Source organism: Elaeis guineensis, chromosome 16 (genome assembly GCF_000442705.2).
Source record: "Elaeis guineensis isolate ETL-2024a chromosome 16, EG11, whole genome shotgun sequence".
NCBI lineage: Eukaryota > Viridiplantae > Streptophyta > Magnoliopsida > Arecales > Arecaceae > Elaeis > Elaeis guineensis.
Window position 1 is genome coordinate 19938176 of NC_026008.2, and position 72089 is coordinate 20010264.

The following is a 72089-nucleotide window of genomic DNA, read 5'->3' on the forward strand; positions in this document are numbered from 1 at the left end:
AGACCCCCTCTCCTCTCACAACCACGTTGCCCTTGTCACGGCCCCACCCCACCACCGTCCGTACCACACTCGGCTCTATGCGACCATCAAACTCCCTCCCCTCCCCTCTCCCGAATTTGATGCCACCAAACCCCCTCCCCTCCCCTGGCTCCGACGCTACCAACCCCCCTCACCTCCCCTCCCCGACCCCAGGCACCTCCCGCGCCTCCCCCACCTGATGTAACTGCCCCCTGTACCCTTTTTCACTGCCGCAAGCCATCGCTGCAAGCCGGCCTCCTCTTTCTCCTCTTATCGTTCCATCGTCGAGTTGGTCGCTGCCAGCCTTGCTCCTTTGTCGGCACCCACGAGCACGCCTCCCCTGAGGTCAATGGCGTGATAGAGTTAGCAGTGATGGAGGTATGAGGAGAGGATGTGAAAGGATGAGAAGAGATCTCCTTCGATATTTTTTTTGTTTAATTATGATTTCGGTGGAATGAGATCTCAATCCAATGGAGAGAGTCCGGATTCGATTGGAGAGGAATTCGGCCATTCTCATTCTCCTGGAATTGGAATCGAAATCGGAATGAGACTCTCTCCAATCAAACGATTGGAATGTGAGTTATCCATTCCCATTTTGATTTCAGACCTCCACTCCCCAAATCAAGCACCCCCTAAATGCCTTTTGGTTATCACATGGTGGACATAGAATGTTGCCACGTGGTATTCTACAATCTAATGTGAAATTTGTTGTAAGACAAATGGTCTGGTCATGAGTAAACTGGCCATCGGTGGTAGACTAGTTTCATGCTCACGCATAACCTTTTACATTGACTAAGTCACATGAAGAAGTTGCAGCTTCTTCTCCTAATCACTTTGGTGCTAATTTAAATTCAATATTAGGGGTTACTATGAGATAAGAGGATTTAGCAGCAATCACAGTTGCTGGTAAAAGTATAAAAACATCTGGAAAACCTTCTTTCAGTGATTTTCCTAACATCTATTTTGCCGTTGCCAAACGTGCCATTGCTGATTCAAGCCCAAGGCATTACATAAGTGCTGGGGAACGTTGTTTTAATTTGGATTTAGTAGTATTTTTCTACTGTTTCAAAAATTTTATCCAGCTATCCTAATCACTATGCAAATGTTGCAACAGTTATCTTTGATACTTTCAGTTGCATTTTTTTGGCCACTGCTTAAACTTTTAGCAGTGGTTCTGACTGCCGCTAAAAGTAATGCTGCTGTAACATTTTAGCAGTAGTTTTAACCGCTTGTAATGCTTTTATTTTTCTTAATAACTATACAACCTAGTAACTTAATTATGGGAATATACACAGTAGTCCCATTTTCTTTTACATCTTGAAATCACCTGATATATTAATTTTTGCCATATATACTCAAGTCGATATGAATAAGTACAAAAAAAATCACCAAAATCAAAATGAAAATTCTCAAATTACTATCCACAAATATTTGCAATTCTTTCAACCTTCATAAACAAAAAGGAGTCATGGAACAAGAATTTTCACCTAGCACTTGAATACGAATGGAGATTTAACTTCCTTAAACAAAGTACTAGTCATCTTTAGGATGATTTTGATAAAAAAATTTCTTGTTGTCTTAATTAGACAAAATGGAAAAAAAAAAAAAGAAGAAGAAAGAAACTAAACAAGCAGTAGGAGTTATGCATATATCATTGATCAATTGATTCAATTTGCAGAAAAGAAATCGAAGTGATACATAATTAGCTCATAAGTAAATAATTTATAAAAGCAATAAAATTAAGAAAAAAAATAGGAAAAGGTTGAGGGCCATGCAAACTATTTAACCAATAAAATTATTAATTATCTTTTGCAGTCCATCATTTCTTATTAAAGGCTCATTTCACACTCTTCATTAATAAAGATGTCCCAAAATTCTGTTCCAAGCATGTTAGTCCCTACCATCGTAGATAGATTTTTGCTTGTAAGAGTATGTGCCACCTTAGTTATGTGTGCCATTTAGAAGTATTCAAGATGATCTTTGACACGACAAAGGTTTTTGATGCCAAATTGACATAGGATATAAGGAGAGAGGAGAAGAAGGGGAATATCGAGAGACGAAGAGAGGAAGACAAAGGGAGGGCAACTCAATTTTTTATGTTCTCAAATCTCAATTGTCCAATCTATATTCTCAATTAATACAGTAAAAGGTTTATGTAGATCACCCAAAAGTCTATATAAAAATAAAGTATTGGAGTCCTTACAAAATTCTAGACCTAGAGTCCATAAAAAATTAGATTTTCTAACTTTCAAACAAAATAAAATTTTCTAATTTCTATATTTGTGCCTTATAGAAGCATGCCTAGATTTTTGAAGAATAGTACTCCATCAACCTCAAGTTCTTCCTATAAATGGACTTTTTAATTTAATAACATATAAGAAAATCCAGCAAATATTTATCAAATATATGAGAAAATCATAAGTATAATAAATTTAAATAGAAAATCCTGAAACCCCTCTCAAATCCTTCTTCCCTCTTCTCCACCAACTCTATTCCCTTCCGATCATTTCTTGATGGTCTCCACAGTCTCCCGTGGCTCCGAAGAAATAACTTGCCTATTGATTGAAGTGACCTAGCAACAATCATCCATTGGCTAGGGTTCCACCAAGTGAAGCACATTTGGTTGAGAGGAGGACTAAGTTTTGGTCTAACCCGAGGCAAATAATGAGGGATGAGCATCCGGTACCTCTAGCACCACCCCCTCCTCCTCTACAATCCTCTCCAGCCAAGGTACCCATGTCTTCTGGTATTGTCATGACTGGGAGAAAAGTTGATTATAAATTTTTGGAAAGAAAATATTTTGAAATTGGGAGGAAAATCAAGAGTTTAGGATGGGAATATGTATGTTCTTTGGATCACTTCACCTACCCTTACATTGTAAGGGAATTCTATGAGAATGTAAAAATCTAGGTAGGGAGTATTGAGTCTAAGGTGAATGGAGTGTGCATTGTGTTGAATGCCGCAAGTTGGGTTTCACACTCTTTGGATGCCTATTGATGATAGCACTATCAATCATCTTGACTAGAGGAGTGTTGGACTATGAGCTATTTTGGGTCGAGATGAGGTCTGCGAGGTAGAAGAGGTTCTGGCTAGTTAACTCGATGGAGAAATGAGGCTCCTTCATCATATGGTCATGAAAGATTAGTGCGCTACAAGCCAATTGCACAAGTAATGCGATGAGAATTTTTTTATGCAAACTTTCAACTCATGTAATGACATTAATTATTTGTTAATGAAATGAGATATTTTTGTTTTATCATTACAGTCGCATCTTATTATGTTTAAGATTATGATGAACTTCATAGATTAAGGCATTGGTTTTAAGATCATGAAGAGTTCATGCCTGTGAAACTTAAAATCCTAAAATTTTAATTTTAAACATTTCTGGTCATAGAAATATTGAGTCAGAGATCAATGTTCCAGATAGACTGATACATTCTATGTATGCTCGATGGAGAGGGTGACTGCTTTCACAAACCACTTGTGTGGGACATTAATATAAAAATATAGGTGCTTATTAAGCAATGAGTTCATTAAATTGACTCGTTGAGAGAGAATATCTTATGAAGTCTTACTTTCATGTCAAAAGATGATTCTCTAAGTAGGAGTTATATAACTAATCCTTAGACTTGAGACCACTATGAAATTTTATACACATGAATCTATATTTTGGTTTATACTCATTCATGACTGAGTCATGTATGAGATATTCTAGATATGGTAGAATATATATAAAAATTATGAGTCGGTTAACAAGAAATTAATCACTCCAGATAAGAAGAGATGTCATCTTATGCATTCTCATCTCTAGATGACTAAGGATGTCTTTGACCAAAGCAAGATGAAGATTAGATAGGATTTCTAATGCTTCATCATTAAAATCATCATTGTTTGATAGAGAATTGATATGAGTATGTGTTTGAGTTTGGCATGATTTCATACTCATGAACATATTTAGGATGCAGGATGATCGAAGGATTGAATTGCTTGATAACTTACTACTGAAGGATATATTTGATATTTTTATCAAATTTTATATCTTCTGGATAGTCATAATGTGTTACTAGATATCAATCTTAACTTATAGATTTGATTGAATTAGAATATTTAATTTGATCCCCAATTAGAAAGAGTTCTAATTGCTGATTTCGGATCGACATGGTTTGAATCTTAATCGATTAGAAGGATTCTAATCAAACTAAGTCAACTTGTACTCAGATCTACTACTAGCTAGATGTGAAACTCAATGGATCATATATATAAAAAAATTAATCAAGGACCTATTTGATATGGTTGATTAAAATTTTGGATCCAATAGAGTTACTAGTAAGCATGCTAGCATGTATGAAAATCTTACCTCCTTGAATTGGATTCGATTTGGTCCGAATCTTACTACTTGATCAAATTAAATTGAGCTAAGGCTTAATTTGGATTTGGATCAAGGTTTGGCAGCTATTGGATGGCACCACATGGCCTCTTGGGTGCCATAAGATAGAGTCCTAGCCAGAATGGACTCTTGGTGCATAGATAGTGATGAGTGCATGCCATGGTGCGTGGAGAAAGAAAAGAATCCTTCTCACTTGGATTTAAGATCCATGTGGCAGCCCACATCACCCTCCACTCTTTGACATTCATCTCAAAGCTTGGAATGGCATGTTTTGGATTTGAATTGGGTGAAGAAGATTATCTGAAAGAGAAAGCCGTGCGTGCGAAGGAAAGAACTCACGCAACTATTCACGTGAAGAGTCCTTCTGCCATGGGCAAAAGGAGGTGGCCCGTTACTGGTGTCTCTACTATTTGAATTCAGATTTAAATAGAAATACATGTGGCAAGTTTTAGATCTATCTAAAGAAGGGATGGTGCTAGAAATGCCGCCTCCTCACAGCGTATGTGCAGGGAGAATAGATGGTCACATTGCTTGAGAATAATCCTTCTGGTTGAAGGACGGCTCTCTCAGGACACGCAACTATTTGAGGGTGTGAGAAAAGTTGTAACCCTTCCTCACACACCTTTATCTTTCCTATATATGGCCCATGGCATTGGGTTTCTTCATAACATCCCAAGTTGTTTTTAGATAAGCCTAAGATAAGCCTCTCTCTGCTCTCCTACCTCTCCCTAGTTTTTGTTGGATGTATGCCTAGAAGCTAGATTGGCCGATATTTGTAAAATTTTTTTAAGATATATTTTGTATAATTGACTTTTATATTAATAAAATTTAAATTTTTATCCATTCACATCTGTGTTTATTGTATCTGTGAATCGTCCGTTGAGTTAATAAGTATGATAATACATATTCTTAAGAGTTGAGAATTTGAGATATGTGTTATTATTAGTTAACTCATAAATAGCTTTCGATCATAGGATCATCACGGAGATGATGATTAATCTAGAAAGATTGATGCATGATCACTTTCTTAGGATAGATGAGTCTTAAATCTACAATGTGAAGACACTAGAGAGAAAGTATAAATGCTTGTTAGGAATAAGGATACTAAGTATGACCAATCACAAGCAGTCACTAGGATATCTATCTTCTCATCAGTGACATACTTATAGCTACAGAAGTATATTTAGTTCTCTGATTTGAGGTGCATCGATCGTTCACCTTGAGGGTGTTGTAGTTTGACTACACCAAAACTCGATCTCCTAGCCATATGGAGTCTTGAGATGTATCTTAGCTACAATATATTCATTATAGGAATTGGATTGCATGAAGATGGGATCTATCAATCTCAATAGAAGAGTAGTTCTATGTAGATCATGAGATTGAATCTTGATCACTGTCATAGGCGGTCAAAAGTAAACCTAATTCACTATTATGTAGGTAGGATGAATCAGAATTGATTCCTCAGGGATCAGAGGGCTGAGATGTAATTAACTAAGCGAAAGAGAAAGTTTGATCCTTAAAAAGTTAGTAATAGTTTAATTAAAACTAACTAATTTAAATCAAAGATGAAATTGAGAGAAATAGATAACAAAAAAGATATCTTCAAATTTTTAGATGATCACAGATATAAATTTTGCTATTTATCTTTTTTCTAAGCAATTAAATTCATAATCGATTAGGAGTCTTGCAAATAAATCCCTAGCATAGGCTATCTTGTCAAGTATGAACCATATCCTATCAAGATCATGGTCCATCCCACAAGTATAAGCTATCAAATAATTAGATTATACAGATCCTATCAGGTTATGTAAATATCACATCTTAGAATAGGTTACTTTTGCTGAGCATGGACCATATTCTGTCAAGATCATTACCCATCCTACCTATAGGTAACTTATTCAGGAATCAAGCATAAAAGAAATTAAATAGAACTTGAAAGTATTTTATTAATTATAGAGAATAGAAAACAAATACATAAAAGTATGTAAGGATATCTATACTCCCTTATAGACTGCATCTTAGCCAAGCATGACTCTTGAATACATCTTTTGAAAGATTTGGGACTCTATTACAGTACCTCCTTTTTCTGAAGCAATCTTTTTCTTCTCCATTCTCCCTTCAAAACCTAAAACAAAACCTAAAAAGATAAAAACTGCTTGCCAACTACCTGCTGCTACCTCTCTCCACTTTTTTTTACTGTTGCCATAGTCTCCCCTTTTTATAGAATGAAATCTTGCTGAAATTGAGTTGTATTAGGTTTTAAATCATGTTCAAACTCCTCAACCCATACTCACCATCCGATCGAGATCAAACAACACAAAATCAAGCTCAAATAGTCTCAGATCAAGTCGGCTTCATTTTTGGCTATTGGATCAAACCTCAGATCGAATTTGGATCGTTGGATCGTGCAAATGTCCTTCCCAAATTTCTTCTTCCAACCGACGATCTCCCCTGACCATCTGATCATGCCTTAATCACTGCCATCCATCTGATGGTGCAAAACCTAGCCCCCTCTCTCCCGTGCACCGTGACAAAAGATTGGGGAACCTAATCCTGTGAACCACATGTAAACCAAGTGTGCCGTGGTCTATGCACCGCACATGAGCCGCTCTCTATTCCGAAGAGCTGCACCGCTGTTCCATGGACTGTGCCTGCTCTGTGGATCACGGTGGACTAGATGGGTTTTGGGCCAGATTTAAATGGGTTTTGGGTTTCTTCTGGGCCTATTTTTGATACTTTTTATGAAATATTTATTATACTTATCACATCCTTCAACTTGAACTTTGCTCATCCTCGTAAAGAAAGAAATTAATGTTAGATATCATCATACTTTAAAATGGATACTTTATTTGATAATTTTCTAAACAGTTTATTGATATTCAAAAGAATATTGTTGAGATAGGTCATAGGGGTATTAATACTCATTAATATAATGGTTAAATAAAGAACAAAAATTATTTTCAAATCTTTTCTAGATCAATTCCTACTTTTATCTCCAATTTGTCTACTATAATACAAACAAGTACAAAGTAACTCTTGTCCCCCCCCTTTTTTTTCTTCTTCTTTCTTTTTTTTTCTCTCTTTTTTTTATCTTTTTGAAAGAGGCATTTTCATATTATTTACTTTTTGATGTGAACATCAATGCTTTCTGAAGCAAAGAAGTCCGGTTACTCAGTGGGAGATCAATGTTTAGAATTTACTTTTTTTTTTAATTTTATGAAGGAATGTATAGATATTCTGCTTAAAAAAAATAAACTCTTCTTTGATATTAGTAGGAAGAGTTAGAAATACTAGAATAATTTTTGTTCTAGATTTAACCATTTATTAAATTTTTTTAATGCTTGATCCCTTAGTGTCTCAAGAATTTTCTAGATGAATATCAATTGCTATTTCAAAATTTACTTGATTCAACTCAAATCTAGGATAATCGTGTGCCTAAACACTAAATACTCATTTATTTGAGGATTTTATTTTATTTTTTTCATTATCCTCACCTCCCAACTTAATTTCCATTGTCCTCAATGGAGTAAGAAAAAATAGAATAAAGACACATAAATGAGACAAGAAGAGATGTCACTTGACTAGATGTGCTTGTATATTATCGAGTGCTTCTATAAGGAGCAGTCTATTATTTCTAAAAAAATAAAAATCACTAAAGCAAAGGTTAAAAAAAAAAGTTTGGGTTTTCTCCCAAAAAATGCTAAGTTTAACATCTTCAGTCAGACTTTTATTAAGACTAATCCTAAAAAATTAGGTTGCTTCCCAATAAGTACTAAGTTTAACATCTTCAATTAGACACTATAAGAGAGTCCCACCTATAACTAACTTGGGTATGCCCCTCAAGAATTCAAAAAAATAAAGCTAATCAAGAGGCCTTGTCATCATGGTAGAAAAAGTTTCATGGAATGCTTTAAGACGATTAGCTCGGATCAATAGAGTGTATTAGACAAGCACGCTAAACTAAGATTTAAAAATATTAAAATAAAAAAAAAATAGTATTTGCTGGACTGAGATCAGGGGTGATTGTCACACCCCTTCCTAGACTAGCCAAGAGTGTGGCAATCGGACAGAGTTTTGGTAGCATCTTGTGCCGTGGTTTATAAAACACTATTAAATCTTGGCCATTTACTACAACCTGCCAAAGTTTTAATCAGATATCCAATTTGTTACAATATAAAATGAATACCATATTTACACTAGCCAACAATCAACACAACTATAATGTAAAGTCAAATTCCACTCGTTTAACATGGTTGAAGAGCAACACTAAGTTTTATTCAACATCCATACCTTTACATTAAGTTAATAATATATTCTATTGCCACTTTCTTTTAGTCTATACATACTCCACCCCAAAATATAACTCAACATAGAATACCATCCCAAAATGTAATCTCCCAAAATGAGCTCCCTACACTAGCTACCATGCACAAGGATGAAGGATCCAAAATGAATACTCCTCCCTCTAACCTTCATGACCAACCTTTGCTAGAATGAATGCTGAAGATATAGCTACTATACTGAGCTATGATGCCTTAAACCTATCAAAAGAAAAAAGAAAAGAAACACATAATAAGACACTAGTCCCAGTGAGTGAACAATCTATCAAACAGTGGAAAAATAGGAAGATTTGCTATAGTACTCATGATACATATGTCATAAATAATTAATAGGCTTTCAAAATTTTATATGCCAAATAGGAGTAAAGTGGTGCAAGTATCATCAAAATAGAAAATAATTGGGCTACCATCAACTATACCACAGTGCATCCCTATTATGAAAAATCGATATGGTGCGTAGAATAAAACTGGACTCCACTGAATATACAGGATCGTAAGGAGGTGCCGTTGGGCTACCGCCGACTACTCCACTGTGCACCCCTACTATGGGCAACTGATATGGTGCATCTGATACAACTAGGCCCCCACAGGCATAATGTTTCACAAGAAGATGCTGCTGATACTCAGAAGCACCCAAAAGATTGATCACTCCTATGGATGGCTTGCTGAAAATATGTTCAATAAAACTTAAATACCGATAAGCTATTTCAACACATTCCAAACCATAATTTGCCATGCTATTCAAATCTTAAATACTTATACATACAGAAGCTGTATTCGTAAGTTATCAAAAGAACGCTCCTGCTTTCAAGCTTCATACAAGTGCATAAGCTGTAAAGTAATAGGAAATTGACCTTCTTTTCAAGATAAGACCTTTTTCATATCAAAATATAAGGAAACACTAGAGTTAGATGAAATTTCACTCACCTAGGGATAGCTATTGCACCACCTTGGTGCTTGATTTGATTCAAAACCCCCTTTGGGCTCTCTTCTTCTCCTATAAGAAGTAGATACACACTTATCAATTATAGTACTACATGATACATGGGGATGAAGATGCATATTTTGCCTTATATGCTTAGTTTCTAGCCTTTTTTCCATCTTTCGCTTAGTTCTATGTTGTTTACTTTACCTAGAGTTAGCTAATCCTCAATATAACTTGAGAATTCTAGCAATTCATTCCATGTCGCCCCTTCATGACTCCTTTCACATTCACCAAATTCTAACTTAAACCTTTTTTTCTGAAATAATTCAAATAAGTTTTAAGAAAACTAGTAGCAGCTCTTATTTTTAGATTTTTAGTTCAGAAATCACACAATTCCAATCATCTAAACCTCATATTAGATAGAAATCATTCAAAGTTGAGTATAAGCTTAGTTTAGGGATCAAAAATACTTATCTCAGATGATTAAATCCTGGCTGCTATCCACACAGGTTTCTTCCTTTTCTCCCAACAGCAAATTTTTTTTCCTTTTCCAACCCAGTTCCCAATAAAACCTTTGTTTTAGCTGAATTTCCTTCAAATTTTGCTTGAAAATTCCTCCCTTTTCTGCCTCCCTTTCTGCTCCAACATTTTTGGTTTAGCTTAAAGACAAAATCAGTAGCAAGAAGGATTGGTGACTTAGCTTTGGAATAAAAAATAAACTAAGATTTGGTTTGCTAGGCACCAACCTCAGGGAAGCCACTCAATTATGGATTTGCTAATGTGGTGCTAAGAAAATTTTCGATCCTTTATTTATGGAGTGAAGCTGCTCAGTCATTTTTTTATAGATTTATTTTAAATTGGAACCCAAAACGTCCAGAATTTCAACCTCATCTGACTGTTTTCCAACCATCGAGCCGACTCCACTGAAATCTGAGTCGACTCGAACTCCTATTTCAGGAAAAAGTATCGATTCAATTCCTCAATTTTTTCTTGATCATTCCTCGATCATTTTCCTCTTAATTAATGACTAAATCTAGACTTTGCTACTACTAATTAGCTAACATATGAATATTCAAATGCATCATGAATGACATGCTATGCCACATACCAAGATAAATGCTAGGGTACATACAAGTTCTTAAGATACCATGGTCTTGATTTGGGGTGTTATATTTCTCCCCTCCTTTTAGAAAATTTCAACCTGAAATTTCATTACCTCCATCCTAAAATAAGTGTGGATATCTGTTTCTCATTTCATCTTCTCTTTCCCATGTAGCCTCTTCCATGTTGTGATGATTCTCCCAAAGTACTTTAACTAGTGGTATCACTCGGGAATGCAATTGTTTCTCTTCCTTATTCACAATCTGCACTGGTTCTTCTGTATAGGATAAGTCTTCCTTCAATACAATGACTTTGGGCGGCAAAATATGTGATGGATCCAAAATATACTTCCATAACATGAAGATGTGGAATACATTGTGAATTTGAGAGAGTTCTAATGGTAGTGCCAATCGATACGTAACTGGTCCAACCCTTTCAATGATCTTATATGGTCCGATGTATCTTGGATTCAACTTTTCTTACTTCCTAAACCATAATACACCCTTCCATGGAGAAACTTTAAGAAATACATTATCACCCGCATCAAAAACTACATCTCTGTGTTTTGGATTTGTATAGCTTTTCTGTCGATCTTGCATTGCTTTTAATTTTTCTTTGATTAATCTAATCTGATCAGCTATAATTTATACTATCTCTGAACCTAAGAGTTTTCTTTCTCCTTCTTCATCTCAACACACTGGAGTTCTGCACTTTCTACCATATAGAGCCTCATATGGTGCCATACCAATACTGGAATGATAACTATTGTTGTAGCCAAATTCTATCAGTGGTACATGTTCATCCCAACAGCCTGACAAGTCTATAACACATGCCTGCAGCATATCTTCTGAGCTTGAATAATCCACTCTGACTGTCTGTTAGTTTGTGGATGAAATGCAGTATTGACACTCAATTTAGTATCCAATGCCTTTTGTAAACTCAATCAAAATCGAAAAGTGAATCGAAGATCTCTATCAGATACAATTGAAATAGAAATTCTATGTCTACTAACAATCTCATCAACATACAATTTTGCCAACTTATCTAGTGCAAAAGTCATTTTAGTAGGAAGGAAATGAGCAGATTTGGTCAATTTATCAATAACTATCCATACTGCATCATTACTTCTCCTTATTTTTGGTAAGTCGGAGATAAAGTCCATGGTAATATGTTTCCATTTCCACTCAAAAATAGGAAGTGGTTGCAATTTTTCAGTGGGCCCTGATATTCTGCTTTTATCTGTTGGCATACCAAACATCTGGATACAAATTTAGCTATTTCCCTCTTTATGCCCTTCCACCAATAGCTTTGTTTGACAGTTTGAAACATTTTGGTATTGCCTCGATGCATGACATAGGTTGAACAGTGAGCTTCTTCCATTATCTGATTCTTAAGATTTCTTACTTTCGAAACACAAACTTGATATCCATACATCAAGGTGCCATCCTCTTTGATTGTGAAGTTTGGTCGAAGTCCATTTTGAATAGCATCCAAGATTTTCATTAATTGAAGATCTTGACTTTGAGCTTTACATATCTCATCCATCAATGTAGGTCTGATCCAAAAATTTGCTAACAAAGCCCTAAAATTTTTCACTGACAATTCAGCATTCTATGCTCTCAATTCTACCATCAACAGTAAATATACAGCCTTGATATGGGATAGGGTAGCTGTGGACTTCTGACTCAATGCATCTGCTATGATGTTGGCCTTTTCTAGATAATACTCAATTGTACAATCATAATCCTTGATTAGCTCAATCCATCTCTGCTGTCAAAGGTTCAATTCCTTCTGAGTTAACTCATACTTTAGGCTTTTATGATCTAAAAATATCTGACATTTCTCTCCATACAAATAATATCTCCAAATCTTAAGGGCAAACACAATTGCAGCTAATTCCAAATCATCAGTGGGATAGTTCAATTTATGTGGTCTAAGTTATCGAGAAGCATAGGCAATCATCCTTCCATATTGCATCAACACACAACCCAAATCCTTGCGAGAGGGATCACTATATATCACATAATCTCCACCACTGAAAGGGAAAGCAAGTACTGGAGCTGTGGTCAATCGCTTCTTTAATTCATCAAAGCTTTTCTGACATTCCTTGGTCCACTCAAATTTGACATTCTTTTGAAGCAGTTTTGTCATTGGGGATGCTATAATAGAGAAATTCTGAACAAATCTCTGATAATAGCTTGCCAACCCAGAAAACTCCTTATCTCTGTTGAACTAGTGGGTGGTTCCCAATGCATGATGGCACTAATTTTCTGTAGGTCGATCAAAATATCCTCTGCTAAAATTACATGACCAAGAAAAACCATTTTATTCAACCAAAAATCACTTTTGCTCAACTTTGCATACAATTGTTTCTTCTGAAGAGTATGCAATACAATCCTTAAATATTCTTTATGCTCTGTTTGTTCTTTAAAATATATCAGTATATCATTATTGAAAATAACCACAAATCCATCCAAATACTGCTGAAACACTTGATTCACTAAACCCATGAAAGCTGCTGGGGCATTTGTCAAACCAAATGGCATCACCTAGAATTCATAATAGTCGTATCTGGTTTGAAAGGCTATCTTCAGTACATTCTCATTTCTGATTTTCAACTAATGATACCCCGATCTGAGATTTATTTTTGAAAATACTTTAGCCCCTTGAAGTTGATCAAATAAATCATCAATGCATGGTAGCGGATAATTATTTTTGATAGTTACTTTGTTAAGCTGTCGATAATCAATGCACAATCTCATAGTGCCATCCTTCTTTTTAACAAATAATACTGGAGCTCCCCAGGGTGAAATACTGGGCTTAATAAACCCTTTGTCCAATACTTCTTGCAATTGTATCTTAAGTTTCCTTAATTCTACTGGAGCCATTCTGTATGGTGTTCTAGATATCGATCTGGTGCCCAGAATCAAGTCAATACCAAACTCAATCTCCCTATCTGACAGCAATCCTGGAAGCTCATCTGGGAAAACATCTGAAAACTCACAAACTACTGGAATATCTTCTAATTTTAGCTTGCTTATTTCTGTATTAACTACACTTGCTAGATATGCTTCACATCCTTTTCTGAGCAATTTACAAGCTGTCAAGGCAGAAATGATATATGATAGAAGTATTCACCATTTTCTGAAAAACATATCTTTCTGCCCTTTGAAGTCTGAAAAATCACTTCTTTTCTAAAGAAAATCTATCTTTGCTCAATGTGTAGACAACCAATCCATACCCAATATGGCATCAAAGTCATGTATATCTAAAGGAATCAAATCTGTTGCTCATTCCTATTCATCAATTTGGACTGAACAACCCCTGTATACTTGATCAGCAATAAATGATTCTCCTACTAGCATGGATACCATCAAACCACCATCTAATCAACTCATCCTCTTATCTGTATGCATGGAAAGTGCAAGTGATAAATATGAATGTGTAGATCCAGGGTCAATTAGTACATATGCATCATGATCAAATATAGATAACATACTTGTCACTACATCAGGAGTCAACTGTGCCTCTTGTTTAATCATGACAAACACTCTCGCTTCAGCTCTTGATCTACCTGATATAGCACCTTGCCCACTGTTACCCGTTCCTACTTTATCTGCTTGTGCATCAATAAGATAGTTACCACTCTGGGTTTGAAATCTTTGTGAAGTATTTGGCTTTGGTAGGAGACCTCTAGTTGGAGCATTATTAGGACAATCTTTACTCTGATGCCCCATCTGACCGCATCTGAAACATCCCTCAGATCCTTGTCTACATTCTCCATGGTGAAACTTTCCACAGCTAATATATCGTGGTACCTGATTTGATGAGGTAGCAGCTGGACTGACCCCCTTATTAGAGCTGTCCTGATTCTTTCTTCTTTCTATCACCCTACTTCCCACAGATTGTGTCACTTTGATCTGCCTTACTTTGTCCTAGGCTGGTAAAAGCAACAGAACCCATGTCTGACTCTCTTGATGTTCTAAAATTCTGATAAGGCTGCTTAAAAATATTCATCTTCTTAGATGGCTAATTTTCTTCTATACCCATAGAAAAATCCTATGTGCTTCTCTTACCCCTTTCCTATTTTTGGTTATAAAACTTCTTCTCAATTTTCTTTGCTCTAACTGCTCCTGCAATCAAGTCTGCAAAGCTACCATAGTTATGCATCTTTGTCTTTGCCTTGGTCTCAAGACACAGCTCATCTTGGAACAATCTACATTTTTCTTTCTCATCAGCTACAAATACAGAAATAAAATGAGATAGCTCAATAAACTTAGCTTCATAATCAGCTACTGTCATCCTTCCTTGAGTCAAACTGAGAAATTTCCTCCTCTGCTGATCTTGATGTACGATTGGGTAATTGTTGATAAAACTCTCTTTTAAACTCATCCCAAGAAATAATAGAATTTTGTGGCTATCCATCGACATAAGACTTCCACCAATGTCGAGCTTGACCTTCTAATAAAAATGTAGCAATACTTATCTTTTGTTCATATGTACTTTTTATTAATGCAAATATCCTTTCTATTATTTGACCAATTCTGCCTCCATTGGATCTATTGTGTCCAAAAACTCTGTTGCCCCCAATTTTCTAGCCCTTTCATAATTTTCTTCTCTATCTGTATTTTGGGATTGCAAGTTGGGAACAGAAGTTACAGTGGTAGTGACAGTCCCAGTGATTATACCTATCATTCTTGCAAACCAAAAATGGATGCCTATGTCTGTGCTGGGGGTACTGATACTGGTGTAATAGATGAAAAATCATGCACATGATCATGCAACTATAAATCTTCTACTTCCATCCTCGGGACAGAAGATGAGGCATTAGATGCTATCCTATGAGGTTGGTCATTCCTATCTACTCCCCTCGATCTACCCCGACCTTGGTCTCTACCCCTACCTGAGGCTTGCCCTCTACCAAGGCCTGATCTGGTTTGAACCATTTTCTTACAAAATATAACTACATCAATCAAATTTTTATTAACCCCAAAAATGATTTTAATGACAACAAAATATGACATCACAAAGTATACTATGATCCTTCAAATCATTCTTATGAATACTTTTATAAATGGGAAACAACATTAAAATGGAATGAAAAATAATTAAGAACACATGGAGCAAGTTGGACATGAATTGAAAATAAATTTTTTATAAAAAATAATACAAAAGATATTAGAGTCAACTCGAAAGAAAATGGAGTCGGCCCCGACACGATTAAGAAACTGGCACACTAGTTTGGCACAATATCAAGTAGGCTTGAACTTAAGCAAGGTCGGCTCGAACACCACTCGGGTGGACTCAAACTCTAGTCGAGTTGGCTTTCTTAGAGAAACAGAAAGCCAGTTTCTACACCCTGAGACCTGAGTCGGCTGAAAGACTTTCGAGTCAGCTCGAGAAGAAAATGAATCGACCCCAATAAAAAAATTGAGTCGGCTCCAAGACCACACCTTACCTTTTTCAAATTACTTTGCTAACCAACACTATTTGCAATGATTGATGCTATGCAAATGCCCATGAAATCTATAACCTTTGCTTTGATACCAACAAATGTCACACCCCTCCCTAGACCGGACAAGTATGGCAATCGGATAGAGTTTTGATAGCATCTTATTCCGCAGTTCACAAAATACTATTAAACCCTGACCGTTTACTACAATCTACCAAAGTTTTAATTAGATATCCAACCTGTTATAATATAAAATGAATACCGTATTTACATTAGCCAACAATCAACACAACCATAAAGTAGAGTCAAATTTCACTCGTTTAACATGGTTGAAGAGCAATACTAACTTTCATTCAACATCCATACCTTTACATTAAGTTAATAATACATTCTATTGCCACTTTCTTTTAGTCTATACATACTCTACCTCAAAATATAACTCAACATAGAATACCATCCCAAAATGCAATCCCCCAAAATGAGCTCCCTACACTCGCTAGCATGCACAAGGATGAAGGACCCAAAATGAATACTCCTCCCTCTAACCTTCATGACTAACCTTTGCTAGAATGAGTGCTGAAGATGCAGCTACTATACTGAACTATGATGCCTTAAACCTGTCAAAAGAGAAAAGAAAAGAAACATATAATGAGATACTAGTCCTAGTGAGTGAACAATCCATCGAATAATGGGGAAATAGAAAGATTTGCTGTAGTACTTATGATACATATATTATAAACAATTAATAGGCTTTTAAAATTTTACGTGCCAAATCTGAGTAAAGTGGTGTAAGTATCATCAAAATAGAAAATAACTAGGCTCCAGTCAATTACACCATAGTGCACCCCTACTATGGACAATTGATATGGTGCTCAGATAAAATTGGACCCCACTGGACATACGCGATCGTAAGGAGGTACCGCTGGGCTACCGCCGACTACTCTATAACGCACCCCTACTATGGACAATCGATGTGGTGCATTTGATACAACTAGACCCCCATGGGCATAATATTTTGCAAGGAGGTACTGTTGATACTTAGAGACACCCAAAAAGTTGATCACTCCTATGGATGGCCTGTTGAAAATGTGTTTGATAAAACTCAAATGCTGATAAGTTGTTTCAATACATTCCAAACCATAATTTGTCATGCTATTCGAATCTTAAACACTTATACATATAGAAGCTGTATTCATAGGTTATCAAAAGAACACTTTTATTTTCATGCTTCATATAAGTGTATAAGCTATAAAGTAATAGAAATTTGATCTTCTTTTCAAGATAAGATCTTGTTCATATCAAAATATAAGGAAACACCAGAGTTAGATGAAATTTCACTCACCTCAAGATAGCTACTGCACCACTTTGGTGCTCGATTGATCCAAAGCCCCCTTTGGGCTTTCTTTTTCTTCTATAAGAAGTAGATACACACTTATCAATTATAGTACTACATGATACATGAGGATGAAGATGCATACTTTGCCTTATATGCTTAGTTTCTAGCCCTTTTTCTATCTTTCGCTTAGTTCTATGTTGTTTACTTTATCTAGAGTTAGCTAATCCTCAATATAACTTGAGAATTCTAGCAATTCAATCCATATCTCTCCTTCATGACTCCTTTCATATTCAGCAAATTCTAACTTAAACCTTTTTTTCTGAAATAATTCAGATAAATTTCAAGAAAACTAGTAACAGCTCTTATTTTCTGATTTTTAAATAAGAAATTACACAATTTCAGTCATCTAAACCTCATATTAGATAGAAATCATTCAACATTTAGTACAAGTTCAGTTTAAGGATCAAAAATACTTACCTCAAATGATTAAATCCCGATTGCTACCCACACAAATTTCTTTCTTTTCTCCCAACAGCAATTTTTTTTCCTTTTCTAACCTAGTTTCCAATAAAACCTTTATTTTAACTAAATTCCCTTCAAATTCTGCTTAAAGATACCTCCCTTTCTAGCCTCCCTTTCTGCTCCAACATTCCTGGTTTAGCTTAGAGACAAAATTAGTAGCAAGAAGGATTGGTGACTAAGCTTTGGAATGAAAAATAAACTAAGATTTGGTTTGCTACGTGTCAACCCTAGGAAAGCCACTCAATTATGGATTTGCTGATATGGTGCTAGGAAAATTTTCAATCCTTTACTTATGGAGTGAAGCTGTTTAGTCATTTCTCCATAGATTTATTTTAAATTGAAACCCAAAATGTCCAAAATTTCAACCTCATCTGACTATTTTCCAACCGTCGAACTGACTCCACTGAAATCTGAGTCAACTCAGATCCCTGTTTCAGGAAAAAGTATCGGTTCAATTCCTCAATTTTTTTTTGATCATTCCTCGATCATTTTTCTCTTAATTAATGACTAAATCTAGGATTTGCTACTACCTAACATTTGAATATTCAAGTGCATCATGAATGACATGCTGTGCCACATACCAAGGTGAATGCTAGTGTACATGCAAGTTCCTAAGATACCATGATCTCGATTCGGGGTGTTACAGTGATGGTTTAAAAATTTCTTCAATCATAGCCTGATTTACACCAATCCCTATCTCAAGTATGCTATGTCTTGGCATAATCCATTTTCGATCTACAACCTGGTACTTTTTTCAAATTAAAATTAACTCTATCTCCATACATCATTTTAGTATTATAGATAAATTTTGAAGGTAGTCCTCAAAAGTAGTACCGAATATAGAAAAATCAGTCATAAAAATCTTAAAATCGTTATCCCTCATTGCTGTAATATCTGACCCAACAGCTTCTTTATGTGCTTTTAGAACACCTACAAGTTGGGCTTCCTAGTTAAGGATCACTGATAGAATATCTGTGGGTGTGTCAAGAAGTAGTTTCAATTCTAGAATAGTTGGTGATTCTAACAAGGAAGCTGTTGGAGGGCTAGATGGTGGCTCATATTTTTCGATTCAAAGTAAAGTAATTTTGGGGTAGGGTGTAGGTCATTTACTTCTATAATATACCCATCTTCATCACAATCATCCATCCCAAAATGAGCCTAACAGGGGTTTAACAAATCTTGGGAAAAAATTGTGGGTGTAGCTTCTTCTATTGTGTTATATATTTGTGATTTTTGAGAAGTCTCAAATACTTCCATCATTTTATCAATTTGTTCTCCCTTTTCACTAAAAGAAATTGGTGATTCTTGGGCACTTGGGAATGGGACTATAGGTAGATAAGGTGATAATGAAATTAGTTCATCCCACCATTCTGATTCTTTCCTAAATATATTTTTCTTAGTTGAATTATCAGTGTTGGCCTTTTTGATTGTGCAGGATTGTTCTATGATCATTTTATTTTTGAAAGTCATAATCAATTGTTCAAAACAATTTTAGGGACATTAAAACTTTTAGCCAGACATTGTCCCTCAGAATCACTCTCGAATTGACCAGACATCTCTCTTTCCTCCTCCTTTTACCTGATTTAGGTTTCTAGTTCTTTTAAGGATTGTAGGATCTGATTGTTGTATTGATTGTAGAGTTCTATCATGTCTAATGCTTGCTGAAATCTCTCTTCAAAAATTGAGTCATCATTAATTGGAGAAAGTTGATTGTGTGGGTAAGGCATGTCGCAATAAGGTGCATCCACAAATGTAGATCTTTGTGTCACCAGGATAACCATGGGATAATCACTGATTGTGGTTTTCACGAAAAATTTGGTTGAGCCCTCCAATCTGAATTATAGACATTGAAGAATGGATTATTTTTTGATTTGTAGGCCATTTAGGTTTGATCTTGATGAATTTGCTTATACATAGACTCAGAAAATTAGTGTACGGTTGGGCATTCACTCGCAAAGTAAGTGGGGCTAAAAAATATTGCGCAAACTTATTGCGCAGAAAGATAAGATGGATAGGGAGAGTGTCTGATGGCTGTTAGATAATCTAATATGCAGGACATCTCATTGAATCTACTATTAAGATCCATCTTGGATTGTTCTGATATTCAGATATGCCATCAAGGGGTCTAGATCAGAACAATCTTCTTCTAATTTTTTTTTATAGAAGAAAAGGGAAGAGAAAGGAGAGATAGATAAGAAAGGATTTCTAAAAATGAGTCCTAAGGAGTCTTAAATCTAGAGATGATCGAGAAAAATATTTTAATTAGATTTAAATTATGAGTTAGCAATCAAGTTATGCAATCAATCCTGCTAAAAGTTATCCTAGATCTAGATAGCTCCTAACTGCTAAGGTTATCTTTCAGTACTTAAGTAAGAGATTAGCCACTCAACTAGTCAGATAAGTATAAGGTTGTTGAGGGTCTCCTTGTTGCTTTCCTTAGACACCAATTAAAATTGATCAGATAAGTGAATAAAATTAATTAAATAATCACCTTTCTTTGAGATATAGTCTCTGAACCACTTTCTTAAATATCAGTTAAACTGACTAACCCTAATCTGGTCCAACTTTTAGAGTTTCTTGTTTTAGTGAGCTCGAGAGTCCTTAGGGGCCAACATCTAATTTATTTTAATTTAAAATTTAGATCAATGTAGAATGTAGGATTGTGGTTTACGGGCCAAAAAAGGGTGATGAAATTCTTATCTTATCTTGTTTAGGATTTGTGCCCTTAAGATGTGTTATGAAAATACTAAACAAAGAAAAAGTATCTAAATATATATATTTTTTTTTTATTATGTTTTAGGTTTCTCTATATTAATTGAGTGTTATGTGATGAATATTTTATTTTTTTTTATGTTAGGTTATTTAAAATAATAAGGAATAAAAGGTAAATTTTAAATTAGGTTACTTAGGTGTGAGAAGATCTAAAGGGTCTAAACTTAAAAAAAAAAGAAACTAAATTAAGTTAGGAATGTAAGGCAACTAGATATAGTACAAGAAATCAAATCTATTTTCAGAATAATAAATTATTCTAAGCTATGAAAAGCAGTAAATCACTAGGCTATAGGAAGCAAAAAATTTTCTATGCATGCAAATAAAATAATCTAGTTAGAAAGCAGTAAAGCAATATAAGATAAAAATAAACACTAAATTTTTATTTTTATTTTTATTTTTTGCTTAGTCAACACAACCATGTCAATGATCTCCGATAACGGTGTCAAAATTTGATCATTGTCGTAGATGATAAAAAGTAAACCTAATTCACTACTATGTAGTTAGGATGAATCAGGATCGATTCCTCAGGGATCAAAGGGCTGAGATGCAATTAACTAAGCAAAATAGAAAGTTTGATTCTTAAAAGATGAAATTGAGAGAAATAGATAACAAAAAAGATGTCTTCAGATTTTTAGATGTTTACAGACATAAATTTTGATATTTATCTTTTTTCTAAGTAATTAAATTTATAATCGATTAGGAGTTTTGCAAATAAATCCTTAACATAGGCTATCTTACCGAGTATGAATCATATCCTATCAAGATCATGACCCGTTCCATAAGTATAGGTTATCAAATGATTAGATTGTACAGATCCTAATAGATTATGTAAATATCACATCCTAGAATAGGTTACTTTTACTGAGCATGGACCATATCCTGTCAAGATCATGACCCATCCCACTTATAGGTAACTTATTCAGGAATCAAGCATAAAAAAAATTAAATAGAACTTGAAAGTATTTTATTAATTATAGAGAATAGAAAATAAATATATAAAAGTATGTAAGGACATTTGTACTCCCCTACAGACTGCATCTTAGCCAAGCATGACTCCTGGATACATCTTTTGAAAGATTTGAAACTCTGTCACAGCATCTTCTCTTTCTGAAGCAATCTTTTTCTTCTCCACTCTCCCTTCAAAACTTAAAACAAAATCTAAAAAAAATAAAAACTACTTCCTGACAGCCTGTTGCTGCCTCTCTTTGCTTTTTTTTATTGTTGCTATAGTCCCCCCTTATTATAGAGTAAAATCTGGCTGAAATCAAGTTGTATTGGGTTTTAAATCATGTTCAAACTTCTCAACCCACGCCCGCCATCCGATCGAGATCAAATAGCCCAAAATCAAGCTCAAATAGTCTCAGATCAAGTCAGCTTCATTTCTGGCTATTGGATCAAATGTCAGATCAATTTTGGATTGTTGGATCATGTAAATATCCTTCCCCGATTCTGTTTTTCAGCCGGCGATCTCCCCTGACCATCCGATCATGCCTTGAATCACTGTTAGCCATCCGATGGTGCAAAAACTAGCCCCCTCTGTTCCGTGCATCGCGATAAAAGATCGGGGAACCTGATCATGTGAACCACATGTAGACCAAGTGTGCCGCTGTCTATGCACCACGCATGAGCTGCCCTCTGTTTCGATGAGCCACACCTGTTGTTTCATGGACCGTGCCTGCTCTATGAACCACAATGGACTAGATGGGTTTTGAGCCATTTTTGAATGGGTTTTGGGCTTGTTTTTGCTTGGATTTTCTCCCTTTCAATCGGCAAATTGGGCTTATTGCATAGGCGATCATCTTGCTTACAAAACACAAATAAAAGCATCAATTCTTAAAGAATAAAGATCAATTAATGAATATTTTAATACTTTTTATGAGATATTTATTATACTTATCAAATCTCAAAGCCCATGGCTATGGCAATGTGAATGATGAAAAGGTATTTTCATAAGATTTCACATCAGACTTGAATCGATTGATTTTAACATATGACAAGAATGAGGTTTGATAAGTTATCCTTGACCTCTATCCTATCGAGACTCATGATAGAAGAATCAAATCACACAATAACTGCATCTAGAGATTTATTTCTTCAATTCTAATGGATTGCCACTACATACTGCTATATGTCACTGATGGATTATGAGATCAATTAGAATTATGTCGATGATCAATAGTTCTAATTAGCTGAGTTGGAAAGAGTTCTGATCCATCGAAAGAAGTTTCGATAATGTTGGTGATAGAGATCACAACATATCCCATTATCATACAGAATTAAACCTAGGATCACACATTAAGGGATTTAATCTTGGATTGATCAATTAGGCTTGTGAAGTCACAATTGGATTAGGATTTGATAAAATCCTATGGGGTTTAGGTGCACCATGCTAGCACATGGTTAAACCAATTTCTTCTTTGGACTTGGATTCCTTATTGGATAAGAATTAGATTAAGTTTGTGTCTAGCCTTATTCCTAATCCAAATTCATTTTAATTTGGGTTTAGAGGGGCACTTAATTGGGCACCCAAGAGGATTGGATCAAATCAATTAGGAGGCGCAAGCCCTCCTTATTTTTCTCCCTCGACTTTCCCTTCTTGGCATGGATTATTTGGAAGGGAGAGTGGGGCACACGCCACCTTTGGATGAGATCTAGAGGGGGTGCATGCCCTCTTTTCTTTTGGAAGGTTCCATGGGTGCACGCCCTTGGAATTCACATGGAGAGTGAGAAGGGCGCGCACCCCTCTCTGATTTTTGTGTAAGGAGAAGGGAGAGAGGCCACACACCCCCTCTCTCTCTTGTGTGGATAAGATCAAGAGGGGTGCCAAACGTTGGTGCCCACTCTGATTTCCTATTTTGGGGAGATTGTATTCCATATGGGCTCAATTTTCTTCGAAAGAAGATCAGCTAATAAGGCATTAGTCTTTATATGATAAAGACTTACCTATTAACCCAATTGGATTCCAAATTAGACTCTAAGATGAAGAGCTCTATTTAAGAAGCTCTTATCCTAGGGTCTAGGTGAATCACAAATTTAAAATTTGTGCTCTTACTTTATCTCCACGCCCCCTCTCCCTCTCCTCTCTATTACACGCCTAAGGTAGTTGGGCGTCGTCATCTCCACAAGCCTAAGGTAGTTGGGCAAATCTTGTTTTGTGCCAAGAAAAGAAGAAAGCGAGATCTCAAGCATTGAGATTGTGAGGAAGAAGATCAAGAGTTGATCTAGGATCTAGAAAGGCTGTAGATCATCTTGGAGAAGATAAGAAGAATGATCCAAGGTTGATCCCGATGGATATTTGTAGAGGTCGGTGTTGGGAATAGTGTCCCAAAATTAATCGTCAGTCTGTTGACGGTTGTGCTCATTTTTGTATATGTACATGAATTATGAATTAATAAAAATTATTTTGATATTTTTCATCACAAAATATTTCATCTTCTAATGAACTCCTCTGTTGTGGTGAAGTCCTTAGAACTATTTAGACTCAACAAAGGAGGATTTATCATTTAGTCTTTAAATCTGTTCACGATCAAATGATACGTTGCTACCAAGGACGATAATATTTATCAAGCATAGGTCGTTGTGTGCCATATAGGTTGGTTGTCCTCTTAACCAATGAGTGTGGAGACACTGGTATGGCATATAGGTGAGATGTAAGGGTACATCTGCATTGAACGTGACCGACTCTGAAGCTATTTCTGCTGTCAAGATTTACTCCGATGGAATATGGGTATAAATGTTCCTCCGACCTGAGACCGCCATGGTGACTTGCAAGCAACTCACTGCACTTAGGCACTGGACTCCCTGAATTTCTAATTCAGTGATGGAAGGCTGCTGTGTGTAGTCAAGTACTTGACTTGTCGGTGCGTGTGTCAAGATGGGATTGACCACTCCAGTTTAAGAGCTGTGTACAGTCGTGTTTCAATTTAGCAAAACCTTGGCTAGGGTAGTCCTTTTGAGGAGTCACAGGACTATTTGAGTTGAGCATGATTCAAATGATCTGATCAGGGTTGACAGTTTAACTCTGAGTCATCTTAAACACAGGGGTCAAAAGGATGAATTATACAGTAACCATATTCATGTAGGTTCTTCGACCTATCCGGACGTCGGGTACCATTGCTAGATGGTCACTTCGATTAGTACAGGAATTGGTTCCTGTGCTACCGGCTTAGATTCGAACCTGCGGGGTCACACATATTAAAGATTCCTATCTAATCTAATGGCTGATGTAGAATCTTACATGTTTGAGACTCAATGATCGAGAATCAGGATTCTCTGATCATCAGTTCCACACATTATGGGTATCGGGGTCAAGAGTCTCACTGGTTAGGACTTTTCGATCAGGATTATATATCGATGAATTCTGATACCCGATTGCCCATCGAATTTGGACTCAGTATTTATGAGAGATTTAATTAGTGATTTGATCATTAATTAACTCAATTTGATTGAGTAATTATTTTTGGATCAAGTTCAATTGAATTGGATTCAGTTGGGTTTGACCCGATTAGGTTAAGAGTTGACCTAATCGTCGAGATGGTTTGGTCCCTGATTTGATCAGGGGTTGGGCTTAGTCAATTCCTGATTTGATTAGGATTTTATTGAGCCTAATTAAACCTAATTAAGTTGGGTTTAAATTAGTCTAATTGGACATAAATTATTTGGTTCAATTAGGTTGGTTTAAATAATTAAACCACCTTGACCCAATCTCCATGCGCCACCTCACTTCCATTGCACCCATTTGAATTCATGAGAAGGAACTTCTCATGAATTATTTTTTCACGCCAAGCCCTCTCCATGCCCCACTTTAATGTGCCATATGAATGGATAAGGATGATTGGTTGGCCATTCAAATTCAAAATAAAGTTTGAATTTGAATGGGCAATCAATCTTTGCACCTTATTCTTTTTTTCACGTCCTATTTATTACATGAGAAAAGATTTCTCATGAAATCACTCCATGCACAATTTAAGCCACGCCTCACACCTTTAGTGGATAAGGGATGAGTTGGTGTCCATTTGAATTCAAAATTTGATTTGAATTCAAATGTGCAATTACTCATCTTTATCTTTTCTTTTGGATAAGATATTTGATGTTGTTATAAAAGGAGGAGAAAAGTGTTGTGATCCAGGTGGTGTGCCCAAGGCCTAGGGGACCAAGGCTAAGGCCAAGGTCCATCATTTATGAGGGCTTCATGGAGGCTCTAGGGCTAGTTGGGTCCTAGGTTGAAAGGCTGAGGGCCTTTCGGGTTCTTGAGGTCTAGGTTATGTGGGCCTCAAGGGACCAACTCTTTATGGGCCAGGACTGGGTCCAGGATAGGTAAAATTAGATTGAGTGATGGGTGTACATGGGCTTGGGTTAACCTAATCTTCCATAGAGTTGGTCAAGGGAGTTTTGGGTTTGGGTCATTTGACCCTGTGTTTATATATACATGCACTGTATAGGTTTGATTAAGCCAAGGAATACGAAAACCCTTTCTCCCAAGTCTCTCTCTCTCTTCTCCCTCTCTCTTCAGTTATTCTCCATGCCCCAAGAGCAAGAAACCTTAGGGTTTCTTGTCGCCAGGTCCATAGAAGGCAGGAAAAGCAGGGGAGGCGCTAGGGTTTTGAGCCCCTCCCCCTTTGTGCCGCCAACCATATTACCTCTCCCTCTCTTGCAGCCATCCAAACATCAGGTCCAGGACTTGAAATCTCTTGCTACGAGGTTGGTACAAGTTTTTCTCAGATCTGGAGTTGATCTGAGGTCGTTTGAAGTGCGGGTGAGATCTCCATCAACAGATTTACAGGAAAGGCTGCAGCTGGACAGATCTGCAAGGTCTGGTTCTATCTACCTTCTTCCCTATCTAAAATACCCTAATTTGAGATTTATGAATTGAAAGACCTCGGTCCAGGCCTAATCTGGTTGGGTACCAGATCTTAAATTTTTTAGAGATGATCTTAGAGGTGTTCTTCATCTGGAATGAAAGGCTGACGAAGAAGATAGCAACCAGGCTGATTTCGTCAAGGGCCTTCGATCGAGTCCAGAAGTCTCCAGATTTGTTCGTTGCTAGTTTTGCTGCACCCAAGGTCCGTGGGAGGAGCCAGGATCGTGCTTCAACAGTTGGTATCAGAGCCACGATGGTGAGGAAGCGGTTCCAAGCATGAAAAGTTAAAGATCCCAAGTGCTGAAAATTTTCAGTAAGGTACCATCAAGGTATATTCTACACTTCTTGATTTTATATTGCTTGTTTGGCTTGGATCCAGTCATGGGCAGCAATATGAAGGTCGATTTCGAAAAGTTTGATGGCAAGAGAAATTTTTTCATGTGAAAAATTTGGGTGGAGGATCTTCTGGTGCAAGCAGATCTGGATCAGGCTTTGGATAAGAAGTCTGAGGGAATGACAGATAGACAGTGGGCATCATTGGAGAAGAAAGCATGCTCGGTGATCAGAGGATGTTTGGCGGATGCGGCGTTGTATTCAGTGCTGGAAGAAAAGACCCCGAAGGACCTTTGGTCGAAGTTGCACACCATGTATATAGGGAAGAATATGTGCAACAAGCTAATGCTGAAGAAGAGGTTGTACAGTCTTCGGATGCAGGAGGGATCTGATGTGATTGGCCACATTCAGAGGTTCGACCAGTTGTGCACGGAGTTGATGAATATCAGGGTGAAGCTGGATGAGGAGGACAAGTCCCTGTTGCTTTTGTGTTCGCTGCTAGGATCATATGACTCTTTGGTGACTACACTGCTCTACGGCAAGGAGACTCTGAAATATGAGGATATGGTCTCGGTGCTGAGGTCTAATGAGCAAAGAAAAAAGTTGACCAGAGATCGGGCTCCCCAGGAGGGTTTGGCAATAGGGGAGAGGATAGGTAGAGGCAGAGGCAGAAGCAAGTCCAAGGGGCGGTCCAAGTCCAGAAAGGGAAAGAAAGAGATGAAATGCTTCAAGTGCAACGAGTTCGAGCACTTCAAGCGAGAATGTCCACTATGGAAGAGCAAGAAGGGAGAAAGAAGTGGCTCAGAATCAGTGAGTGCAGTTGCTGGGCAGCAGGTGGAGGATGATCTACTTGTGGTATCAGATGGTCACAGGTATTACACAGAGGAGTGGACACTAGACTCTGCGTGCTCACATCACTACACACCACACAGGTCTTGGTTTGCGACATACACCAAGACAGATGAGGGATCAGTGACTCTAGACGATAATCATCCTTGCAAGGTGGCTGGGATAGGGACAGTCAGGGTGAGGATGTTTGATGGAATTGTAAGGATATTGACAAATGTAAAGCACGTCCCGGAGCTGGAAAAGGATCTGGTGTCACTAGGCTACTTGGAGCGCAGTGGATATAGCTTCAGCAGTAGGGCTAGAAGTGGAGTATTAAACATCTCCAATGGAGCTATGGTGGTGATGAGAGGCAGAAGGTTGGACAATAATCTCTATCGCATGGAGGGATCTGTGGTGACCGGAGAGTCTGATGCAGCAGTTGCAGCACAGGACCAACAGGGGGCTTACAGGATGTGGCACTACCGCCCAGGCCACATGGGTGACAAGGGGATGAGGGAGTTGAGCAGGAGAGGACTCATCTCTGATCTGGAGGATGGTGCTACAGGAGAGATCTGTGAGCCTTGCCAGATGGGAAAGCAGAGGAGAGTTCAGTTCAACATCAGTACAACCCATAGTGCAGCCCCTCTGGAGTTAGTACACACGGATGTGTGGGCACCAGCCTCAGTTTCAGCTAGGAATGGGGCCAGATACTTCATGACCATGATTGATGATTTCTCAAGGAAACTCTAGATTTACTTCATGAGAGAGAAGTCTGAGGTCTTCACCAAGTTCAAAATCTGGAGAGCTGAGGTGGAGAAGGAGCAGGGGAGGAGCGTGAAGTGTCTGAGGTCAGACAATGGCAGAAAGTACACCAGCAGAGAGTTCCAGGATTATTGTGAGGAGTGTGGGATCAGGAGATACTTCTCAGTTAAGGGGACTCTACAGCAGAATGGGGTGGCCGAGAGGATGAACAGAATACTTCTGGAAAAGGCACGATGCATGAGGCTGCAGGCAGGGCTTCCAAAGGAGTTCTGGGTTGACACAGTTGACGCAGTGGGTTACTTGGACAATCGATCACCTCACATCAGGTTGGATGGCAGGCTTCCAGAGGAGGTGTGGTCTGGGAGGACAGTTGGGCTGGGCCATCTACGGGTATTTGGGTGCACGGTCTATGTGCACATTGGAGCTGGTGAGCGGAGCAAGCTAGACGCCAGATCACGCAAGATGGTGTTTCTAGGCTATCCGCGAGGAGTTAAGGGATACAGGCTGTGGGATCCCTTGGAAAAGAAGGTCATCATTAGTCAGGATATGACTTTTGATGAGGAGTCAATCCTACGGAGGCGAGCAGGCATGGAGGAGCAGCAGGAGCAGGAGGAGGTCCAGCAGGGCGCTGCTGGACAGCTTACCTCTTTGATTTTGCCTCTTGCAGGTACTACGGGAGGACATGATATTCAGGTGGAGAACCTACCTAAGGTGTCTCCACAGGTGGAGAGGACTCAAACAGATGATCGAGGCGAAGAGGTCCAGCAGGAGCGAGCTGGACCGAGGACTGATATCGATGTTATCCTACACAAGCCCAAGAGGACCATCAGGCAATCGGACCGATATGACTTCGAGGAGACACTGTCATATGCCTTGATGATAGTGAATAGAGACCCATATACATATCAGGAGGCTATTGAGAGCCAAAACAGAGAGCGGTGGGTCCAGGCGATGTCCGAGGAGATGCAGTCTCTCCACCAGAACCAGACGTGGCGATTGGTGCAGTTGCCACAGGAGAAGAGGCCCATTGGCTGCAAATGGGTCTACAGTCACAAGGAAGGGCCTTCAGAGCAGGGAGGTATCAGATTCAAGGCGAGGTTAGTGGCCAAGGGATACTCCCAGAAGGAAGGCATCGACTTCAGTGAGATCTTCTCTCCCGTCGTCAGACATACTTCCATAAGAGTGTTGCTGAGCATTGTAGCAGCTCAGGATTTAGAGCTGGAGCAGATGGATGTCAAGACGGCATTCCTCCATGGGCATTTGGAGGAGAGAATTTACATGGAGCAGCCACCCGGTTTCAGAGATCCAGGATCAGAGGGAAAGGTTTGTTTGTTGCAGAAGTCGCTGTACGGGCTGAAGCAGTCGTCGAGATAATGGTACAACTGGTTTGACTCTTATGTGCGCAGCATTGGACTTTTCAGGTGCGAGTTTGATCCCTGTGTTTATGTTCAATCTCTTGAGGATGGTTCTAGGGTGTTCCTACTCTTGTATGTGGATGACATACTTATAGCATGCAAGAGTAGGAAGGTTGTGCAGGATCTGAACGCATCCTTATCTCGGGAGTTTGAGATGAAGGATTTGGGCCCTGCAAGGAAGATCCTAGGCATGGAGATTTTCAGAGATCGAGCTCAGAGGGTGCTGCATCTATCTCAGGGGGGCTACATACAGAAGGTCTTAGAGAGGTTCGGGATGAAGGGAGCAAAGCCGGTGGAGCTGCCACTTGCCGATCACTTCAGACTCTCGAAGACCATGATGCCACAGACTGAGGTGGAGGCTTAGGAGATGGAGACGGTTCCTTATGCTTCAGGAGTTGGGAGCTTGATGTATGCGATGGTCTGTTATGGGCCAGACATCGCTCATGCAGTGAGTCAGGTTATCAGGTTCATGGCGCAGCCTGGCAGGGAGCACTGGAGAGCTCTGAAGTGGATATTCAGATACCTGACGGGTTCAGTTGGAGTTGGCATCTGCTACGGACAGCGAGGATGTGCAGTGGGATACTCTGACATGTCTAGGGAGGCTCAGGGGCTGATTGGCGGTTATGTAGATGCAAACTTCGGTGGAGATGTGGATACCTGGAGGTCTACGACAGGTTTCATCTTTAGCCTGTATGGAGGTCCTATTTCTTGGAGATCGAGTCTGCAGCCTATCACGGCCCTATCCACTACAGAGGTGGAATACATCGGGCTGACAGAAGCAGCTAAGGAGGTAATTTGACTGAAGAGTTTGTTGACGGAGATGGGCCTTACTCAGGAGGCCATTAGAGTGCACTGTGACAGCCAGAGTGCACTTCTACTAGCACAGAACTCAGTCTATCATGCAAGGACAAAGCACATCGATATTTGGTATCATCAGATTAGGGAGCTTGTGGAGGATGGCGAGGTGGAGCTGGTAAATGTACACACCAAGGAGAACCCAGCTGATGCACTTATGAAGGTACTTCCACGGGACAGCTTTCAGAGATGTGTTGAGCTGATTCGGCTGATGGACAGAGTGAAGCTGGTTGAGGCCTTGGGACACCAAGGTGGAGATTGTTGTGATCCAGGTGGTGTGCCCAAGGCCTAGGGCACCAAGGCTAAGGTCAAGGTCCATCATTCATGAGGGCTTCATGGAGGCTCTAGGGCTAGTTGGGCCCTTGGTTGAAAGGCTGAGGGCCTTTTGGGTTCTTGAGGTCTAGGTTATGTGGGCCTCAAGGGACCAACTCTTTTTGAGCCAGGTCTGGGCCCAGGATAGGTGAGATTAGGTCAAGTCATGGGTGTACATGGGCTTGGGTTAACCTAATCTCCCATAGAGTTGGTCAAGGGAGTTTTGGGTTTGGATCACTTGACCCTGTGTTTATATATACATGCACTGTATAGGTTTGATTAAGCCAAGAAATACGAAAACCCTTTCTCCCAAGTCTCTCTCTCTCTTCTCCCTCTCTCTTCAGCTATTCTCCACGCCCCAGGAGCAAGAAACCCTAGGGTTTCTTGCCGCTAGGTCTATAGAAGGCAGGAAAAGCAAGGGAGGCGCTAGGGTTTTGAGCCCCTCCCCCTTTGTGCCGCCAACCATATTACCTCTCCCTCTCTTGTAGCCACCCAAATATCAGGTCCAGGACTTGAAATCTCTTGCTACGAGGTTGGTACAAGTTTCTCTCAGATCTGGAGTTGATCTGAGGTCGTTTGAGGTATAGGTGAGATCTCCATCAACAGATCTACAGGAAAGGCTGCAGCAGGATAGATCTACAAGGTCTGGTTCTATCTACCTTCTTCTCTATCTAGAACGTCTTGATTCAAGATCTACAAATTGGAAGACCTCGGTCCAGGCCTGATCTGGTTGGGTACCAGATCTTGGATTTTTTAGAGGTGATCTTAGTGGTGTTCTTCATCTGAAATGAAAGGCTGACGAAGAAGACAGCAACCAGGCTGATTTCATCAAGGACCTTCGATCGAGTCCAGAAGTCTCCAGATTTGTTCGTTGCTGGTTCCGCTGCACCCAAGGTCCGTGGGAGGAGCCGGGATCGTGCTCCAACAAAGAGTGGGGTGTGTATGAAGAAGATTTTTGAAGAAAAATTCTGGGGCGTGAGAAGTCTTGTGCGTGAGAAGGAAGTCCATATCCTTCCAAGAAAAAAAGAAAGAAAAGAAAGAAAAGTGGGTGCAAGGTTTTCAATGAGTTCTCTAGAGTTTTAGCCTAGGATTCGAGAAGTGAGAAAGTGAGCTACGAGTATCGTGAGCCCACAAAATCTCAGGAAGATCTTCAACATCCTCTCAAGCACGTCTGTTGATGATCCAGAGTATCCGAAGAATCGACAGACATCGATCGAAGGAGTTCGATCAGCATCGGTCGTCAAAAAGGCTCTATAACGAGCTAGCACTCGTGAGGAGTCGATCAGATCGAGAGCTTCATGTGAACGATCTGTAGAGGCCAGACACGCTGTGTGGCTGCATCGCGATGATCAGACTCTCCTGACGGTGATCAGATTGCGGCGATCTACTATCCGTACAAAGGTATTGTGTTCTGAATACATTACAGTAAAGTGTTTACTGTTTGAATTTGAAATTCAAATTTAAATGCATGCATGCTATATATCATATTTAGATCCTAGTGTAGGGTGAATTCATATTAATTAATTAGATTAATTAATATTTTTTCGCTGTAAAATCATAATTTTGAAAAAGTTTTAAAATTATCATTTTACCCCTGCACTAAATTTTCCCACAAATGGTATCAGAGCGGGTTCTTAGATATGATATATATATTTGCATGCGTAGATTAAGTTGTTATCTAAAAGTTAAAATTTAAAATTTAAAATTTAAAATTTAAAATTTAAAATTTAAATTTTGAAATTTGAAATTCAAAATTCAAAAATTTGAAATTCAAAATTCAAAATTCAAAATTTGGTTGAAATTTTAAATTTTAAATTCAAAATTTAAAATTCAAAATTTGAAATTCAAAATTTGAAATTCAAAAATTTAAAATTTAAAATTTAAATTTTGAAATTGGTATATTTAGATATACTTGATCCAAGTAGCAAGTAATCGAATTGGGTTGGTTGCCATGGCTGTCTGGTCATAGGAGAAAAGCAGGGTTTAAAGGCCCTCTCCTCTCATTCGATGGGGTCTCCTATGGCAGTAGGGGTGCCGCTGCAATTATATCCCATGCAGATGAAGCAGCGAAAGGAATTAATTATAAAGGTTCAATTGTGAAATTTATCATGAATGTGTTTGATTAGATCTCAAGGAATATTCATGATTTATTTTGATTGAGTTATTTTCTGTTATGTAATTAGCAATAGGATTGCTATTTATGAAATGTGCTGATCTATTTGTGAAATGAGTCAACATATTTGGTGAACAGAAAATAAAATCTTTCAAATTTAAAAATTATTTTTGAAATGCCAAACCTTGACCCATCAGCCCAAATACTTAATTAAAAGAATTAAGTGTTGTCTAGTAGGTTTAGAATTGTGAATTAAGACCTAAGATAATTGCATAAACTTGTGGGTCAATGGGTTAGATGGATTAGGTCCATAATTGGGTTAGACCTAAGGTTAGCTTAAAGAAATAGAATAAATTAGATTAATTGGTCAAATCTAATCAAAAGCTGAATTAGATTAGGTCAAGGATACTCTAGACTCAACTCCAATAGTTGTAGTTGAATGGGTCCATGTCTTTAACTAGACCAAGATGGACTTAATTCATGGCTACGCGATGGAACCCAATTTACTAAGTTGATCAAATTGAAACTAATGAACCGGTTGGTGTCTCAGGTAAGTTTGGCAGTTTGACCAGTGATTTTTAAGTGGGAGCTACTCGCAGCGATTCGATCTCTGACGAGTTAATGGCTTATCCCCACCACTGATCTCACTTACCTGGCCAACCTGATGAATTAGATTTTGATTAGATCACTTGATGATTAGGGCTCACCTATGTCATTAGATAAATCAGTTTGACTGATTTAGGTGCTCCTAATGCTAGCTTTAAGTAAATCCTTTTTAATCTGACTTGGTGAAGTCAGTGGGAGGATTGAAATTAGTTGGATATTTTCTTCTTATCTATCCTTTAATAAAATTCTCAAAAATTATTAGGTCCCTAAAAATAATTAAGTTATATTGATAACTAAGTCATAGCCTCCCATTAAGTGAGTGATAATGAGTCCATTAGTTTAATAATCATTGGAGGCTCAAAGGCCTGGTGCTTATTGACTAATGAAATTATCATTCATAATATGATAATTTGGTTTGAGTCTTTCTGATGGTGGTCAGGTTGGCTGGCCAAAGTCGGGCCTGATCATTTATTGGTCCGATTCACCAAATCAAATCATGTTAATGGTTGGACCTAACCAGATCTTTTCAGTGGAGGCCAAAGCCTACTGATTAGGTTCTGGGGCAAAATCAATTACTAGAAGTTGTTTAGAGAAATAACTGGTTATGAACCTACCCATAGATGCACATGGGTTGACCAACCAAAGTTGGGCTCGTGTATAGTCTGTGTGGATTCTAGTACCCACTAAAGAATTAAAGTAATTCTTCGAATTGGAGGTTGAGGCTACCAGTTCGTAAAAATATTGGGAGAAACTTTAGACTAAAGTCCAAGTCTTTAGTATTTATAATTTATGTACTAATAGAGGTCTGATTTTTCTTTATGCAGCTATGGCCACTACCTTGTCCCTCCGATCATTATTAGATAATGACAAGCTCATGAGACCTAATTTCGATAGCTGGTATCGAAAATTAAAAATCATCCTTGAGCATGAGTGGATCCTTTATGTAGTAACGGATCCGACACCTGAGGAGCCACTCTTGAACGCTAGAGGGACGGTCCGAGATATTTACCAGAAGTGGCTCAACGACCGCACCAATGTCCGGTGCATAATGCTGGCGGCAATGAATGATGAGTTCAGTCGCAGATTCGAGAACGCCCAACCACAGGAGATGCTTCAAATGTTGAATGACTCCTTTGGCACGCTTGACGACGTTGAAAGGTACAAAACTAGTTATGCCATTTTTAATGCTCGGATGAGGGATGGAGCCTCAGTCACTGATCATGTACTGTACATGATCGAAATGATTGAGCGTCTAAGTAAACTGAGCTTTTCCTTGCACGAGCAGCTCGGTAAGGATGCGATCCTTAATTCATTGCCCAAGTCCTTCCTCCCCTTCCTTACTCATTTTTGGATGACAAAGCCTGCAGTGAACTACCATGGCTTGTTGGGGTTGCTGCTGAACTTTGAGAAGGATCACCAGCTCCATAAGGAGTCGGTGAATGTTGTGGGAGGGTCTTTTTCTGGTCGTCGACCCTTTAAGAAAGGAAAGAAGAAGAACAAGAAGAAGAAGAATAAGAAGGTGCAGCTGCATGCTAGGACGTCTGCACAGGGTCAGACCAAGAAGTGCAAGCCCGACCAGAGCCAGACAGAGTGCTTCTTTTGTAAGAAGCAGGGGCACTGGAAGAGGAACTGTCCTCTATACATTGCCTCCCTGGACCCGAACAGGCCGAAGAAGAAGCAAGGTACTTATATGATAACACCTTACAATTTTTTCATTTGTGATACTACTGTCTGGGTATTGGATACCGGAAGCCCTTATCATATTTGCAATTCGATGCAGGGTCTGCAGGTCAGTAGAAGATTTGATGAAGGCGAGAGGTTCCTGAACGTTAGAGATGGAAGCAAAGTTTCAGTTCTAGCATTAGGAATCATGAACCTTGTAATCAATTCTCGAAACATAATTCTGAGTGAATGTCACTATTGTCCAAGTTTTTTATTAAATATTATTTCTGTAGGCCTTTTGGCCATGAACGGTTATCAATTTTTAATAAAAGAAAATGTTTGCAATATCATTTTGAATGGTGTTATAATGTTTGTTGGACAACTTAATAATGGAATTTACTTTCTATCACAACCTGTTAATGTGGTTCAAACCTCCGGTAAACGTCCTAGAATAGATAATGTGTCAGAAGTCTACCTTTGGCACTGTAGGCTAGGTCATATCAATAAGAACAGGATAAACAGGTTGGCTCAAGAAGAAATTCTTGAAGTAGGAGATTGTGAATCACTTCCAACCTGTGAGTCCTGTCTTCTTGGTAAAATGACCAAATCACCTTTTATTGAAAATGGTGAGCGAGCCAGTGAACTCTTGGGTTTGGTACATTCTGATGTACGTGGACCCATGAGCTCAAGTGCAAGAGGTGGATATTTCTACTTCATAACCTTCACAGACGACCTATCGAGGTATGGGTATGTCTATTTAATGAAGCATAAATCGGAGTCATTTAAAATATTCAAACTATTTCGAAATGAGGTAGAAAAATAAACTGAAAAGTGTATTAAAACTCTTCGATCTGATCGAGGAGGTGAATACCTTTCCAATGATTTTCTGACATATCTTGGAGAGAATGGGATTCTCTCTCAGTGGACTCCTCCTGGAACACCACAACATAATGGTGTATCTGAAAGGAGGAATCGGACCTTGTTGGACATGGTTCGATCCATGATGGGGTTTGCTGGTCTGCCAATCTTCCTCTGGGGATATGTGCTCGAATCAGCTTGTTACCTTCTAAATAGAGTTTCGAGTAAGTCTATAACCAAAATGCCATATGAGATATGGATAGGACGTAAGTCAGTACTCTCGCACCTTAAGGTTTGGGGGTGTCCGACTTATGTTAAATGTTTAATTACGGACAAGCTTGGACCTAGGTCTGACAAGTATAATTTTATAGGATACCCAAAAGAGACCAAAGGGTATTACTTCTACCTAGCTGATGAGCAAAAAGTGTTTGTCAGCCTTAAGACAATCTTTTTGGAAAAAGAGTTCCTTGATGAAGGGACTGTTGCCTCTAAGGTCGAACTTGATGAAGTTCGATAGATGAAAAAATTGACACAAGTTGCTGAACCTGAACCAGATTTGATTAGATCAGATCCGGAGCCCATTGTTCAAGCACCCTTAAGGAGATCTGGTAGAGTACCACGTCAACCGGATAGATACTATGGTTTCTTGATCCGGGATGACGATCCTATCAAACTTGATGAAAATGATGAGGATCCGATCACCTACATGGATGCAATACAGAGACCCGACTCTGAGAAATGGCTAGAGGCCATGAAATCCGAAATGGAGTCCATGAAGGTCAACGATGTGTGGACATTGGTTGACCCACCCGAAGGAGTAAAACCCATAGGGTGTAAATGGGTCTTCAAGAGGAAGAGAGGCGCAGACGGAAAGGTGAAAACCTATAAAGCCCGTCTGGTTGCCAAGAGATATCGTCAACGTTATGGTATAGACTATGACGAGATGTTTTCTCCTATGGCAATGCTCAAATCCATTCGGATTATGCTTGCGATAGCTGTCCATCTGGACTATAAAATCTGGCAGATGGATGTGAAGACAGCTTTCCTAAATAGAGAGCTGGACGAAGAGGTGTATATGATACAACCTGAAGGATTCACATCCATAGATGAGTCTAAGGTGTGCAGACTACAGAGGTCCATTTATGGACATAAGCAGGCATCCCGAAGTTGGAACATACGTTTTGATAGGACGATCAAGACGTATGGCTTCGTTAAGAATGGAGAAGAGCCCTACATTGATAAGTGGGCTAATGATCCAGTAGTAGTATTTCTTGTATTGTATGTGGATGACATTCTCTTAATGAGAATGATATCCCTGCATTATAGGGAATAAAGATTTGGCTGTCATCACAGTTCTCCATGAAGAATTTGGGAGAAGCTTCCTACATCCTAGGGATGAGGATCTATAGGGATAGATCTAAAAGGTTGCTTGGTTTATCTCAGTCCACGTACATTGATACTATGCTGAAGAGGTTCAGCATGGAGAATTTCAAGAAAGACTATCTTCCCATAGGCCATGGAATTTCTCTCTCGAAGAGGGATTGTCCGACAACACCTCAAGAGAGAGAGCATATGGGTAGGATTCCATATGCTTCGGTAGTGGGATCTATCATGTACGCCATGACATATACACGATCAGATGTGGCATACTCACTAGGGGTAGTGAGTAGAAACCAATCTCATCCAGGGGAGAATCACTGGAAGGTTGTTAAAACCATCCTGAAGTATTTAAGAAATACTAAGGACCAGTGGCTTGTTTATGGTGAATCAGACTTGAGACTTATAGGGTTTACAGACTCTAGTTTTCAGTCTGATCATGATGACAGCAAAAGTGTGTCGGGATTTATTTTTACCCTTAATGGTGGGGCTATCTGCTGGAAAAGTTTCAAGCAGCACACAGTGGCTGATTCAGTTTGCGAGGTAGAGTATGTCGCTGCATCAGATGCTGCCAAAGAATCGATGTGGCTGAGGAAATTCATCACCGAGCTCAGAGTAGCACCCTCCCTTGTTGGTCCAGTTTTGCTCTACTGTGACAGCTCTGGAGCCATTGCTCAGGCGAAGAAACCAAAGGCACATCAGCGGACGAAGCATATTCTGCGTCGCTACCATCTCATCCAGAAAATTGTGGATCGAGATGACGTCGACCTTCTGAAGATCGACGGAGAGGAGAACCTGACCGATCCATTCACTAAAGCCATTGCGGTGAAGGAGTTTGACGACTACAAGTCAAAGATGGGTATTAGATACTGCACCGATTGGCTTTAGGCCAAGTGGGAGATTGTTGGGAATAGTGTCTCAAAACCAATCGTCAGCCTGTTGACGGTTGTGCTCATTTTTGTATATATACATGAATTATGAATTAATAAAAATTATTTTGATATTTTTCATCACAAAATATTTCATCTTCCAACTCCTATGTTGTGGTGAAGTCCTTAGGACTATATAGACTCGACAAAGGAGGATTTGTCGTTTAGTCTTTAAATCTGTTTGCGACCAAATGATACGTTGTTACCAAGGACGACAACATTTATCAAGCATAGGTCATTGTGTGCCATATAGGTTGGTTGTCCTCTTAACCAACGAGTGTGGAGACACTGGTATGGCATACAGGTGAGATGTAAGGGTATATCTGTACTGAACGTGACCGACTTCGGAGCTATTTCTGCTATCAAGATTTGCTCCGATGGAATATAGGAATAAATGTCCCTCCGACCTGAGACCGCCACGGTGACTTGCAAGCAACTTACAGCACTTAGGCGCTGGACTACCTGAATTTCTAATTCAGTGACGGAAGACTGCTGGATGTAGTCAAGTACTTGACTTGTCGGTGCGTGTGTCAAGATGGGATTGATCACTCCAGTTTAAGAGCTGTGTACAGTCGTATTTCAATTTAGCAAAACCTTGGCCAGGGTAGTCCTTGTGAGGAGTCACAGGACTGTTTGAGTTGAGCACAATTCGGATGATCTGATCAGGGTTGACAGTTTAATCCTGAGTCATCCTAAACACAGGGGTCAAAAGGATAAATTATACAGTAACCATGTTCATGTAGGTTCTGAGTGTTGCGATTGTGACTCTTCGACCTATCCGGACGTCGGGTACCATTGCTAGATGATCACTTCGATTAGTATAGAAATTGGTTCCTGTGCTACCGACTTAGGTTCGAACCTGCGGGGTCACACACATTAGAGGTTCCTATCTGATCTGATGGCTGATGTAGAATCCTATATGTTTGAGACTTAGTGATCAAGAATCAGAATTCTCTGATCACAAATTCCATACATTATGGGTACCGGGGTCAAGAGTCCCACTGGTTGGGACTTTTCGATCAGGGTTACATATCGATGAATTCTGATGCCCGATTGCCCATCGGATTTGGACTCAGTATTTATGAGAGGTTTAATTAGTAGTTTGATCGCTAATTAACTCAATTTGATTGAGTAATTATTTTTAGATCAAGTCCAATTGAATTGGATTCAGTTGGGTTTGACCCGATTAGGCTAAGAGTTGACCTAATCGTCGAGATGGTTTGGTCCCTGATTTGATTAGGGGTTGGGCTTAGTCAATTCCTGATTTGATTAAGATTTTATTGAGCCTAATTAAGCCTAATTAAGTTGGGTTTAAATTAGTCTAATTGGACATAAATTATTTGGTTCAATTAGGTTGGTTTAAATAATTAAACCACCTTGACCCAATCTCCATGCGCCACCTCACTTCCATTGCACCCATTTGAATTCGTGAGAAGGAACTTCTCATGAATTATTTTCTCATGCCAAACCCTTTCCACGGCCCACTTTAATGTGCCATATGAATGGATAAGGATGATTGGTTGGCCATTCAAATTCAAAATAAAGTTTGAATTTGAATGGGCACTCAATCTTTGTACCTTATCCCTTTTTTCATGTCCTATTTATTACATGAGAAAAAGTTTCTCATAAAATCACTCCATGCACAATTTAAGCCATGCCTCATGCATTTAGTGGATAAGAGATGAGTTGGTGTCCATTTGAATTCAAAATTTGATTTGAATTCAAATGTGTAATTACTCATCTTTATCCTTTCTTTTGGATAAGACATTTGATGTTGTTATAAAAGGAAGAGTGGAGTGGGGTGTGTATGAAGAAGATTTTTGAAGAAAAATTTTGGGGCGTGAGAAGTTTTGTGCGTGAGAAGGAAGTCCATATCCTTCCAAGAGAAAAAGAAAGAAAAGAAAGAAAAGTGGGTGCAAGGTTTCCAGTGAGTTCTCTAGAGTTTTAGCCTGGAATTCGGAAAGTGAGAAAGTGAGCTACGAGTGTCGTGAGCCCACAAAATCTCAGGAAGATCTTCAACATCCTCTCAAGCACGTCTGTTGACGATCCAGAGCATCTGAAGAATCGACAGGCATCGATCGAAGGAGTTCGATCAGCATCGACTGTCAAAAGGGCTCTATAATGAGCTAGCACTCGTGAGGAGTCGATCAGACCGGGAGCTTCGTGTGGACGATCCGTAGAGGACAGACACGCTGTGTGGCTGCATCGCGACGATCAGACTCTCTCAACGGTGATCAGATTGCGGCGATCTACTACCCGCACAAAGGTATTGTGTTCTGAACACATTACAGTAAAGTGTTTACTGTTTGAATTTGAAATTCAAATTTAAATGCATACATGCTATATATCATATTTAGATCCTAGTGTAGGGTAAATTCATATTAATTAATTAGATTAATTAATATTTTTTCGCTGTAAAATCATAATTTTGAAAAATTTTTAAAATTACCATTTTACCCCTGCACTGAATTTTCCCACAGTCGGATATCTGTGCAGCTCGACAGTGGACCTCCTCAAATCTACGATCATCAATCGCATTGAATTGCTATCTGTGCAAAGTGATAATGAGATTATCACAATCCTCATTTTGTATGTTGATTTATGATTTAATTTTTTGATTTAGATCTATGCATCGGATGCCGGATCATTTTTTGTTTTGAAATCCATTGCTTTTATGTTTAATCGATCTGGTATGCAGCCGATCCTTCAGTTTTAGGATAAGACTTTTTCTATTTAAGACAAACCTAGTTCAGATCAAGACAAGGGAGAAGGAGGTACTGAAAGAAAGGTTTAAGAAGTTTAAAAGAATCTTCGAAAGGATGAAGTTAGGTTCTTGAAGAAACTTGACCAGTGTGAGGCTATTCAAGTTCTAGGGGTTAGAGCTTTTGAAGCAAAATTCAAAGAGCATTGTTCTTGATGCAGTTCTTGTGTGGATCATCATTGAAGGACGAATACTTGAATGTCTAGTGAAAATTGAAATTATTAGCATATACCATTATTTTTCATATCCTGATTATTTATTTATTTATGCTTTGATTGCTATAGTCAAGGGATCCTAGGTTTTAGAATTTCGGTGTACTAAAATATTCTGAATGAAAAATTTTGAACACAAGTTTTTTCGATGCACCATCCAGAACCCTAGAAGTCAACCTTCGGATCTTCTCCCAAAAGATCAAAAAGATTTGACTTCGTGTTAGAGCATGACATTACTATTATGTACCATGGTGCTTATATATCTCCTTGAACTAGCTTTCTTTCATGATCAAATAGATGCAAGAATGGGTGAGCCAGCCGAAGGTGTCACTACCTTACGGCATGGTTGTTATGTTGATTTTCATGGAGCATGGTGCAGCACTTGAGGGGATGACTACAATGTGTTCGATACACATGGATACATATAACGATTAATCATTGTATGAAAATTAATATGAAAATATTATAATTAGTTTTAACTTACATTTCAATGATTAAATATGAGTAAATCAAATTTATTAATAAATAAATATAAATAATTTAAATTTATTAAAAATATATTAAATATGAATGAAAAATGATCGATGTCAAAAGTGGAAGTCAAAAAAATAAAAAAATAAAAAAAAAACCGCTCCGACGTCGTGGAGGGCACGCGGGCGTCTCTGCACCGTCTCGACATAAAGTACGTGGACGTGATCTACTGGCACTGCCCCCGACGCGGCCACGCCATCGAGGAGACCGTGCGGGCGCTGAACCACATCATCGACAGGGGCTGGGCCTTCTACCGGGGGACCAGTGAGTGGTCCGCGCACCAGATCACCGAGGCCTGGGGCGTCGCCAACCGCCTCGACCTCGTCGGACCCATCGTCGAGCTTGTTTTCCGTCGCGAGGTAGCGTTCCGACAAACCATCGGACTTGTTTCCGATCTAGGGAACTTCTTCTTGTTCTTCTTCAAAAATTATATCGTAGTTTGTCCATTACCAGCTAGTGGGATCCAAGATTAGTATGCGATCTGGATTAATTTCATTCATCGTTAAAGAATTAGGAAGTAAAGAGTAACTGCGGAACCTAATTGAGTCTCCTTATTATTCATTTTTTTTAAAAACAAAAAGACAATGCCTTTAATCCTCAATGGAGGTGGTAAGCTTCGTATATTTTGTTGCAGGTTGAGGTCGAATACCTGCCTCTTTACAGCACCTATGGCTTGGGTCTTACCACATGGAGCCCGCTAGCTTCTGGGGTTCTTACTGGCAAATACAGCAAAGGGAACATACCTCCCGATGGTCGATTTGCCTTAGAAAACTACAAGGTAATCCTGATCTGTCACAACTACACTTAAAGTTACTCATCGTTATAGACTTTCTTTAAGTGGTACTCTATTTCGATAATGGCTGTAACCCATAAACTAAATTAAGGATTTGAATATGGTTTCATGCAACTAGGAACTTCAACATCGTTGTGCTTCAGAATACCGTCTGAAATATATAAGATCTTGGTTTTCTTCTTTTCTAATTTCATGAATTCTAGGAAATGGTATTGATGGGATCATCAGAAAAGGGATACCTTTCTTTGCCAGTAATGTTTCAGAACTTTTGGAAACATGGATGCACTTTTGGAAGCAATCGTTGCATAATTATGAAGCTAAACCCGTGATGAAGATTATGCGCTTTTAGAATAATCAGTTTCTTGATGTGCAGTCTAGCGTTTGTATCTCCAAAGTAAGAATACTCTGTCTTTTTACTGTTTTAATGCTCATTTTATTGTGGCAAAGTTTCATTCATTCAATTGGTTCTGTGCAGAAGTTACTGCTAGGAGGTCCTAGATTTTGTAGTTAGTGAAATGTTGATTGTTGCGGCCAATCGCCTCGTCGTCCGATCGCCGGGAAGCGTGCACCTGCAAAAGGAAGTCCGCACTGACCGGAGGCGGCTCCGGCGGGGACCCTCCGACGGTCAAGTCAGAGAGGTGACTGGACAACAGTGAAATGCAGACAAAGAGCTCTGAGAAAGAGAGTGGGAGAGAGAGAGGGGAGCGAGCCTGCGTATGTGGGAGAGACGGGCGGATCGATCCCTTGCACTGTTGCCTTCCCCGGTATATATAGTGGAGCACGGTATGGCGCCATCATTAATGGCGCGGACAAGTGAGGAACTGTCAACTCACTGTAGGCTGTCAGAGCCGCCGTGAAAACGTCATGTCGCCGTGTAGCCGTCTAATCACCAGGGTTGACCCGGCTCTCGGCGGGACAATGCCCCTAGGTAACTGTGCCGCATGTCCGTGTCAGAGCTGACAACGTCTGGCGGCCGTACGGTGGTTGGTGGAGTCGGCCGACCCAAGGTCGGTGGCCAGCAGAGTGGCGTCGGACTCCTCCGTCGGTCGGCGAGCTTCATGTGGGTCGGCTACCGGACCTCTGGGTTTAGTCGGTCGGGAATGGACCGTGGAATGGCCGCAGTTAGCCGCTGATGGCGTCCGTCGGCCTGTCGCCCGACTTACGATCGGCCAGTTAGAGTCGTCCGTCGGGCCGTTGGTTAGTCGGTCGGGCTGCCAGCCGGTCGGGTCCTCCGATAGTCGGTCGGTCGGTCGGACCGCCAGCCGGTCGGGCCCTCCGATAGTCGGTCGGTCGGTCGGGCCGCCAGCCGGTCGGGCCCTCCGATAGTCGGTCGGTCGGTCGGTGGGTATCCCCCAACAGTTGCCCCCCTCCACTCCTAAGTCGGGTGGAGAGCTGGCCGATGCCTTCATTCGGGTAGCAAGACCGGGCGACTGGGAGTGGATTCGTTGCATGTGCAGATCCGACCGTACCACCGGCTGATCCGTTGTCTGACACCTCACGAATCCCAAGTGATCCGAACGTCTAGTCGATGCCAGAAGTCGCGCCGGCGTCCGGTGTCAGACGCCGCATCTTGTCGTCGTCAGTCGTCACGTCGGTGTCAAAAGATCGGGTGCCGGACGATACGGCGTCAGTCGATCGGATATTCGGCGCCGATCGCGGGTGAGGCGTCCCATCGGGAACGCGGACCGACGCGGGCGGCCGACTGCAGAGCCAACCCCCGCGCGCCGCGTGTCATGGTGGTTGGCCGGCGTCCGCTCCGGCATTTAATGAGGGCGGTGCGGGCGTCCCGGGACGAAGCGCGCCGAATCCTCAGCCAACCGGCGGGCGCCACGCGTCGCGCATCTGGAGGTCTTTGGTCGGCGCGGGAGCATCTCGGCCGTCGGTCGGCCCTATATATATAGGACCTCCCGGACCCAGGACCCACACTCGCCATTTGCTGGGGGAAACTCTGTCCGGGCGATTTCTCGGTCGTCGCGGGCAGAGCTCTTCTCTACTTCCGGAGGGTCCATCGGGTTCGTGGTCCTCCTTCCCCTTCTTCCTTTCTTCTCTTTCGGTTCCTGCACAATGACCAGGAAACTGACTCAGGGAGCTCGGTCGGGGAACCCGACCGACGACACCCGATCGGCTCCGGAAGATGAGGCCTCCTCGCTTTCGGGGCCGAACGTCGATCAGCTTCGGGAGCACTATCGCATCCCGGAGCAGTTTCGGCTCTCTTCCCCAGGGGCCGGCGGTCGGGTCAACAACCCTCCGCCTGGCGACCTGGCGCTGTATGTTGAGGACCTTCGTGCGGGTCTTCGACTTCCGATTCCGGAGTTCGTTCGGAATCTGCTTGATTACTACGGACTCTGTCCGGCGCAACTGGCGCCGAACTCTGTCCGGCTAATCATTTCTTTCGCGCTGTTGTGTCAGCTCTTGCCGACCAACCCCCGCGTTTCCCTCTTCCGGGCCTTCTTTGTGCTCCGACCCCACCCTAAAGCCCGAGGGTGGTGGCTCTTCAACCCCCGGAAGGGTCTTGCCTTCATAACCGGTCTTCCATCGTCCATTCATGGATGGAAAAACCAGTTTTTCTTTGTTTCCTCTTCCTCCTCTTAGGGCTTTCCTTCTCATTGGGGTACACCCCGAACCGAGGCCAACGAAAACAGTCGGGTGGATGCGGACGACCGGGAGGACTTCCACCGACTGAAGGACATGTCGGTCCCGAAGCAGAGGGAGCTTGTTACCGAGCAAGCTCTCTATGATGCCGGCCTGAGTCTGGTCCCCCGAATAGGTATCGCCCGATCCCCCAGCTTTTCTTTTTGTTCGGCTTTAGGGTAGTTCTGGTCCGGCCTTTGACACTGGTCGGTTTTGCAGGGACACCGCCGAGGATGAGGCCGACCGATGCCGAGATTCGTCAGTTTGCCGCCGCGAGGAAGAGGCCAGCGTCGGGGGCTGGCCCCTCGCGCCCTTCCAAGAGACCAGCCCCAGTCCCGCCGACCGTGGAAGCGTCGGCGACCGAGGGGTCGGAGCCGATCATAGCCCTCGCGGCTCTGACTGTCCGAGTCGAGGAGAGGCCGACCGAGGAAGTGGCCGAAGGAGTGTCGGCGGTTTCGCCGCCGCGGGTGGAGCCGGATGTCGTTCGGGAAGCCGAACATCGTCCGGAGGCGTCCGCTGGCGCAACGGGGGGCGTCGGGTCGAACTCCAGCGTCCCATCGCTGCCAGCCCCATCGGTCGGGGCAGCTGATCGGGGGAAAGCCCCGATGGAGCCCTCGGAGGAGGAGAGATCAATGCCCCCCAGCGCATACTACCCTGAGGGTGCATCGGCCTTGGCCGACCACAACCTTGCGAGGAGGTTGTGCCAGGGGATCCTCCTCCCTACCGACGTTCAGTCGTTGCGGTCTCGGCAGGTGACCGAGATGCTGTCGCGGTTCTACCCGACAATGGTGGAGGTAAGCTTCGCGTCACCTTTTTTCTTTAGAAGAATTTTTGCTTGCCACATAATTCTGACAAAGCTTTTTTCCGTCGGCAGCTGATCTTCACCATGTCCGAGTTGGAGGCCGGATACCGAAGGTTCGGCGACGTTCGGGCAGCCTTTAAGGAAAGGTCGGCGGCGGCCGAGGCCGAAAGAGCGAGGCTGGTCGACCAACTACAGGAGTCGGTCGACCGGGAGGCCAAGTTGACGGACGAGGTCTCCCGGCTTATGGCCGAACTGAAGTCGGCCAAGAAGGAGGCCAAGCACAAAGGTCGGGTCGTGCGTCGTCTTCGACGCGAACGGGACGGTGCCACCTCCGAACTCCAAGGGGAACGCGAGCAACTTCGGGCCAGCCTGGGGAAGCTCGCGGAAGCCGAAGAGGATTTGTCCATCGCCCAGATCGACGCCGAAATTGCTAGGGCCGAGGCGGAGTTGGCGAGGGAGGAGCTGGCCCACACTGAGGACGAGGCACGGTCGGCGAGGGAGTCGGCCGATCGTGCGGTTGAGGACTTCCGGGCCTCCGACCGGTACAAGGAGGAGATGCTCGAGTCGGGCTTCGCCTCCTACCGGGTCGGGTTCGAGGACGGTCGGGATGCCGTCCATGCCTTGTACCCAGAGGTGGACGTCAGCCGCGTCGTCCCGCCGTTCGCCGAGGAAGGAGCCGAAGAAGAAGGAACGGAAGAGATGGCCGACCAGCCGTCGGGAGGCGTCATCGTGGTGGAGGAAGCCATCCCGGAGCAGGTGCCGACCGAAGTTCCTTTGTCGACCGAAGCCCATCCCTCGGCGGCCGACCAAGCGTCGCTTATGGCCGAGACGCCGATCACCCCCGATCCTCCGTCGGTCGAAGAGATCGATCAGGACGGGTGATCGGCCCTGCCGACCATCTTTATTTTTTTTTGAAAATATATGTAATCGGGCTTCGTCCCGACTCTGTAATTTCCTTTTATCAACGAATGAAATTTTCTTCTTTTCCTTCTTGTTTATAATGCCGACCATTGCTGCGATGTCGAACTTTAGTTGCTAACTTAAGTAAGCCACTAACTCACGTGAGTCGGTAGGACTCCGACAACTTTCATAGCCCTGAAAGCAGAATGGGTCCCGACTTTAGGTCGGCTTCGGGTAGTCGAAGTTGCCAGTCGGGTCCATCTGTTGAGTCGGAAGCCGACCGAACCTGCCAAGGTTCGGCAGTCGGACCTCCGTAGATGCACTTAGTCGATCATCGTCCGGCGCAGTGTCGGAGGCATGATAGTAAGTCGGGTCCCCATGCTCTTGTGTCGGGTTTCATGTCCTTTGACAGACGGTGGCAAGCCGAGTGTCGTTCAGCCGGCCGTAGGTCGGTCGGCGAGTAGTGGGTGCGACTAAGGTCGCGTCATGTGATAGACGGTGGTAAGCCGAATATCCCTCGACCGGCCGTAGCCTGGTCGGAAGTCGCGGCAATAGCCGCGTGGGCTTTTAGCCTTTCTTCGGTCGGGGCCCGATCGGCCAGTCCGTCGATGGATTCTGCCCGAAAATTCGACCGTAGAAGGAGTATGAACTCCCGTCATCGTAGATGCATCGGTCCGTGTAAGGGGCCGTCGTGTCGTCGGTGCCAGGTCCGCGTCGATGCGTCGGGGCTGAGCGCCGATCAGTAGTCGAAGAGTTAGAACTTCGATTTTTCAAACTGAACTTGTATTCCGACGATTGAATTACAGAATTCACTGGTAATACAGCTTCAAGTTGTCGGCGTTCCAAGTCCGGGGAATGGGCTTCCCCTCAAGGGTCTCCAGCTGGTAGGCCCTCGGCCCGAAGGTGTCAGCAACCTTGTAGGGTCCTTCCCAGTTGGGAGTCAGCTTCCCTTGGTCCAAGGGCTTCGACACTTCTGCCTTCCTCAAGACTAGGTCGCCCGGCTTAAAGAGCTTTGGTCTGACCTTGGCGTTGTAATACCGGGCGACCCTCTGTCGGTATGAGACCATTCGGATTTGAGCCTCATCTCGTAGTTCGGGGAGAAGGTCTAGGTCGGCCCTCCGGCTTTCGGAGTTGTCTGGCTCGCGGTACTGCTCGACCCTTGAAGATGGCAGGCCAATCTCGAGCGGGATCATAGCTTCTGTCCCGTAGGCCAAACTGAATGGCGACTCTCCGGTCGGGACGCGGGGGGTCGTTCGGTAAGCCCACAGGACGGAGCTCAGCTCGTCGACCCAGAGACCTTTGGCTTCGTTCAGTCGGGTCTTGAGTCCATGGAGCAGGGTTCGGTTCATCACCTCAACCTCGCCATTGGATTGTGGGTGCCCGACTGAAGTTAGTCGGTGACAGATGTGGAACCTGGCGCAGAAGCCTTTGAAGTCTTGGTTGTCGAATTGCCGTCCGTTGTCGGTGATGATGGTGTGCGGCAATCCGAACCTGAAGATGATGGACTTTTGGACGAAGTCCTCCATCTTCCGCTCGGTGATCTGCGCCAAGGGCTCGGCCTCGACCCACTTCGTGAAGTAGTCGATGGCGACAACGATGAACTTCCTCTGGCCTGACGCCGGTGGGAAGGGGCCGAGAATATCGACTCCCCACTGAGCGAAGGGCCATGGAGCGACAATGGGAGTGATTTGGCTGGCTGGTTGGTGCTGAATATTGGCATACTTCTGGCATGGCTCGCACCTTCGGACCAACTCTGCCGCATCCTTCCTCATGGTCGGCCAGTAGTAGCCCTGTCGTAAGACCTTGAAGGCTAAGGACTTGCCCCCCAAGTGATTCCCACAAATTCCTTCGTGAACCTCTCGGAGGGCGTAGTCAGCGTCGGTCGGTCCCAAGCACCTGAGCAGAGGGAGGGAGAACGACCTCTTGTAGAGTCGGCCGTCCATGATCACATATTGCGACGCCGACCATCGGAGTCGCTTGGCCTCCGCGGGATCTTCGGGACTGGTCCCGTCGGACAGGTACCGGACGATCGGGTCCATCCAACTTGGTTCAGACGTTAGCTGCTGTACTTCTTCGACCCGATCAATGCTCGGCTGTTGGAGGTTTTCGACAAACGTCCGACCCAAAGAATCATAGGCCGACGTTGTCAATCTGGAGAGAGCGTCGGCACGGGCGTTCTCCGTCCTGGGGATGTGGGAGATCTCAAAATGCTCGAGGCGGGCCACGAGATCTTTTACCTTCTGAAGATACTTGATCATGGTCGGATCTCGCGCCTCGAAGTCGCCCTTGACCTGCCCCACGATCAGCTGAGAGTCGGAGAATGCCCGGAGGCTGTCGACGCCCAGTTCCTTCGCCATCCTCAAGCCCGCGAGGAGTGCCTCGTATTCGGCTTGATTGTTGGAGGCCTTGAGGTCGAACCGGAGGGCGTATTCGGTGACTACCCCATCCGAATTCGTGAGCAGGAGCCCGGCCCCGCTTCCCTGAGCGTTGGAGGCTCCGTCGATGTGAAGTACCCAGGTGGAGATCGGGTCTGGCTCAGAGACCGAATCTCGTCCCGGGCCTTCAGCTCCCGACCTTCGGTCGGTCGTCGGGCATTCAGCGATGAAGTCGGCCAAGACCTGAGCCTTCAAGGCAGGCCTCGGTCGGTACTGAATGTCGAACTCGCTAAGCTTCATCGCCCACTTAGCGAGTCATCCGGATGTGTCGGGTCGGCGCAGTACGGCCCTCAGGGGCTGGTTGGTGAGTACCACGATGGCGTGGGCCTGGAAGTATGGTCGGAGCCATTGCGCGGAGACGGTCAGGGCGAAAACCATCTTTTCCGTCTCCGAGTATCTGGCTTCGGCACCGTGGAGCACTTTGCTGTGTAGTAAATGGGCTGATGGGTTCGGCACTCGTTTTCTCGAACGAGCACCGAACTGATCGCCTCAGAAGATGTGGCCAAGTAGAGATACAAGGTCTCTCCGACCTGCGGCTTTACGAGCAGCGGCGGGGAAGCCAGGTACCTTTTCAGGTCTTCAAAGGCCTGTTCGCACTCATCCGACCAAGAGAAACCGTTCGCCTGGCGCAGGGTCTTGAAGAACGGGAGGCACCTTTCAGCTGATCGGGAAATGAATCGGCTAAGAGCGACGATTCTTCCGTTCAGCTGTTGGACCTCCTTCTTGGTGTTCGGATGACGCATGTCGAGGATCGCCTTTATCTTCTCAGGGTTGGCCTCGATCCCTCTCTGAGAAACGAGGAATCCGAGGAACTTCCCCGAGGTCACCCCGAAGGCGCATTTGGTCGGGTTGAGCTTCATTCGGTGTCGTCGAAGGGTGCGGAAGGTCTCCTCGAGATCCTGAACATGGTCCGGGATCTGCGTGCTCTTTACCAGCATGTCGTCCACGTACACCTCCATGTTACGCCCGATCTGGTCTTTGAAGACCTTATTGATGAGTCGCTGGTAGGTGGCGCCGGCATTCTTCAATCCAAAGGGCATCACCCGATAACAGTAGAGGCCCTTGGGGGTCACGAACACGGTGTGCTCTTCGTCTTCAGGCGCCATCCGGATCTGATTGTACCCGACGAAGGCGTCCATGAAGCTGAGCAGTCGAAATCCGGACGTCGCATCCACCAGTTGGTCGATCTTCGGGAGTGGAAAGCTATCCTTCGGGCATACTCGGTTGAGGTCGGTATAGTCGATGCAGATCCTCTATTTTCCGTTGGCTTTCTTGACCATGACGACATTGGCGAGCCAATCGGGATACGTGGATTCCCGAATGAAGCCTGCTTCGAGCAGCTTGTCCACTTCTTCGTCAATGGCCTTCTGCCTTTCTGGGGCGAAGGACCTTTTCTTCTGCCTCACCGGCTTCATTGTCGGGTCGATGTTGAGTCGGTGAGTAATTATTTCTGGAGGGATGCCCGACATATCTGCTGCCGACCATGCGAATATGTCGGCGTTGGCCGTCAGCAGCTCCGCCAGTCGGTGGCATTCGGTGTCGGGCAATTGAGACCCGACCCAAACTTTTCTGTCGGGATTTTCTCCTATCGGGATCGCCTCGAGCTGCTCGGCCGGCGAACCCCGCTCTTCCTCCTCCCGTTGATCCAGTTTGTCGATTGTCAGGGGATCCTTTGTCTCGTCGCTTTGGACGGAGATTTGGAAGCATCGTCGGGCGAGCTGTTGATCTCCGCGCATCTCCCCGACTCCATTTTTGGTCGGGAATCGAACAAGGAGATGGTACGTCGAGACGATCGCCCTGAGGGCGTTCAATCCGGGTCGCCCGAGTATGGCGTTGTAGGCCGAAGGAACTTGGACGACCGCGAAAATGAGGGAGACCGTTCTTTGCCGTGGTTCGGTACCGACCGTCACGGGCAGGGTGATTTCTCCTTCTGTCGTGACGGTGTCTCCGGCAAAGCCGATCAAGGGCGTGGAGACCCTACTAAGTCGATCAGTCGGTAGTCGCATTCGGGAGAAGGTCGAGTAAAACAAAACATTTGTCGAACTTCCATTATCAACAAAAATTCGTTTTACATCATAATTGGCTATTGTTGCCGACACAACAACAGCATCGTCGTGGGGAGTCTGGATGCCCCGAACGTCGTCTTCTGAGAAGGCAATCACGTCGTCCGGGCGCGGCTTTTTCGTCGGCTCCCCCCCTGTAGACGTCCCCGATCCCAGCCGCTTGGAGATCATGTTGATGACTCCAGCCGTCGGCTGGTTAGTCGGCGCCTCTTCAGTCGGCTGGGGGCGTCGATCGGCAGTCGGTCGGGTCGGCGGACCCTTTCGAAATTTGCCGAGATACCCCCGGCGGATGAGATTTTCGATCTCATCCTTCAACTGGATGCATCGCTCGGTGTCGTGGCCGTGGCTCCGATGGAACCGGCAGTACTTCCGATGGTCGAGGCCCTTTGCCTTCAGAGGCGGAGGCCGTCGCAGGTATTCTTCCCCTTCGATCTCCATCAAGATCTGCGCACGGGGAGCGGAGAGAGGAGTGTAGGAGTCATACCTGGGACGCACCGGCCTCGGAGTCTGTCGGCGGGGTGATTTTTGGATCTGTCGGGGTGGAGAAAGCCGACTATTGGCCGGGGGCCTGCTCGGTTCGGCGGGCTCCCGACCTTTTCTTCGCTTCTCCTTCGGACCCCTGGGCTCGACCAAGCGTCGGTCGGACGCTCCTTCGTCCGCACGCATATACTTGTATGCGCGCTCCAGCAGCTCGGCGTATGTTCGGGGGAGGGTCTTGTCCAGAGAATAAGTAAATCGGGACGACCTCAGGCCCCGCTTCATGGCTGAAACCGCCATGTCTTCGTTGAGGTCCCGGACCTCGAGCGTGGCCGCGTTGAATCGCGCCACGAAGTGTCGGAGCGTCTCGTTTTCCCCCTGCTTGAGGGAGAAAAGGCTATCCGACGTTCGCGGCGGCTTTCGGCTGGTGCTGAAATGGGCCACGAACGAGTGCTCGAGCTGCGCGAAGGAATGGATACTGCCCGATCGGAGACCGGAGTACCAAGCCCTGGCAGCCTTGCGGAGCGTCGCGGGGAAGCCGATGCAGAAAAGAGCGTCGGTTGCCCCTTGAATCGTCATGAGAGTTTTGTAGCTCTCGAGGTGGTCGACTGGGTCGGTGGAGCCGTCGTAGGGCTCCACGTGCGGCATCTTGAACCGACTGGGAATCGGCTCGTCGAGGACCAGTCGGGAGAGAGGTTGGGCGGTCTGGAAGTCGACGTCGTTCGAAGACTTCTGGCCGTCCATCTGCAGTTGGGCGAGTCGGCGGTCGATCTCCTCGAACCGTCGCTCGTAGTCGTCCGCTCGTCGATGCTGGGAGACCCCAGGGGTGGAGCCTCCGGAGGATTCTGAAAGAGAGGCCGACGGTGTGCGCGGCCGCTTTTCCTTCCTCGCCCGTTCCAACGGGGAAGGAGAGGGCCGCTGAGACCGTCGGTCGTCGCGCCGTGGTCGCCCCTCCTCCTCTCCGTGGGAGCGCTGTTGGGAGCGCTCGCATGGAGGCGACAGGGGTCGGCGCGGCCGTCGGCGGCTGCTCCTGGAAGGCATAGGTCGGGCCGCCGGTTGTTGCTGGAGGCTCTTGACTGCGTCGGTCAGTACGGTCATCTGCCGTACGATGGCCGCAATCTGGGCCTCCGTGGTCACTGCAGGGCGCGGAGAGCTAGGCTCCGCCGCAGGTGGGGGCTGGGAGGCTTCTTCCCGGCGGGAAGAGCGCCTTGCCGACCCAGTGATTCTCGATCGTTGAGCTCTTGTCTTTGTCATGCTGTCCCCTACCTGGCGCGCCAATCTGTTGCGGCCAATCGCCTCGTCGCCCGATCGCCGGGAAGCGTGCACCTGCAAAAGGAAGTCCGCACTGACCGGAGGCGGCTCCGGCGGGGACCCTCCGACGGTCAAGTCAGAGAGGTGACTGGGCAACAGTGAAATGCAGACAAAGAGCTCTGAGAAAGAGAGTGGGAGAGAGAGAGAGGAGCGAGCCTGCGTATGTGGGAGAGACGAGCGGATCGATCCCTTGCACTGTTGCCTTCCCCGGTATATATAGTGGAGCACGGTATGGCGCCATCATTAATGGCGCGGACAAGTGAGGAACTGTCAACTCACTGTAGGCTGTCAGAGCCGCCGTGAAAACGTCATGTCGCCGTGTAGCCGTCTAATCACCAGGGTTGACCCGGCTCTCGGCGGGACAATGCCCCTAGGTAACTGTGCCGCATGTCCGTGTCAGAGCTGACAACGTCTGGCGGCCGTACGGTGGTTGGTGGAGTCGGCCGACCCAAGGTCGGTGGCCAGCAGAGTGGCGTCGGACTCCTCCGTCGGTCGGCGAGCTTCATGTGGGTCGGCTACCGGACCTCTGGGTTTAGTCGGTCGGGAATGGACCGTGGAATGGCCGCAGTTAGCCACTGATGGCGTCCGTCGGCCTGTCGCCCGACTTACGATCGGCCAGTCAGAGTCGTCCGTCGGGCCGTTGGTTAGTCGGTCGGGCTGCCAGCCGGTCGGGTCCTCCGATAGTCGGTCGGTCGGTCGGACCGCCAGCCGGTCGGGCCCTCCGATAGTCGGTCGGTCGGTCGGGCCGCCAGCCGGTCGGGCCCTCCGATAGTCGGTCGGTCGGTCGGTGGGTATCCCCCAACATTGATAAAGCCTGGTTGGTATATTGTGCGTTGCAGAATCTGGCGAGCAGATCATTGGTAGATGATGTGCTTAGAAAGGTTAATGGACTGAAACCAATTGCAGATGAGCTCGGCGTACCTTTATCTCAACTTGCAATTGCTTGGTGTGCATCAAATCCGAATGTTTCATCAGTAATTACTGGTGCTACTAAGGATAGTCAGGTACATATTATCTGCTACATCCAGTTTGCACAATTAAGCTAGCATTTCTCAATACCAAGTGCCGATATTGATTTCCCTTATCCTAGAGTTTTATATTTTAATTTTTGCAAGATATCTTTGTTTTTTGTTTCGCCAAACATGAATCTGTATGCTGGAACCTGTCCTACTTCGACTGCAAGAATCTGATCTATCTACTGAGAAGCTCTCTTATCTCTGTTTCTTTCGAATGACTTGAAAAGCCAGTTGGTAAATACTTGAGTTATTACTGGGAAAAAGGGACCACTACATTAATGTTAAGTTATGCAATATTAATAAATATTAAATGTATTAGATCTGTTATGGAAGTATAATCCTTTTTAATGTTTACTCTATGGTTGAATAGAGCATATTGTAGATAATTATATGGCTCACTAAATGTACAGCATGTAAGAAAAAAACTGTGATAAACAAACTTAGACCACGCAAGGATAACTGAATATGAAAATTTAATGAACACAAGCAAATTGATGCAACCGACCATTTCCAATACTCTTTATGGAGACAGTAGTCCTCATGTTTCATGCAAATACTAAAATCAGATATATATTGATCACTATAATTATATCATATCATTATCATCATATTTTTTTAAGTCAAAAATTATCTTAGATTTTGATGGTGTTTGTTTTGAGCAACATGTAGGAAAAATCCTTTGTTTATCATTGTGGAAGTAGGAGAAGCAAAGATATTAAAAGATGTAATAGAGCAAGTCTTTGTTATGGGAAAAATGAAACATGTGTTTCTGGGTAGCCGTTTTCTGAAAGCATATATAACAAGCCATTGATCTAAAGAGTGATAGAAGAGTAGATGATACATTATGAGTGAACTAGATCACTAACATGTAGGGATACCATTTAGTTTGTGAATACCTTAATCTTCATGTTTCCTTTATGCTTATTTTTCCACCTCCGCTATTATTGAAAATTCCAATTTGTCACTACTACAGATAAAAGAGAACATGAAAGCTCTTGATGTCATTCCACTTTGGACACCTGGTGTGATTGAGAAGATTGAGGCAGTTGTTCAAACCAAGCCCAAGCATCCAGAATTATACAGGTAAATCCACGATGAGAACTGGTAGACGATAGAAGGCGATGGTAAGTCATCCGAAGTTAAGGAAAGGAGTACTATCAAGAGATCAAAGGGAAGTTTAGGAAGTTTAAACATGATTACAGGAAAGAACAATGATCTGGGTAAAACATCAGGAATAGCCTAATTATGACTAACATGTGCTCTAATCATGTTGGTTTAAATAAGAAGTGCCTTGTTATTCCTGCTCCTTAGGATGCTATAGTAAAATCATTCAGTTCATTATGGCTAATGTCGTGTAAGTTGTAAGTTTTTACAGGACTCGCAATCAAAGATGTGTGGTGGACGGGATTCTTTTGATGGTAGGATTGCTGATATTCACTAATGAGACAATTTCCTAATATCTGCTTTACCAATAATATGGTATTTTGACTCATATGCTATAGCAAATGTATCCCCTGCCCGTGGTTCTCAGAATTGAGTATCTCATGCGCCAACATAGGCAACAGCAAGTCAAACCATTCCGATAATGCCTATGCCAGTAGTTGGTGTGCCTGGAGTGGTTGCTGGTGTCATAGAAGTTCAGGCCAGAGATATGATGGATGGTGCCAAGGAAAGATAGAGATTATCTTGCTGATGGCTTCATAGGTTGATTAACTCTCAGATTTTGTAAAGTTAACTTTTTGATGTCATCAATTCAAATTTACTTTATTCTCTTTTTGGTGTAGCAAAAGTGAGCTTAGAACTTATGTATAAAATGCAGAAGATTAGCTGAAATTTGTTTATTCCATATTTTGAGTTTTAGTGTTTACTTTCTTTTATAGTCAGAAATTTAATGATGTATGGTCTTGTTCTTTGGATTTTGATGAAACTAAAAAAATTGTTGGGATAATTTTTTTCAGACTATCACTATGTATGTTCAGTTCTCTTTAAAACAAAAATAAAGATTATCTTATTTGCAGTTGTTTCATCTCTTTAAAGCTATTAGTCTTCATATATTATTCAGTGGTACAGGATGCTTAAATAAGTTACCAATATATCATTTTTATTTTTATTTATTATTACAGGTGATCCATATTTTGAAATTGGACAGGACAGTTGCTTATATACCCACATTTTGATAACTCCCATGAATATATTTAGTTATCCATGTTTAATAAAGAAGAGTGTATACTAGGTCTATATCCACGTTTATACTCTCACCTACGTTAGATGTTACGTGGATGAAGCAGAGATATACATATGGAAAGAAATAATGTGGGTATAAGTTACACCCACGTCAAACATACCCATGTTTAATCAAGCATGTGTACCAATGTGAGTGTAGGCATATTTTCATATTTTTTAAGTCTTTATCCATGTATCTTTCATGTCGGTGTATTTCTTGTAGTGTGCATAGAATGGGATATAAAAAGATATAGGATCACTAGATGCATTGAGGTATAGAGCATGATGAGCAAAAAGGATAGTAGCATGTTGAGCAAGGTGAGTGAGACATTGGAGCTCCAGCAGCTAAGGAGCGATCAGCTGTACATGAGGTTCAAAGGGAGATAGGAGAAGTAGGCTCCATCCACCTCTATAGCTCATGAGACCTAGACTATTTGTCCAGCGAGCAACTCGAATTACACCATTAGGCTAAACGAGGATTAGGTAACCTAGATCATAGAGAGGGTGACAACTAGTGTTATGATAGAGGGGTTTGCCTGGCTAACAAAGGCACTCACCATGGCTATATAGGCTCTTCATGATGCTCAAGATAGGACTATCCAACCTCCTAGAGAGACTTCACCTTCAGCCCACCTTAGACTATCCCATTAGGAGCCACCCCCCTTCTATGTTATTATGAAGGAAATTACTAACATTTTCTGTTGCAAATAAATGATGATATACATTTAATGAATGATGTTGTTACTTCTCCTTATTTATGACTTTATTTTTTTATATTTTGTTCCCATATTCTTTTTGATAATGACAAAAAGAGGGAGAAATAATAGAAAAATATGCAAATCTTAGGTAATTTGACTTAAAACAAAATAGGAGAGAAATTATATATGCAGATCTTTTTATTTAATTGAAGTTGCATGAATTACAAGAAGAAAGGGGGTGTATTGCAAAATGAAATCTCAAAATCTAGAAACTATATGAACTATAAGAAAAAGAGGGAGTAATGCAAATTCTTTCTTGAAATCTTGAATCTTTTAGGAATAATGCTATCTTTTAGAATTAATGCTAGTTAAAATATCTTGAGTGCATCTTATCATAAAAAGCATAACTCTAATCTTTTGTATCAAGTTTTTATATTGTTTTATTGTTTGGCACATAAAAAGTTTTATTATCATCAAAAAGAAGGAGATTATTGATCCAATGATTGATTTTGATAATGTCAAAACAATTGAGTAAAAATAGTACTAGTAAAAATGGTGCTAATGTTAGCTTGAGAGAATAAAAGTCACACATAAATTCAAGAAGAAACCCTCTCCAAAATAACTAAAATTCAAGCTCTCCAAAGATTTTAATGAGAATTGGAAGAGAAAAGTCAACCCCTAATCATTAGGAGCCAATCTCTGAATGTCCACAAGCTTAAATATAAGTCAATTAATTTTGAAAGGTTCAGTATAAAGAATTGACCTAAGCATGCTTGGAAAGGACTGACACGACACACAAGTCGAACCCAAGAATAGCCAAGTCAACCCATGAATAGTCTTAGGGTGCAAACAGAGAATAGTAAAGTTTTATCCATTCACAAGTCAATCCTAGAGCTTAATGAGTTGACTCCTATAGGATAGGATCCGACAGTAGATTCTGATGAGTCGACTCTAGAATAGTCTCAACTAGAAAGAAATGAAAAATAGTTGATTCTCAAGTTGAACCCAATGCTTCACGAGTCGATCCCAACTTCGGTTAAGTCAATGATAGAATGACTATAGTCAAAAGATAGAGGGCTACCAAGACATTGTTCTTTATGAGTTGAAATATGATGAGACAAGTCGACCCCTACCTGCTATGAGTCGACTGCTGAAGAAGACAAGTTGACCCCTCTATATCTAATAGCCTAATAACTAGTTTTCTTAAATTCTCCAACAGATAAAAAATGGGCACAATAACTAGTTCAAGCTCTCCAATAGTCAAATTATCTTTTCCAGCCATTTTGAGCATATTTAAGCTAGAAATTCAAGTGGAGAACTAATCCAAAAAAAGGCGATCAATAGAAAAGGACTTTTGAGAGTGCATTCAATTTTGATCCTTCAAGATATCCAACTCACCCAAAAGGAGTAGATAAGAGCATTTATTAAGTGTGACACCAATTGAGAAATCAACCAAAGCAATTCATCTATCCTCTCTCAAGCAATTAAGGAGAAGTCAAAGCATTCAAAGAAGCTTCATCAATGACTTCCCAAGAGCTTCAACAAGTTTTGTTTTGGAGCTTTAAATACTTTCATTATTATTGTTGGTGCAAAAATCCGCTTGCGTCGGAGAAGCTGGAGTCGGAGAAGCCGCGGTCGCCGCCAGGACCTGCAAGGGAAGTCTAAACCGGAGGTGGGGTTGCTCCGGCAAGACCCTCCGACGCTCAAGTCAGTTCTCTGCCTCAACAAGAATGGAGTGCTCGAACGGAGAATTTAGCAGAGTTTTGAGATAAGGAAGAATGAGCTTAAAGAATAACGTATCTGAGTCCCCCTTTTATAGGTGGGGGAGGCAACGGACTGATGGCGACGTTTGTAACCGCCTGGTAGTGGGCCGCCCATGGTCAGGGGAATTGATTGCGAAAGATAATGGAGCAGATACATGGGCATCACCTCGACCCGCCACGTGGAATCTGTTATGAGGGGTGGAGCAGCGTCCGTCGTCAGGAGAATCGCATGGTATCCATCGCAGGAGGTGGAGCAGGTTCGTGGCCATCACTGTGGCCTGCCAGGGGATAGTGGAGCTGTGCGGAGTCCGCCACAGGAAGTGGAGCAGGGCGGCTATGGCTACTGCGGCTTGTCAGGGAATGATGGTACTGCGCGGAGCCCGCCACAGGAAGTGGAGCAGGGTCGTGGCCGTTTTGAGGGCCTGTCAGGGGGCGTGGATCTGTCGATTGAAGCTCGGTAACGGCCGGAGCCCGGTTTCTGTTGAGGTCCGGGTGAGGCCCTCCTGGCGGTAGGGGTCGTGAGCGGAGCCCGGCTCCCGTAGGAGCCCGGGCAGAGCAGCAGTTGATACTGAGAGCGGAGCCCGGCTCCCGTGGGAGTCCGGGCGGAGCTGCGCTGATGTCGACAGTGGAGCCCGGCTCCCGTAGGAGTCCGGGCGGAGCTGCAACTGCCGTCGGCGGTGGAGCCCGGCTCCCGTAGGAGTCCGGGCGGAGCTGCGCTGCAAACAAAGTTAAGGGTGAAGTCCGGCTCTGATAGGAGTCCGGATTGAGCTTACCAGCAGTTGATACTGAGAGCGGAGCCCGGCTCCCGTGGGAGTCCGGGCGGAGCTGTTCCGATGTTGGCGGCGGAGTCCGGCTCCCGTAGGAGTCCGGGCGGAGCTGCGCTGATGTCGTCGGTGGAGCCCGGCTCCCGTAGGAGTCCGACCGGAGCTGCACTTGCTGTCGGTGGTGGAGCCCGGCTCCCGTAGGAGTCCGGGCGGAGCTGCACTTGCTGTCGGCGGTGGAGCCCGGCTCCCGTAGGAGCCCGAGCGGAGCTGCGCTGCAAACAAAATTAAGGGTGAAGTCCGGCTCTGATAGGAGTCCGGATTGAGCTTACCAGCAGTTGATACTGAGAGCGGAGCCCGGCTCCCGTGGGAGTCCGGGCGGAGCTGTTCCGATGTTGGCGGCGGAGTCCGGCTCCCGTAGGAGTCCGGACGGAGCGCGCTGATGTCGTCGGTGGAGCCCGGCTCCCGTAGGAGTCCGACCGGAGCTGCACTTGCTGTCGGTGGTGGAACCCGGCTCCCGTAGGAGTCCGGGCGGAGCTGTGCTGCAAACAAAGTTAAGGGTGAAGTCCGGCTCTGATAGGAGTCCGGATTGAGCTTACCAGCAGTTGATACTGAGAGCGAAGCCCGGCTCCCGTGGGAGTCCGGGCGGAGCTGTTCCGATGTTGGCGGCGGAGTCCGGCTCCCGTAGGAGTCCGGGCGAAGCTGCGCTGATGTCGTCGGTGGAGCCCGGCTCCCGTAGGAGTCCAGCCGGAGCTGCACTTGCTGATGTCGATTCCGCTGTGGGTTTCGGCTGTGGGTATTTTATACCCAACACCAGTCCTCCTACATCCGAGTTTTGAATTTCAAACGAAGAAAGTATAAAGAGGTACAGCCGGAACCGTCCCTTCGAATCCTGCGCCCTACCGCTCCCAAATATTTTGGCATTAAATAAGCGCGTGCCGGAGTCTTTTCGAATTGGGGCGGTACGAGGGGACACTTCGAAGACCCTGCAGGTACGCTGGCCTAGGTACGGCGCAATTATGACCCTGCCAACCGTCAGCCGCCTTTAGCCGTCTGCCACGGGGAGTGGGACACGCATCGGATGCGGACTGGCCTGGGGAGATTCGAGATCATTATGGCGCCGGATCCCAGGGTCTATTTAAACCCGTCCTCCCCCCTTCAGGCGTCCCACTCCGTTTCTGATTTCTTGCTGGCGCCTGTCATCTCCCCGAGAGTCTGCTCTAGCGAACGCCCTCTCGAGCCATAGGCGCCCTCCGTCTCTCGCTCCCCAGGCCCCCAGAGCAAGATAGGTTAGTGCCCACCTTCTTCTTCTTACCGTCTAGGGGCTTCTCCTCTTTTCATTTCTTTTGTGTCTTCTTCCGAGTTGACCTTCGGCATCTTGCTCCCTTCTCGGTTTGCCTTTCCAGGGCCCTTTAGGTTCTCCCCCCAAAAAAAAATGTCTTCCGACTCTTCTGCCCCCGTAAGTTCTAGGAGTTCTTCTGCTTCGAACCCCCAGGCCCCTGTCTCTGCGGACGAACTCGCGCTCGGGGCAGGGCCTCGCCCGGTTTTCGCACCGGGCGCCGTTCCATGTTCGTCGACTCCGGACGAACTCCTTCTGATAAGGGCTCGGTACGGGGTTCCTTCGGAGTATGACCTGGAGCTTCCTGGCCCCTCTGACCGGGCCAGCGCTCCCCCTCCTGGTCGCTTTTGTCTGTACCAGGAGACATTTCGCGCCGAACTCCGGCTTCTGCTTCCAGTCTTTGTTGCCGCCTTCTTTCGCTTCTTAGACATTTCTCTCGCCTCTGTCGCCCCGAATTCTTTTAGGTTTTTGATAGGGTTTCTCTCTCTCTGCCATATAGCCGAGGTCCAGCCATCCCTCGCCTTGTTCAGACATTTCTACACCTTCAAACGCCATCCTTCAGCGAAGGATTGGTGGTACTTCTACCCCCAGTTCGGTAAGAAGGGGTTGCTGAAGGGCGCCCCTTCTTCGATTCACAACTGGAAGGAGAAATTTTTCTTCGTTTTTTGCCCGACCCTGGAACTAGGTCTGCCCCCTTGGAGGTCTCTGAGGGATTCCGTCCGCCGGGCTCCCAGCCTGGGAGAGGACGACCTCCAGGCCGCCCAGAAGCTTCTAAGTTATCCCGCTCCTTCCCTTCCAAACCTTCTGAGGGAGCAGCTTCTTTTCAACATCGGCCTGAGCCCTCAGGATCCAGCAAGTATATATCTTTCCTTTTCTTGTCTTCTTCTTCTCTCTCTTTCTTTCTCTCTTCTCTCTTCTCTCTTCTCTTTTCTCTTTTTTTTTTTTTTTTTTTTTTTTGACTCTGGACTGATCGGTGTCGCTTTTTCTTTCTTCTTTTCTTTTCCTATTGTTTGTTTGTTTTTTTTTTTTTTTTTTTTAGCAATGGACGTCGAAGCCACACGGATGCTCGCCAAGGCCATGAGAGCTCAAAAGAGGAAGGGCGCAACGACTTCCGGTTCGGCGAAGAGGGCCAGGGTGGAGGAGACGAGCTTGGCCGCGCCCGTCCAGGCGACCCCGGCGATCGACATTCCTTCGGATGCCGAGCCAGCGGCCCCCCGGGCTCCCCCAAGGAGCCCGCCGACTGGGGTCCCCATTCCGGAGGTCCGCCCCACGGAGGCACCCACCGCGGGGAGGAGAAGGAAATCGGTGGCCCGCAGGCCGAGCAGCCACCGAGCCACGGCAGACGAGTCCGTCTGCTCCGAGGGGGGATCGGAGAACCCCTTCAACGACAAAGCTCTGATCAGGCGGCTGCTCGATGGTTGCATTCTGTCTGATGTCGTGGAGAGGATCGACCGTGCCGATCCCGAGCAGCGGGCCTGGGACACCTTGGGGTCCTTTCTTGAGGTAAACGGATTTTTATTTGCACAGTTGCTCGGTCTTTGTTGTAATTCTCTATTTGTCCTTGCAGATCGGGCACCAGCTCTTCGCCTATGTCGAGGCGTCGGGCCGCATGAGAAGGGATCTTCTTCGGGCGGAGGAGCGCTGCCAAGACGAGGTTGCTCGTCTTCAAGCGAAGACGGCCGAGGTGGCCGCCCTCCGGGAGGCCCTGGAGAGAGAGAGACAAGATCGGGAAGAGGAAAGACGAGCCCGGGAGGAGGAGAGGCGAAGCTTGGAGGAGTCGGCAAGGAAGGCGGAGGCCGAGGTCGCCCATCTGGCCGAGCAAACTCCGGTTCTGGTCTCGGAGGCCAGGACCCTTGCGGTGGAGGAGTTCAAAGCCTCCGCGGAGATGAGGGAGCTGAACGTCCAGTTCGGCCTGGAGGCGTTTACCAAGGGGTTTGAGCTCTGCCGAGAGAGGGTGGCCAGTAGATACCCCGACCTTGATCTCGGCTTTTTGGAGGAATCTGACGACGAGGCCGCCCCTTCGTCCGCTGCTGCCGCAGTCGCACCCCCCGCGCCGAGCTCTCCACCCCCTGCCCCCGAGGTCTGAGACCTCCGATCTTGTATCTTTCTTTTGTCGCCATATTTCCTTTCTGCTTGTCTTCAAAATTAATCAATAAAGTTGAATTTCTTATTGTGGATGGCCTTCCCTTCCCCCTGCTCCTTCTTTTCTGCCTTTCTTCTTGTAATGAGTTGGTCTTTGACGTTTGCTTCTTCCGATGGCAGTGTCCCGCCGAAGCACTCCCCTTGCCCCTGGGGGTCCCGCTGAAGTCAACTATCCAACGGCTAAAAAAGGAGGTCCTCCACCTGACGAAGAAGTTGAAAAAGTCGGAGGACGAGCTCCGCAAATCGAAAAAATGCTATTCCGAGGCCGCCGCTGAGGCCGCCCACTTCAGGAGTCTCCAAGTGAAGGCCATCATGGACTACAGCCGGAGGAAGGCGAACTTCACAAAGGAGCTCGAGGAATGCACGAAGAGCGCCAGCGACCAAACTTGGGCTCAAGAAGCCAGGATCAGCGCCCTTAAGGTGGAGCTGTCAGCTGCGAAGAGGAGGATCGGCCAGCTGGAAGGGAACTCATCCCGGCTCACAGCGCGGGATGAGCAGATATGGTCACAAAAGGTCTCCGACCTCCAAAAGCAGCTTCAAGATGCTGAGGTGAGCCACGATGTGCAGCGGGCCAGCTGGCGCCGGCAGGTAGAAGAGTACAAAGGGAGATTCCGTCAGGCGGCGGACGAGGTGGTTCGTCTCCAGAGGCAGTTGGTTACTAGGGCGCAGCTTGCTAACGCTAAAGATACCGAAGAGCTCCAAGCCCTGAGAGGCACTGTCGAAGGGATTTCTGTCTCCCTTGGGGAGAAGACAGCCGAGCTTCAACAAGTAAAAATCCAACTGGGGCTTGAGCGGAAGGCCGTCGCGGACGCAGAGGCGGAGTCTGAAGTTTTGCGGAAGTGGCATCAGGAAGCGGAGGCTGAGAGCCGGCGACTTCGTCAGGCGCTCCAGGATATGCTGCAAAAGAAGGAAGAACTAGAGGAAATGGTGGAGAGCCTGAGGCAGTCCTGGTCGAGGGATGGAGGTGATCACCCTAGGTTAGAGGGAGCAGGACCTCCTTAGAGTTCTTTTGTAGTCACCCCCTTTTTGTAGCTGCCCCTTTTTTCCTTGTCGTTTTGTCCCTCTTTCTCTGGCCATCCTGGCCCTGTAGTACATATATCGGAAATGAGGAAAAAGCACTTTGTGTTACCTTGTCCGTGCGTAGCACCAATATTATCGTTCGTTGACCCTTTCTCGTCGTTTGGCCTGTTTGGCTTAGAGGTCATCGTGGGAAGGGGCTCTTCCCTTCCATCCGATCTCGTCATGTGGCCAAGCCTTGCCACCATTTTTAACCCTTGCTGGCGAAGTAGCGGATGGAGCCCGGCTTTCTTGGGAGCCCGAGCGAAGTCTTTCTTGGCGATGGAGCCCGGCTCCCGTAGGAGCCCGGGTGAAGCTTTCCTGGCGGCGGAACCCGGCTCCCGTAGGAGTCCGGGCGAAGCTTTCCTGGCGGCGGAGCCCGGCTCCCGTAGGAGCCCGGGCGAAGCTTTCCTGGCGGCGGAACCCGGCTCCCGTAGGAGTCCGGGCAAAGCTTTCCTGGCGGCGGAACCCGGCCCCGTAGGAGTCCGGGCGAAGCTTCCCTGGCGGCGGAACCCAGCTCCCTTAGGAGTCCGGGCGAAGTCTTTCTTTGGTGGCGGAACCCGGCTCCCGTAGGAGTCCGGGCGAAGCTTTCCTGGGCGGTGGAACCCGGCTCCCGTAGGAGTCCGGGTGAAGCTTACCTAGCGGCGGAACCGGTCCCGTGGATCCGGGCGAAGCTTCCCTGGCGGCGGAGCCCGGCTCCCGTAGGAGCCGGGCGAAGCTTCCCTGGCGGCGGAACCCAGCTCCCTTAGGAGTCTGGGCGAAGTCTTTCTTTGGCGGTGGAACCCGGCTCCCGTAGGAGTCCGGGCGAAGCTTTCCTGGCGGCGGAACCCGGCTCCCATAGGAGTCCGGGTGAAGCTTACCTGGCGGCGGAACCCGGCTCCCGTGGGAGTCCGGGCGAAGCTTCCCTGGCGGCGGAGCCCGGCTCCCGTAGGAGCCGGGCGAAGCTTCCCTGGCGGCGGAACCCAGCTCCCTTAGGAGTCCGGGCGAAGTCTTTCTTTGGCGGCGGAACCCGGCTCCCGTAGGAGTCCGGGCGAAGCTTTCCTGGCGGCGGAACCCGGCCCCCGTAGGAGTCCGGGCGAAGCTTCCTGGCGGCGGAACCCGGCCCCGTAGGAGTCCGGGCGAAGCTTCCTGGCGGCGGAACCCGCTCCCTAGGAGTCCGGGGGAAGCTTTCTGGCGGCGGAACCCGCTCCCGTAGGAGTCCGGGCGAAGCTTTCCTGGCGGCGGAACCCGGCTCCCGTAGGAGTCCGGGTGAAGCTTACCTGGCGGTGGAACCCGGCTCCCGTGGGAGTCTGGGCGAAGCTTCCCTGGCGGTGGAGCCCGGCTCCCGTAGGAGCCCGGGCGAAGCTTCCCTGGCGGCGGAACCCAGCTCCCTTAGGAGTCCGGGCGAAGTCTTTCTTTGGCGGCGGAACCCGGCTCCCGTAGGAGTCCGGGCGAAGCTTTCCTGGCGGTGGAACCCGGCCCCCGTAGGAGTCCGGGCGAAGCTTCCCTGGCGACGGAACCCAGCTCCCTTAGGAGTCCGGGCGAAGTCTTTCTTTGGCGGCGGAACCCGGCTCCCGTAGGAGTCCGGGCGAAGCTTTCCTGGGCGGCGGAACCCGGCTCCCATAGGAGTCTGTGTGAAGCTTACCTGGCGGCGGAACCCGGCTCCCGTGGGAGTCCGGGCGAAGCTTCCCTGGCGGCGGAACCCGGCTCCCTTAGGAGTCCGGGCGAAGCTTACCTTGGTGGCGGAACCCGGCTCCCGTAGGAGTCCGGATCTTCCATTTTGCTTGGGCCGACGCGAGGTTCTCGTTATCAGCCTGGCTTGTGGGGGCGCGTTAGGGCACTGTAAGGCCTCTCCCCCCTCCGGTCTAAAAGAACCGGGCCTTCAACTTTGCTCATGTCAGGATGAGGTTCTCCTCCTGTTCTTGACATGGCTGTGGGGGCACATTAGGGCGTTGCAAGGCCTCTCCCCCCATCCGGTCTAAAAGAATCGGGCCTTTGACTTTGCTCAAGTTAGGGCGAGATTTTCTTCCTGTCCCTAACAGGGCTGTGGGGGCACATTAGGGTGTTGTAAGGCCTCTCCCCCCATCCGGTCTAAAAGAACCGGGCCTTTGACTTTGCTCATGTTAGGGCGAGGTTTTCCTCCTGTCCCTAACAAGGCTATGGGGGCACATTAGGGCGTTGTGAGGCCTCTCCCCCCATCTGGTCTAAAAGAATCGGGCCTTTGACCTTGCTCATGTCAGGACGAGGTTCTCCTCCTATTCCTGACATGGCCGTGCTTTTGGAGGAATCATATCTGGTCATAATACATCCATGCTAGGTGGGAGGAGCATGTTAGCTAAAAAGAAAGGTAGATTCAAAGCGAAATAGTAAGCGATACATTTACAGTATTCCCGCTCCTTCTTGAGGCCCTCCGGCGATGGAGTCGATGGTCCCGATAGGAGGTCGGTCCCCGGGCTGCTCCTCCCTTTTCTGCAGTTCGGGCGGTGGGAGGGCTCTTGGCCGGTCTCCTCTACCCTCAGGCCTGCGGCGGATGAATCTGTCGAGTCGACCTCGCCGGATGAGCTCCTCGATCTCGTCCTGGAGCTGGATGCATTCTTCGGTGTCGTGGCCGTGGTCGCGGTGGTAGAGGTAGAACTTGTTGGGGTTGCGTTTCCCGGGGTGCGTGCGCATCCTCTCCGGCCTAGGGAGCAGCTCCCTGACCTCCATCAGTACCTGGGCCTTCGAGGCGTTGAGGGGGGCGTAGTTGCGAAACTTCCCTGGCGGGGAACCCCGCCGAAACCTGTTGTCCGGGCTCCTCTGCCTGCGTGCCCGGGGGGGAGTATGGGCGCGCTTATGTCCAGGAGGGGATCGGGAGCGAGGTCGGGCTTCCTTTGGCCTCTTCTCAACTGCGGGCTTACCAGAATCTTCCGCCTGACGCTCCCTCGCAGTCTCTTCATCCTTCATTTTGAAGGCCTCTTCCGCTCGGGCGTATCCCTCAGCCCGAGCCAGCAGATCAGCAAAATCCCTGGGGTACTTCTTCTCCAGGGAGTACAAGAGATCATTCTTCTGAAGGCCACCTTTCAGGGCGGCCATGGCAACCGACTGGTCCAAGTTCTGGACCTCCAACGCCGCGATGTTGAAGCGGTTGTGTAGGCCCGTATGGACTCCCCCTCCCTCTGCTTGATGTTGATGAGGGACTCTGAACCTTTCCGGGGACGTCGGCTGCTGACAAAATGGGCCACGAATTGGTGGCTCATTTGATCGAAGGAGAATATGGTACCCGGCTTCAGAGCCGAGTACCAATTCCTTGCTGCTCCCTTCAAAGTAGACGGGAAAGCCCAGCACAAGATGGCGTCGGGAGCACCATGAAGCAGCATCATCGTTCGGAAGGCCTCCAGATGGTCCACCGGGTCCGACGTCCCGTCGTAGCTTTCAAACTGGGGGAGCTTGAAATTCGGCGGGATCGGTTCCTGCATAATCATTTGGGAGAAGGGAGGGTCAGTGCAGATATCCTCACCATAAGCGGGAGGCGCGTGGCGGAGTTCTTCGATCCACCGGTTCATCTCCTGGAGCCTCCGGTCCAGGAAATCCTCTCGACTTCGAGTCTCGAGGGTCCTTTGGCAGAACGGGGGCAGGGATCTCCCAGGGGTGGAGTCGTGGTCCGATTGAGGGCTCTCTACCCTCGGATTTGCCTTCCCGGGAAGGACGGGGCGGCTGGCCCAGGTGGCCCACCCCACCGCCGGGTTCTGGCATTCCGGAGATGCCCCTTCCGGATGCACCGACGCCTGCGGTGGCTGCTACTGCATTGCCTGTACGGCCTCGATGAGGCCTTTGACCTGCTGCACCAGCAAGTCAAACTGCTCCGCGCTGACCGCCGTCGCCGGAGGGGGAGGAGGAGCTGGCTGAGAAACGGGAGGGGAGGCCGGAGCCTGAGATCTGGCCGTGGAGGCCATGGACCACCGGGTGGACGCCCTGCGCGGAGGCATTGGGTGTCGATCTCGCAGGGGAGGATTAGGAGTGGGTGACGGAGAGATGGCCGGAAGCGGGTCCGTTGAGCGCTCCTTCAAGAACAAGGGTGCTGCGAAGACACAGCCCTTCCTCTAGCGCCAATCCTGTTGGTGCAAAAATCCGCTTGCGTCGGAGAAGCTGGAGTCGGGGAAGCCGCGGTCGCCGTCGGGACCTGCAAGGGAAGTCTAAACCGGAGGTGGGGTTGCTCCGGCAAGACCCTCCGACGCTCAAGTCAGTTCTCTGCCTCAACAAGAATGGAGTGCTCGAACGGAGAATTTAGCAGAGTTTTGAGATAAGGAAGAATGAGCTTAAAGAATAACGTATCTGAGTCCCCCTTTTATAGGCGGGGGAGGCAACGGACTGATGGTGACGTTTGTAACCGCCTGGTAGTGGGCCGCCCATGGTCAGGGGAATTGATTGCGAAAGATAATGGAGCAGATACGTGGGCATCACCTCGACCCTCCTCGTGGAATCTGTTATGAGGGGTGGAGCAGCGTCCGTCGTCAGGAGAATTGCATGGTATCCGTCGCAGGAGGTGGAGCAGGTTCGTGGCCGTCACTGTGGCCTGCAAGGGGATAGTGGAGCTGTGCGGAGTCCGCCACAGGAAGTGGAGCAGGGCGGCTATGGCTACTGCGGCTTGTCAGGGAATGATGGTACTGCGCGGAGCCCGCCACAGGAAGTGGAGCAGGGTCGTGGCCGTTTTGAGGGCCTGTCAGGGGGCGTGGATCTGTCGATTGAAGCTCGGTATCGGTCGGAGCCCGGTTTCTGTTGAGGTCTGGGTGAGGCCCTCCTGGCGGTAGGGGTCGTGAGTGGAGCCCGGCTCCCGTAGGAGCCCGGGCGGAGCAGCAGTTGATACTGAGAGCGGAGCCCGACTCCCGTGGGAGTCCGGGCGGAGCTGCGCTGATGTCGACAGTGGAGCCCGGCTCCCGTAGGAGTCCGGGCGGAGCTGCAACTGCCGTCGGCGGTGGAGTCCGGCTCCCGTAGGAGTCCGGGCGGAGCTGCGCTGCAAACAAAGTTAAGGGTGAAGTCCGGCTCTGATAGGAGTCCGGATTGAGCTTACCAGTAGTTGATACTGAGAGCGGAGCCCGACTCCCGTGGGAGTCCGGGCGGAGCTGTTCCGATGTTGGCGGCGGAGTCCGGCTCCCGTAGGAGTCCGGGCGGAGCTGCGCTGATGTCGTCGGTGGAGCCCGGCTCCCGTAGGAGTCCGGCCGGAGCTGCACTTGCTGTCGGCGGTGGAGCCCGGCTCCCGTAGGAGTCCGGGCGGAGCTGCACTTGCTGTCGGCGGTGGAACCCGGCTCCCGTAGGAGCCCGGGCGGAGCTGCGCTGCAAACAAAATTAAGGGTGAAGTCCGGCTCTGATAGGAGTCCGGATTGAGCTTACCAGCAGTTGATACTGAGAGCGGAGCCCGGCTCCCATGGGAGTCCGGGCGGAGCTGTTCCGATGTTGGCGGCGGAGTCCGGCTCCCGTAGGAGTCCGGACGGAGCTGCGCTGATGTCGTCGGTGGAGCCCGACTCCCGTAGGAGTCCGACCGGAGCTGCACTTGCTGTCGGCGGTGGAGCCCGGCTCCCGTAGGAGTCCGGGCGGAGCTGTGCTGCAAACAAAGTTAAGGGTGAAGTCCGGCTCTGATAGGAGTCCGGATTGAGCTTACCAGCAGTTGATACTGGGAGCGGAGCCCGGCTCCCGTGGGAGTCCGGGCGGAGCTGTTCCGATGTTGGCGGCGGAGTCCGGCTCCCGTAGGAGTCCGGGCGGAGCTGCGCTGATGTCGTCGGTGGAGCCCAGCTCCCGTAGGAGTCCGGCCGGAGTTGCACTTGCTGATGTCGATTCCGCTGTGGGTTCCGGCTGTGGGTATTTTATACCCAACAATTATATTTAGGGTAATTTATATAAATACCTCCTTAACTTTAGGTTGATTTTATTTATACCTTCTCTATCTTAGAAGGTGTCAAATTGGCTCTTCTAGTTATCAAAATATTCTAACATGGTCCTATTGTCTATCTCCATCAATGAAATGGTATCACATGACCATCACATATATTTTTATAACTATCCTTAATAGCAGTTGCTAGTGGAGTGTCAGTCCTAGCAATCGAGTTTCTCAAAAATATGTGAGTTATCATGTCACCCATCATGACTCGACTCCAAATACTATTGTGTGTGTATCGAACAAACCCTTAATCAAACAGGGAGGAGAAGAAGAAACCATAAATTAAGTGGGGAGGAAAGTGAGGGGTGTGGAGAGAGGAGATCAGGGAGGCTTCCCAATCAAGTTCTTCTAGTTACTTATCCTTCTGGCTTGTCGATTTTTGTCATTATGGAATGAGGGGTGTGGAGAGAGGAGACCAAGGAGGCTTCCCAATTAAGTTCTTCCAGTTACTTATCATTTTGGCTTGTTGACTTTTGTCATTATGGAACTTGTCATTCTGGCTTGTTGACTTTTGTCATTATGGAACCGGATCACCTTTGAGGACCTCATGAACCATTAGAAACCCTGGTCCGCATTTCTTTGGATGCAGAATGTATGAGGTATATTGTAATTTTCCTTTTTTTTGGTTTATTGTCCTACTTTTCACTTTAATCTCCAGCCCCAAATTGGTGTTCTAAGCAAATAGGGGCGTAGTTACTTCCATTGACATGATATGCCTTCAAATACAAGGGATAAGGATATTATTAATAGGCTATTGCAATAGAACAAGAAGCTTGAGATCCAAATTTCAAACAATAAAAGAAGGACCAAATGGGCTGTTACTGTATGCTAGCATCTTAGGTTGTTTGGGCTTTGTATGTTATCATGTCTATGTCATAAAAGTATGAAGATCCTAGGTTGAATGTTTGAGGTTTGTCCCATATTGGATATTTTGTTTTGGGGGGCATTCTAAGGATGTTTTGTGATCTCTAAGCTAATTATATAATAAGAATGAATTTTCTACCTTAGTTAAATTGCTTTACTCAACTTTCAATGACCAATTTTTGTGTTGCATTCCAAGGTTATTTTGTAATAAGCTCTTACTTCATTGTCAAACCTCAATAAACAAGCACTATATTTTTGACTGAAGAAAGTCCAAGCAAGAGAAGAGCCTATTGGGAATCCTATACTAGTCAAAATTAACCAAGTAAAAAAAACTAGCTGATCATATAGGCATTTGATAAGTAAGGTAATGATAGAAAAAAAAAGTTCCGATGACACCCCCTCTTCTTTTTCAATATTCCAATGACATCCCCTCCGAATTTTCATGTGTTCCACTTACACCCCTCTACTTTTAACTAGTTACAAATACACACCCTGTAGTTTAAAAAAGGTGAACAATATATTAGTAGATGTAGCTTGAGGGTACCTATAACCTATAAAAAATTTGGTATATCATCTAGCGATATCTTCTATTTCAACTTTGACAGCCAACTCAACATAAAATAATAAAGTCAAAATCAAAACATAAATTACTCAGTAT

At 45.0% G+C, this 72089-nt stretch overlaps 1 protein-coding gene across 1 annotated transcript; it reads left to right on the forward strand.

The window, feature by feature from the left end:
* The first annotated feature begins 42033 nt into the window (after positions 1-42033).
* LOC105037511 (probable voltage-gated potassium channel subunit beta) lies at positions 42034-56508 on the forward strand. Its single transcript, XM_073250278.1, has 6 exons — positions 42034-42081; positions 42420-42626; positions 42902-43045; positions 55669-55778; positions 56071-56113; positions 56198-56508. Exons 1-6 carry the CDS (start codon positions 42034-42036, stop codon positions 56279-56281), a joined length of 636 nt encoding a protein of 211 aa, XP_073106379.1. The 3' UTR covers positions 56282-56508.
* The last annotated feature ends 15581 nt before the right edge of the window (positions 56509-72089 follow it).

Excerpts from the sequence above, each read along its gene's own strand:
- LOC105037511 (XM_073250278.1), top strand. The coding sequence starts at position 42,034 with ATGCAAGAATGGGTGAGCCAGCCGAAGGTGTCACTACCTTACGGCATG. Across the intron at positions 55,779-56,070 it reads AAGCATCCAGAATTATACAG|GACTCGCAATCAAAGATGTG; the intron begins GTAAATCCACGA and ends AAGTTTTTACAG. Across the intron at positions 56,114-56,197 it reads TGGACGGGATTCTTTTGATG|CAAATGTATCCCCTGCCCGT; the intron begins GTAGGATTGCTG and ends CATATGCTATAG.